This window comes from Capricornis sumatraensis, chromosome 1 (assembly GCF_032405125.1).
Source record: "Capricornis sumatraensis isolate serow.1 chromosome 1, serow.2, whole genome shotgun sequence".
NCBI classification, from domain to species: Eukaryota; Metazoa; Chordata; class Mammalia; order Artiodactyla; family Bovidae; genus Capricornis; species Capricornis sumatraensis.
Genome location: NC_091069.1, coordinates 194438809 through 194510897, shown reverse-complemented (window position 1 = coordinate 194510897; position 72089 = coordinate 194438809). Strand labels below are relative to the sequence as shown.

General features: G+C 39.5%; 1 protein-coding gene across 1 annotated transcript; it reads left to right on the top strand.

The window, feature by feature from the left end:
- Positions 1-26264: 26264 nt before the first annotated feature.
- On the top strand, positions 26265-62768 carry KCNMB2 (potassium calcium-activated channel subfamily M regulatory beta subunit 2). Its single transcript, XM_068983681.1, has 4 exons — positions 26265-26320; positions 43362-43532; positions 46414-46609; positions 62484-62768. Exons 1-4 carry the CDS (start codon positions 26265-26267, stop codon positions 62766-62768), a joined length of 708 nt encoding a protein of 235 aa, XP_068839782.1.
- The last annotated feature ends 9321 nt before the right edge of the window (positions 62769-72089 follow it).

The window sequence follows — 72089 nt, the reverse complement described above, 5'->3', positions numbered from 1 at the left end:
ACTCCCTGCTTCAATCCTTGGCCTCTGCAGTCTGTTCTCAGCACATCAGGCAGAGTGACTCCAGCAACATCTACATGAACCATGTCTCTCTGACACTCAAAGTCCTGTAACGACTCCCCATTTCACTGAGAGTGAAAGTCAAGGCCTGACCACTGCCCACTAGCCCCACAGTGATCTGTTGCCTCTTAACTTTCTAACTCACCTCCAACCACATCCTCCAAACTCACTCTGCTGCCAAGCTGTTCCTCAAAAATAACAGTACACAATCATCTCGGCATGTTCACACTTGCCATTCTTCTGCCTTGAATGTGACATCTCTTTATTTTTTGCATGCTTGCATGCTAAGTCACTTCAGTCCTGTCTGACTCTGAAATCCTATGGACTGGAGCCAGCCAGACTCCTCTATCCATGGGATTCTCCAGGCAAGAATATTGGAGTGGGTTGCCATGCCCTCCTCCAGGGGATCTTCCTGACCCAGGGATCAAACCTGCATCTCTTATGTCTCCTGCATTGGAAGGAGGGTTCTTTACCACTGGTGTCACCTGGGAAGCCTCTCTTTATCTCTTAAACCGCAGGCTAAATCATTTATCACCTCAAGTCTGTACCAGCACACCAGCTTATCACTGAGGTTTCCCTAACTGCTGTAAATAAGTTATCAACCCCCTCCTCCCATAGCATCACCCACCTCACCCTGTGGAACATTCTCCTAGGTGCTTACCACCAACTGACATGATATATGTACAGTCTTCTTTATCTTACCTCTTTATCTGCACTTGAATGTGTTAGGTTGAGCCACATGAAATTACCATTTGCACAGGTCAAAAGTGACTATCTACAATTTCATTTGGTTTAATAATATCTTTGCATGTGTGCGTATGTGTGTGCGTGCACTCAGTCATATCCGACTCTTAGCAGCCCCATGGATGGTAGGCCACCAGGCTCCTCTGTCCATGGAATTTTCCAGGCAAAAATACTAGCGTGGGTTGCCATTCTCTCCTCTAGGGGATCTTCCCAACCCAGGGATAAAACCCATGTCTCTTGTATTGTCTTCATTGGCAGGTGGATTCTTTACTACTAGCTCCACCTGGGAAGCCGAGTCTGTTTTATTCTTTGCTAAATTCCCTTACAAAGATAACAATGCCTTACATACACATTACATTTGCTCAAAAAATACTTATCAAAAAAGTATGTGTTTGAGGCAAATCGTAAAGAACTATAGCATACAGGAGTAGTCAAGTATCTTATCTAACTGGTAGGAATCACTTTCCATCTTAGCTCAGTTCGGTCCTTGGTTACCATCTCATATGCCCACCCAAATCATGGTGCTGGTCTGTCCTGAACCTCCTTGTGGTTTCTTGGGAACTCAAAGCCAGAGGCAACCATACCATATGTCTCTGTCACTTTGAAGACCGAAAGCTCTGGGTCCTGTTGACATTTTCAGAAAAAGAAAATCTGTTACTTTTTGCTGCTGGTTCTTCTTGCATGTTACATATATGCAAAAGGGAAACCCAGCACAGGCAAGGACGTCTTCAGGCCCCGGGCAGGCTCCCAGCTCCACCAGTCATGCCTCGCTTCTGAGTGAAGCATAGGAGCAAGAGAAAAGGCCTAGGGTCTTCCCTTTCTGCTCCCTTCACTCAGGCTTAGAGAGTCCTGGTTTTCAGTCTTAATACTTATGAAACACATTTTATTTTCTTATTTTCTTTTATTTATTCTTAGCTATTTACTCCTCTCTTTGCTTTCTTATAATCAATATGACCTTTCCATATTTGCATGAGTGATCACATCTATATAGCAGTAAAAGTTCAATAATCTCAGGCCACTATTCCCCCCTTTTTGAATTTGAGTTCAGAATAAATAGGCTTCAGTCCTTTGTTCAGCCAAGTGTTGTTGTTGTTGTTGTTGTTGTTTATCAGAACAGAACACCCTTACATTCAGACAAGTGTACATGATTATCACTGGATGCAGGGAGGAGAATGTACATGTGGAAATGACTACAATGCGTGTTCACTGCCTCTTCCTCCTCAGTCTTCTCACTAATCCATTCTCCAGATCAATTTCCCCACTGGGGACTCTAGACATTCACTGGGCACATTCACCTGGAAGCTTATGATACCTCATTTTCCTTTACTGAAATAATTGCTGAGTTGCATGAGGTAAAGAGTTCCCCATTTGCCAGGTCTCACTTACAGAGAGAAAGTCATTAAGTCTTCATTTCCACTACAAAGCAAATGTTCAGGGTGCCTCTATTCAAAAATATTAACTCAACTTTTTTTTTAGGGCAGGATTTTCTGCTTCAGTTAGTCCAAGCCTTCACTACCACACCTTTCTTCACACTAAGACTTGGGAAGAGAGAAAGTAAAAGAAGTAAGGGTGAGCAGGATAGGAAACAGACCGAAACAGACCTCCAGAGCTCTTACTATGTCTGTCTTAGTCCATTCAGGCTGGTATAATTGAATACCACAGACTGGGTGGCTCACACATAAAGAACAGAAATGTATTTATCACAGTTCTAGAGCCTGGGAAGCCCAATATCAAGGTGCCAACAGACTGGGCGTCTTGTGAAGATCCACTTCCTGATTCGTGGATGGGCCATCTTCTCACTGTATCCCCCCATGGCAGAAGAGCTGAGGGAGTTCTCTAGGGTTTCTTTTGCAAGGGCACTAATCCCATTCCCGAGGTCCCCACCCTATGACCTAATTATCTCCCAAAGGTCCCATCTCCTAATATCATCACCTTTGGGGTTAGGATTTCAAGGTAAATTATAGGGGGACACAAACAGTCAATCCACAACAATGTCTTGGGTCTTTATCCTAGATCCCCTTGTTTCCATCTTGAGACATTGGTTAGATCTGGAGAGTCTGAGGAGGAAAAGACCAGAGGTTCAGGGAATAAGGTGATTCAAGATGGCAGCTCTGTGAGAAGTCACACAGAAAGGAGCTCTGATGCACTGCGGAGCTGTAAACCCTCTGCTCTCATTTGTAGTCCAGGAGAGGTGTAGGCGAGAACCGATTCCAGAAGAGCAGGGCCTTCCTTTTCTCCATTCAGACTTGGAGCAGCTTTACCATCCTTTTCTCCCTCATTGTCATTAGAGTGTCACTTATGCAGTCACGTCCCACTCTTTGCAACCTCATGGTCTGTCATGGAATTTTCCAGGCAAGAATACTGGAGTGGTTTGCCATTCCCTTCTCCAAGGGATCTTCCTGACCCAGGGATTGAACTCAGGTCTCCTGCATCACAGGCAGATTCTTTACCATCTGAGCCACCAGGGAAGCCCATTGTCTTTAAGGGTATATCCAAAATGAGCACAAAGTAGGGACAATAGCTCACAACTATACAAACATTTTATTGCCATTTTAAAACTTAGGACAATTTTAAAGGTCAAAAGTATATTCCTTCTGTCTGCCATCTCAGTATTTTCCTTGTCTCTTTGGCCTTAATTTTGTCTAGAAGCTCTTCTCTAAGATAGCAAGATTTCAACTTCCAAGAGCTAACAGGTATTCCAGAACCATCCTCAAACAAATGCAAGTAATAGAACTGCTTTCTGAACCAGGCTCACTTTCGTCTCTAACATATAATACTTGCAGCCTGATTCCAGAAATGCATCCAAAGTTCAGAGACATAGCATCTTTGACTTTTTGGAGCAAGAACTAATATGCAATTCACACAAGAACAAGCAGGTTATTAAAGATGGTCAGAAGTTCACCAATTACTATTTCTTGCCAATTCACCAAGTTCATTGTTATGCTTATGTTCCTGATACTGGCCAAAAACAGGAAATTAAGCCTTCACCTATAGTGTAATATCTGATACCTTGTACATTCTTAACAAATATTATATAAAGGAAGGGTTCAATAAAAGAAAAGGCTACAAAACCTATTTAAAAGATAAAGAGAATACATTTTTTAGAAAGGGTATTGAAGAGAAATGATCTAAGACTCACATACTAAATAAAATAGAATTTTAACCCCTACTTTACTGAGACCTAAATTTCCTGTATTTCATACCCAAAATATTGGATTCTTAAAACAGAGATTCTTTTTCTTGAGAGGTAATCACTTACCATCATCAGACATATCATTTATATCAAATGGTCACCCTGCTAGAGTATGTGGGGAACATTTTGAAACGATGAATAAGGCTCTTGTCAAACATGTTATTTCTTATGTAAATACAAATTCATTTACAACTGACAAGGCAATGAAGAAAATTAGAATCATTTTTCTTGAGTTTTGACACAAGCAGACATTAAGGGCAGCTCAGGGACTTATCCCCTTGTCTATACCTGCCCTTCCTCCTGAGTTTCTGCATACATCCAGCACCTGCTTCCCTTTCTCCTGGGTGTTGTGCTTGGAGTTTTCTTTACCATTCTCAGTCCTTCCTCACTTTCCCCCCAAATCCATTCACCCACCCCTGTCCCAGAATACCACTCCTTTCACTCTATTCCCCATTGCAGTTAACGATCCTACCATCCATACACTCCCCAGGGAGAAACCTCGACGTGGTTTTTAAACCCTCTTACCATCACTTTGTCTCCATTTCATCCAACCAGCCACCAAATCCTGACCTTACACCTTCCAAACACTGCCTGGATTTCCTAATTCTCTGTTGTCCCTAATTCCTTCAGCTCTGGCTTGGGTGATTGCCATCACCATTTAATGTCACACTTATTATTTCATTCTGCTTCATTTAACCTCAACACTACCTTCAGAATGATGCTTCCTAATGCCCACTTGACTTCATATTCCATGATGTCTGGCTCTAGGTGAGTGATCACACCATCATGATTATCTGGGTCATGTACAAAGCTAGTGGAGTTCATGGAATTCCAGTTGAGCTATTTCAAATACTGAAAGATGATGCTGTGAAAGTGCTGCATTCAATATGCCAGCAAATTTGGAAAACTCAGCAATGGCCACTGGACTGGAAAAGGTCAGTTACATTCCAGTCTCAAAGAAAGGCAATGCCAAAGAATGCTCAATATACCACACAATTGCACTTATCTCATACGCTAGTAAAGTAATGCTTAAAATTCTCCAAGCCAGGTTTCAGCAATATGTGAACTGTGAACTTCCAGATGTTCAAGCTGGATTTAGAAAAGGCAGAGGAACCAGAGATCAAGTTCCCAACATCTGCTGGATCATCGAAAAAGCAAGAGAGTTCCAGAAAAACATATATTTCTGCTTTATTGACTATGCCAAAGCCTTTGACTGTGTGGATCACAATAAACTGTGGAAAAGTCTTCAAGAGATGGGAATACCAGACCACCTGACCTGCCTCTTGAGAAACCTATATGCAGGTCAGGAAGCAACAGTTAGAACTGGACATGGAACAACAGACTGGTTCCAAATTGGGAAAAGGTGTACATCAAGGCTGTATATTGTCACCCTGCTTATTAAACGTATATGCTGAATACATCATAAGAAACGCTGGGTTGGATGAAGCACAAGCTGAAATCAAGATTGCTGGGAGAAATATCAATAATCTCAGATATGCAGATGACATCACCCTTATGGCAGAAAGTGAAGAGGAACTAAAGAGCCTCTTGATGAAAGTGAAAGAGGAGAGTGAAAAAGTTAGCTTAAAACTCAACATTCAGAAAACTAAGATTATGGCATCTGGTCCCATCACTTCATTGCAAATAGCTAGGGAAACAGTGGGAATAGTGGCTGACTTTATTTTGGGGGGGCTCCAAAATCACTGCAGATGGTGATTGCAGCCATGAAATTAAAAGATGCTTACTCCTTGGAAGAAAAGTTATGACCAGCCTAGATAGCATATTCAAAAGCAGAGACATGACTTTGCCAACAAAGGTCCGTCTAGTCAAGGCTATGGTTTTTCCAGTGGTCATGTATGGATGTGAGAGTTGGACTGTAAAGAAAGCTGAGCGCTGAAGAATTGATGCTTTTGAATTGTGGTGTTGGAGAAGACTCTTGAGAGTGCCTTGGAATGCAAGGAGATCCAACCAGTTCATCCTAAAGGAGATCAGTCCTGGTTGTTCATTGGAAGGACTGATGTTGAAGCTGAAACTCCAATACTTTGCCTACCTGATGCAAAGAGCTGACTCATTTGAAAAGACCGTAATGCTGGGAAAGATTGAGGGCAGGAGACAAGGGGATGACAGAGGATGAGATGGTTGGATGGCATCATTGACTCGATGGACATGGGTTTGGATAGACTCCAGGAGTTGGTGATGGACATGGAGACCTGGTGTGCTGTGGTTCATGGGGTCGCAAAAAGTCAGACACGACTGAGCAACTGAAATGAACTGAAGATCTTTTTTGTACAGTTCTTCCATGTATTCTTGCCACCTCTTCTTAATATCTTCTGCCTCTGTTAGGTCCAGACCATTTCTGTCCTTTATTGAGCCCATCTTTGCATGAAATGTTCCCTTGGTATCTCTGCTTTTCTTGAAGAGATCTCTAGTCTTTCCCATTTTGTTGTTTTCCTCTATTTCTTTGCACTGATCACTGAGGAAGCCTTTCTCATCTCTCCTTACTATTCTTTGGAACTTTGCATTCAAATGGGTATATCTTTCCTTTTCTCCTTTGCCTTCAGCTTCTCTTCTTTTCTCAGCTATTTGTAAGGCCTCTGCAGACAGCCATTTTGCCTTCTTACATTTTTTTTCTGGGGATGGTCTTGATCACTGCCTCCTGTATAGTGGCACAAACCTCCATCCATAGTTCTTCAGGCACTCTGTCTATAAGATCTAATCCCTTGAATCTATTTGTCACTTCCACTGTATAATTGTAAGGGATTTGATTTAGGTCATACCTGAATGGTCTAATGGTTTTCCCCACTTTCTTCAATTTAAGTCTGAATTTGGCAAAAAGGAGTTAATGATCTGTTAGCTCCCAGTTAGCTCCCAGTCTTGTTTTTGCTGACTGTATAGAGCTTCTCCATCTTTGGCTGCAAAGAATATAATCAATCTGATTTTGGTGTTGGCCATCCATATGTAGGGTCCTCTTTTGTGTTATTGGAAGAGGGTGTTTGCTAGACATCCTAGAATATGAAGTCAAGTGGGCCTTAGGAAGCCACCTACGAACAAAGCAGTGGAGGTGATGGAATTCCAGTTGAGTTACTTAAAATCCTAAAAGATGATGCTGTGAAAGTGCTGCTCTCAATATGCCAGCAAATTTAGAAAACTCAGCAGTGGCCACAGGACTGGAAAAGGTCAGTTTTCATTCCAATCTCAAAGAAAGGCAATGCCAAACAATGTTCAAACTACCACACAATTGCACTCATCTCACACACTAGGAAACTAATGCTCAAAATTCTCCAAGCCAGGCTTAAGCAATACGTGAACCATGAACTTCCAGATGTTCAAGCTGGTTTCAGAAAAGCCAGAAGAACCAGAGATCAAATTGCCTACATCTGCTGGATCACCAAAAAAGCTAGAGAGTTCCAGACAAACATCTACTTCTGCTTTATTGACTATGCCAAAGCCTTTGATTGTGTGGATAACAATAAACTGTGGAAAATTCTGAAAGAGATGGGAATACCAGACCACCTGACCTGCCTCTTGAGAAATCTGTGTGCAAGTCAAGAAGCAACAGTTAGAACTGGACTTGGAACAATAGACTGCTTCTAAATTGGGAAAAGGTGTACATCAAGGCTATATATTGTCACCCTGCTTATTAAACGTATATGCTGAATACATCATAAGAAACGCTGGGTTGGATGAAGCACAAGCTGAAATCAAGATTGCTGGGAGAAATATCAATAATCTCAGATATGCAGATGACACCACCCTTATGGCAGAAAGTGAAGAAGAACTAAAGAGCCTCTTGATGAAAGTGAAAGAGAAGAGTGAAACGTTGGCTTAAAGTTCAACATTCAGAAAACTAAGATCATGGCATCTGGTCCCGTCACTTCATTGCAAATAGCTAGGGAAACAGTGGAAATAGTGGCTGAATTTATTTTGGAGGGGCTCCAAAATCACTGCAGATGGCGACTGCAGCCATGAAATTAAAAGATGCTTACTCCTTGGAAGGAAAGTTATGACCAGCCTAGATAGCATATTAAAAAGCAGAAACATGACTTTGCCAACAACAGTCCATCTAGTCAAGGCTCTGGTTTTTCCAGTAGTCATGTATGGATGTGAGAATTGGACTATAAAGAAAGCTGAGTGCTGAAGAACTGATGTTTTTGAACTTTGGTGTTGGAGAAGACTCTTGAGAGTCTCTTGGACTGCAAGGAGATCCAACCAGTCCATCCTAAAGGAGATCAGTCCTGGTTGTTCACTGGAAGGACTGATGTTGAAGCTGAAACTCCAATGCTTTGGCCACCTGATGTGAAGAGCTGATTCATTTGAAAAGACTGTGATGCTGGCAAAGATTGATGGCAGGAGGAGAAGCAGATGACAGAGAATGAGATGGTGGAGGCATCACCAACTCAACGGACATGAGTTTTGGTAAACTCTGGGAGTTGGTGATGGACAGGGAGCCTGACATGCTGTGGTCCATGGGGTCACAAAGAGTTGGACATGACTGAGTGACTGAACTGAACTGAACTGTACCTTCAGAGTGATATTTCAAGTATATAAATATGATCATGTTGCTTGTTCTCATTTTTAAAATGTGTCATGAATTTCAAAATAGAAAGTTTTTTGAAATGCGTAGTAGGACTCCATCATCTTCAAGATGAAGCCCAGGACCTCTTCATGGCCTTTGCAAAGCAGGATCTGACTCTTGACATTCAGTTTCCTATATGTACCAACAAACAACCATCCCAGCCAAAAATTTAATGTGATCTCAGGATATAAATAGAAGGAGGTAATAGGTTTGCCATCCTCAACACTAACCAAATGACACTGTATCAGAAAAACAGAATTTTACATTGTTTAAGAGGGAAGCCTCTGAATGTAGCCTGCTGGAATTCATATCCTGTCTCCTCTACTTTCCAGCTCTGTGACTTTGAGCAAGTTATTTCATGTCCTTATGTTTTAGTTTCCTCATCAATAGATAGGAATAAGATTATCTGTCTTATAGAGATTTTATAGCAACTAAATTATGTATAGTGCTATTAAATAATAAATTTTAGTATTCTGATGTATGTGATACTTTAGGAGAAACATTAACTAATGGAGCATAGCCTGGGATGGTGACTAAAATAAAAAAGACATTGAGTCATGTCATGTGAAGAACAGTTAAATAAAAGGCAGTACATATTGAAGAAGTATTGGCAGGATAATACAGCTGTACTAAAACATCTGGAAAACAATCCAGAGTGTACACTCAGGAACAATAGTGGAACTCTATGAAAACAGACTCCATTTCAAATTCTGGAAACACTTTCCATTCGATACAAATGTCCACCGATGGGAGGGTTTTTCTCCAGAGAAAATGGGTTTCCCACCAATAGAATTGTTTTGTTTAATCAATAATTAGATAACTCCTTGTTTAGAATTTCATAATGGGATTGAAGCACTAGATAGAAGGGAGAATAATAATTTCTAAAGGTCTTATGAGTCTCAGATCACAAGAGCTTAACCTATCAGTTGATAGTAAGTAGGAGTTTCTAGAAATTGATTCTTTTTGGTAAATTGTATAAAGCATAAATATCACTAACATCAGCTTAAACATTGCTCTTTGGGGTTGAAAAGAGTCAGACACAACTGAGCAACTGAACTGACCGTCAGCTTAGGTTGATTTATCATCCAGCTTCCCTTAATAAGGGCTTCCCAGGGGGCTCAGTGGTAAAGAATCTGCCTGCTAATGCAGGAGGTGTGGGTTCCATCCCTGGGTCAGGAAGATCCCCTGGAGGAGGAAATAACCCACTCCAGTATTCTTTCTGGGAAAACCCCTTAACAAAGGAGTCTGGAGGGCCAGTCCATAATGTCATAAAGAGTTGGATGCAACTGAGTGATTGAGCATGTTAGCATGTTACCTCAATAAACAGTGCTGTGTAAACTCAAGGTCTAGCATATTCCCCAGTATCTGAGACAACCTCCCTGGCCCAAGATTCATAACGGGCAGTTCTAGCCAGATGTCCTCAAGTGGCAGCTATCTCTAGCTATTGCAGCTGCATTTTCCTTTATCTCTTACAAAGTTCCTTAAAAGAAACAATGACAATTTTCCTTTGCTACTACTGGCTTGCCATGCTTATTTTCATTCATTGACATGTTCTGAAAGCAATATGGCAAAAGCAAGTTTGAGAAGAGCTTTACTTTGACATTACATATCAGTTTAAATAGAATGAGAAACTTCAGAAGCAAAGAAGTGAGTCTTCTCTTGACTCTGACACAACTTGGAGCTTTGAGATAAGTCCATTAAGAAGAGCTACTCGAGTTCCTTCTGTGTGCTCAGTCACTCCAGTCATGTCTGACTCTTTGCGACCCCATGGACTAGCCCAGGCTCCTCTGTCCATGGGATTTCCCAGGCAAGCATACTGGACTGGGTTGCCATTTCCCTTCTCCAGGGGATCTTTCTGACCCAGAAATCAAACCCAGGTCTTCTGCATTGCAGGCAGACTCTTTACCATCTGAGCCACCAAGGAAGCCCAATAATTTTATTTTAAAAATAAAGAAACAGGCTAAGTTATGCTTAATTGCCAACTCAGAGCCACATAGTCAATAAGGAAGAAGGCAGAGAGTCACACAGTGACCAATAAAAATGGAATGCGCTTGCCTCCTGGTCTATCTTAGTTGTGCCATAAACGTCTCCCTACTTGTTCCATGCTCTCTCTCTCTGTATCATCAAGCCAAACAAGCCTCAAATCATCTCAAATTTTTAGAGTAGGGGAGGTCTGCTTGTTGTTCTCCATGGTCCCAATCTCAGAAACACCAAAGCCAGTCCTTAAATCGGAGTATAGACCTAAATGTTAGAGTTTGTACTTGTGCTTCATTCTTTGACCTGGATTTGTCTGGACTAGCAAGTTAGGATGTCTCCCCCATGTAGCTAGCACTCAAACTCAAACTCCTGGTCCCTGACACTGGACTCTTCCTTACCAATGCCAGCATAAGAGAGACGTTATAATTTAATCCCTAGTTTTCAGCTGGCATGTCAATGAATGGCACAGCATCAAAGTTAGTACATAACTGAGAGTCTATGCTGCAACTTGACCTTCAGAACTTGGTACTGCCCATGCAGCGGAGTCCAAGAAAGTTAATGTCATGGAGGGAGTAGGACCAAGAATCACTACTTTAAAAGAAAGGCTCATCTTATATTGATACTTAAGCAAAAGGCAAAGGCAATGATGAACCCCAGTGCACCAATTATCAACTCCTCCCAGACTTAATTTTCACAGCTCTTCACACTACAGTTATAGAGCATGGACTCTCCACTTCGAGAACTTCTGACCTCTCACCCAGCCACCATACACTATCCCCACATCAATGGGCCTATTCAATCGCCCTTTTCAGAAAGTCTTCCTCTTCTTTGGCTCTCAACTCGCCCTGCCTCCAGTTGTTGGAGGTAGGTATTAACAACCTTCATGTTTACAGATAGGGAAGTTGAGGTTCAGAGATGTTGATTAACTCATTCCATGTCACAGAGCAAGGAAGGACAGAATGAAAGTGAGACGTAAAAACAATTCCATCTGCCTCTCTGTTCCTTGCTGCCTCTTTCCAATCTAGGGATAGGCAGGTGGGTTGAAGAAAAAATAGGATTCCAAATTCTGTCCGTCACTCATTTTCTTAGGTGGTTTATCTTAGTCCCATAGGTTCTTAGCGTATAATGTAGAACCCAAGATCTTATATGCTACAAAACATAGGCAATGGGAGGCTTTAATCAAACTTCTTCAAGGTATTTATATTACTTATGGGGCTTTCTGGGTAACTAAATTATTATGACATTAGGCATTTTCCAGACAATGGTGAAAACTTAGGTTTAAAAGAGGACTAAATATTTAGTTTAATATTTGTAAGAGTCTTTCACCACAGAATCCAAGCAGTAAGAATAGGCTTTCCTTCAATCTGTATCCATCAAAAAAGAGTCACTATTCCTATTACTGAAAGTTTTTTTTTTCCTTTTATCTTTAAATACAGGCTTTTCCACTAGGTCAAAGCAGGATTTAGAATTTAAAATATATTTTCCTTTGCCTGCTTAGTGCATTTTGAATTGTAAAACTTTCTCTTACAATTAGATCCATTTGCCTTTTACCTGCAGCTTAAAAAACTATCCAAGTCTCAATATCGACATGTGCCCTAAAATATTTCTGACAGCTCTTTCAACTTAAAAAGGCCAATACTCAATGACTTCTCTGAATTTGGTCTCAGATCCCTTCAGTGAAAATAATGGTCTTAATTTGGCATATTATATATATTAGAATATTTAATAAACATTTATATACATATAAATAAATGGCTGCCAATAGTCCCAGATTACTTATTTTAATTAATCCTCACACAACATATTTTGAAGGTTGCATTAGTATTCCCACTTTATAGATAAGGAGATTGAGACTCAAAGAAGGTAATTAGCTTGTATCCTTTAATATTAATAGGATAAGAGCAGAAATGGAGTTTGAACTCAGTTTCTTCTGCTTCCAGAGTTAATGATTTCTTTTTTTAAGTTTGCTTTACATTCTTTTGTTTTTTTTTAATTTTTATTGGATTTCAGTTGATTTATAATCTTGTGTTGCTTTCAATAGTGTACAGCAAAGTGAATCAGTTACACATATACATATATCCACCCCTCTTTTCTTCTGAATTTTTAATTATTTTTAATGGATAAAACACTTATTACCTAAAATTTTGAAAAGTATCAGTACAGAGCAGTACACAATGAAAAGTACCCCCAGCCCACAATTCTCATCTGAGACACTCAATTCTCCTCAGAATCAGTGATCAACTTCCAGTATATTCTTCCACACATATTTCTATACAAATGTAAGCAAATGTTTTATATTTTCCTTCTTTTAATTCAAATTAAAATTAGTATTATAGTACTAGAATTATATTAATCTAGTATTCAAATTATTAATATTAAGCACATAAAATAAAGCTTGGAAGCAAATCTTAAACACATATTTTTTAAAAAGCAATGAATACTCTATCTCAGATTGCTATCATATCAGTGCAGAGAAAGAAGAAAGAATATCACTAACTTATGAACCCAGTGTATTCTGACCCTATACCCTTAAGGGAGAAACGTTTTAAGGAGAAAAAGAACTGTAAAGAAATCTGAATTTTACTTATTTGTTTCTTGTTGGTAGTGGAGCAGGGTAGTTATCCTAAAACTATTTTGAGTATATTGTAGAATAGAGAAAAATAAACAAACTAATGTAATTGGAAATCATAGGTTATCATGTGAGAGAAGGAGACATAGATATAAGAAAAGTGGGAAAGAAAAGCCTGTGCTGCTAGATTAGAATATTATGGACTGAACATTTGTGTCCCCCCGTTTATATGTTAAAGCCCTAACATTCAAAGTGATGGTATTCAGAAGACTTCCCTGGTGGCTCACACAGTAAAGAGTCTGCCTACAATGTGGGACACCCAGGTTCAATGCCTGGGTGGGAAGATCTGGAGAAGAAAATGGCAACCCACTCCAGTACTCTTGCCTGGAAAATCCCGTGGACAGAGAAGCCTGGTCAGCTACAGTCCATGGGGTCTCAAAGAGTCAGACACAACTGAGTGGCTTCACTTTCACTCTTTTTTAAGATTCCTTTCTCACATAGGTCATTACAGAGTACTGAGTTCCTTGTGCTATACAGTGGGTTCTTATTAGTTATCTATTTTATATGTAGTAGTGGAGAAAGCAATGGCACCCCACTCCAGTACTCTTGCATGGAAAATCCCATGAATGGAGGAGCCTGGTAGGCTGCAGTCCATGGGGTTGCTAAGAGTCGGATACGACTGAGGGACTTCACTTTCACTTTTCACTTTCCTGCATTGGAGAAGGAAAAGGCAACCCACTCCAGTGTTCTTGCCTGGAGAATCCCAGGGATGGGGGAGCCTGGCGGGCTGCCGTCCATGGGGTCGCACAGAGTCGGACACGACTGAAGCGACTTAGCAGCAGCAGCAGCGTGTATATGCCAATCTCAGTCTCCCAATTTGTCCCTCCCCTCACTTACACCCTGGTAACCATAGTTTGTCTTCTACATCTGTGACTCTATTTCTAGTTTGTAAATAGGTTCATTTGTACCGTGTTTTCAGATGAGAGCATGAGTTTTGGAGCTGGACAGGCTTGGGTTGAAATTCTGACTCCACCACTTAATAGCTATGTGACCTCAGAAATTTACTTCCTTTTCCGAATATCAACTTCCTCTCCTGGTAAATAGAAAGAGCTCTCATAAGGGTTACTGTCAGAATTAAATAAAGCAATGCATTTAAATGCATTATTTTTATGGATCTAAGGAAATATTTCATACCTTTATGTTTATTATTATCATTTCTAGTTTTTCTCTATTAAAAGCTCCTATTGTAGTTTATCCTCCTTGATTTTTGCCTGAAATAGAGCAAGAATTGAACCACATTCACCAAGACGAGATGAACGGTTTCAGCATAAATCTGTCATTTGTACCAATCTAGCAGACACATGTGAGTTATGAGCAGGTTTTCTCGCCCCAACTGTGTATGTGTGATGCCCGATAGAGACAATGTTTAACAATTCAAACTGGTTTTAAATATGTAGCATGAAGAGAATCAAACTGAACATCAGATGTTGTTATCCACTTGAAAATTTCATTAAGAAATGAATTATTGTGTAGTGGAATAATTAAGACCACAGAGAAGTGTATTTTCCATTTCTGCATAGAACTTTTCAAAAAATGAATTAAATGGAAGAGCCATTGATTAGTATGGCCAATTTGGAAAAAAAAAAAAATTTTTTTTTTCTCCAATTTCCTCCAAATGGAAAACACTGACTATTTGCTGAGTGCCTACTCAATGCCATTCCGCATTTTAAGTCAGCTGTATGGCAATTCTTTATGATATTCATTCAGTTCAGTTCAGTTCAGTCGCTCAGTCGTGTCCAACTCTTTGCAACCCCATGAATCACAGCACGCCAGGCCTCGCTGTCCATCACCAACTCCTGGAGTTCACTCAGACTCGCGTCCATTGAGTCAGTGATGCCATACAGCCATCTCATCCTCTTTCGTCCCCTTCTCCTCCTGCCCCCAATCCCTCCCAGCATCAGAGTCTTTTCCAATGAGTCAACTCTTCGCATGAGGTGGCCAGAGTACTGGAGTTTCAGCTTTAGCATCATTCCTTCCAAAGAAATCCCAGGGCTGATCTCCTTCAGAATGGACTGGTTGGATCTCTTTGCAGTCCAACGGACTCTCAAGACTGTTCTCCAATATCGCAGTTCAAAAGCATCAATTCTTCAGCGCTCAGCTTTCTTCACAGTCTAACTCTTGCATCCGTACATGACTACTGAAAAAACCATAGCCTTGACTAAACGGACCTTAGTCGGCAAAGTAATGTCTCTGCTTTTGAATATGCTATCTAGGTTGGTCATAACTTTCTTCCAAGGAGTAAGCATCTTTTAATTTCATGGCTGCAATCACCAAAAAAATAAAGTCTGACACTGTTTCCACTGTTTCCCCATCTATTTCTCATGAAGTGATGGGACCAGATGCCATGATCTTCGTTTTCTGAATGTTGAGCTTTAAGCCAGCTTTTTCACTCTTCTCTTTCACTTTCATCAAGAGGCTTTTTAGTTCCTCTTCACGTTCTGCCATAGGGTGGTGTCATCTGCATATCTGAGGTTATTGATATTTCTCCCGGCAATCTTGATTCCAGCTTGTGCTTCCTCCAGCCCAGCATTTCTCATGATGTACTCTGCATATAACTTAAATAAGCAGGGTGACAATATACAGCCTTGACACACTCCTTTTCCTATTTGGAACCAGTCTGTTGTTCCATGTCCAGTTCTAACTGTTGCTTCCTGACCTGCATACAGGTTTCTCAAAAGGCAGGTCAGGCAGTTTGGTATTCTCATCTCTTTCAGAATTTTCCACAGTTTATTGTGATCCACACAGTCAAAGGCTTTGGCATAGTCAAGAAAGCAGAAATAGATGTTTTTCTGGAAATCTTTTGCTTTTTCGATGATCCAGCAGATGTTGACAATTTGATCTCTGGTTCCTCTGCCTTTTCTAAAACCAGCCTGAACATTTGGAAGTTCACAGTTCACATATTGCTGAAGCCTGGCTTGGAGAATTTTGAGCATTACTTTACTAGCGTGTGAGATGAGTACAATTGTGCAGTAGATTGAGCATTCCTTGACATTGCCTTTCTTTGGGACAGAATGTGGTCCACTGGAGAAGGGAATGGCAAACCACTTCAGTATTCTAGCCTTGAGAACCCCATGAACAGTATGATATTCGTTACTACTTCGATTTCCATGATGAGAAAAAATGAGCCTCAGGGAAGTTTAACAATGTATTTACATTATATAATTAGTACATTGTGGAGCTGTAGTAATTATGGAAGGATTTCAACCTGAAACTAATTTCAAATTTCTTTCAATTAAGCCTTGAGATCATCATTTCTGATAGCTGTTATGACTGTAAATGTGATGCAAAACTTATTTCATCACATGACATGCATAACAATCTTATACTAAACCCCATACCCACACTTGTCTGACTTGTCTGTCTCCTCATCTAGATACACCATAAGCGCCATAGATCAGGGCCATGCAGTTGTGCTCATCACTATACCTCCAACACCCAGGCTCAGTGCCTGCCACACGGTTACATCTTCAATAAATATGGTGGCACCCTAAAGGTTGGAGAGTGCAAGGACAGAGTGTTTTGTCTGCACTTAAACAATTAGTGATAGAATGGAATGTTAGAAGCCCAGAGCCTCCAGATGGCTGAGCTCAATGAGCCAAGTTACTAGCAGGTTAAAGAACAGGTACGTTATTTAACTTGAGCTGTGTCCTCCTGAAACAGAAATCAAGCACAGCTCAATTATATGAACAAAAGTTGGTCCACGTGTGTGACAAAAGTCACAAGTGACTCCCACACCCATCTCCAGGCAGAGGAGTCCATACATGGTCAACCCAGCTATTAAGAAGCAGCCTGCACTAACAGTTCAGAGAATCATTCCTATCTGATCCTTTTCAAAGAGGCTACAATGTTCAGTGATAAACTTCTTTACCTCTACAGATGAAGAGCAAGTGGAACTATTCACTCAGTCTTCCAGGCATCAGATGGGGGAGAAAGGTCTTTACGTTCCTGTTGTGAGGCATTGTCAAGAGGCTATTCAGTAGCACTTGCTAGTCCTTCAGATGGTAACATTTAAGGTGTGAACAGAGAAATAGGAACCCAACAAAGAAACGGAATAAGCAACTCGGGAGTAAGAAAGAGAACCAAGAGAGCTTTGCTCTCTAAGTCAAGGTGGTAACACATTTTTAGAAGGAATCAAATTCAGCAAACGGAAAGAAATAACAAATTCAGCAACCTTATTTAAGGTGTGGAAAGACAAGAAGCTATTGGACATACCCACTGGGAAGTTGTAGCACCCTTAGGAAGAGCAGCTCGGGTATAGAGCAAATGTCGATGTATTAGTCTGACTCCTCCATGAACTATCCTTAGAAGCAGAAATGGGTGGCTTAGTGCCTGCACATGGAACACACTTACAAATGCTATCTAACAGATACTCAAATGACTTAATTAAAACAAGGTATAGTAGTTCACTTCGGAAGAAAACATTCCAAAGATGTTTAAAACTGCTCTTAATAAGAAATACCAGTGTTTTCTAAATTAAATCACTAGGTCTAAAATTATCACCCTACATTTGGCTTCTCCCTCCAAAGGCCCTGGAGCCAAAACAACTCAGTTCCTGGGGAGAACATATAATTTGCCGTCTGCAAGAGATACAGTCCCATGTTAGAAGCATTCCTAAATTTCTGTGCTTCAAGTGACCTTTTAAGTTGCTGCTGTGATGTCATTAGTGTTACAATTTTACACAAGATTAGACATGTAATTAGGTGTTAAATAGTTCTGCTGGCTCCTGCTTGCTATTTAATAAAGCAGAATGCATTAAGAGCACCCCATATGCATAGCTCAAGGCCACGGACACTAAAAAACTGCATCCACTTTGCTCTTTCCCTGCCTTGCATGCCACTTGTCCTTGCAGCTGTCACCTTGAGGCTTCGGTGCTGACAGGAAATGAAAAGCCACAGCGCAGTATCCCTCATAGAACTGTTACTCTCCAGCTGAAGCTTCTAGAGGCAAGGGGAGTTTCCATAAAGAACTCAGGTGAAACCAGAACCTGAGAATTTTTAGCAGTTTCCCACCTTGGCTGCACCTCAGAGTCACCCAGAAAGCTTTTTAAAAAATTCTGACACCAGGGACCCACCCCTAGAGATTCTCACTGGTCTGGTTTGAGATCTAGGCACCAAGATTTTTTTTTTTAATTCCTCCCAATGATTATATTTTTCAGCCAGTGTTCAGAGTCGCTGCATTTATGCTCCTCTGGCTTGAGATGGGTATCAAGGTGAATGAGGAAGTATAATACTTCAGATTTCATTATCTCAATACCTCAGAAAACTGTTTTCTCTCTACTTCTGACCAGTAAGAAAAAGAAAATCAATAGTCTCAATGTACAAGTACAAGTCTCCTTAATTAGATTTTTTACAAAAAAGATAAATCTAATTCACTACTCTTAAAATTATGAACAAGGGGGAAAAGAAGTAAACTAATGTTTAGCATGTGCCTTGATTTACTCAAGGTACTTTTGCATCTGTTAAGTTACTAATCTTCCAAGCAACCCAGAAAGATAAGTATTATCATTCCCATTTTTACAACTGGGGAAACTAAGACACAGAAATGTTAAACTGACTTGTTTAAAGTCACACAGTCGATAGGTGGTGATGCCAAGAGGCAAACAAACATCTGACTCTCCTGCTCACATTCTCATTAGAATATGCTGCCATTTGTAAAGAAACCCTTACTGAGTGATAGTTCAGCAAGTAATAGAAACTTTCTGTCCAAGTCAACAAAAGGGACAGAGGGAGGGGCTTCCCTGGTGGCTCATGGTAAAGAATCCACCTGCCAATGCGGAAAACATGGGTTCCATCCCTGGGCCAGGAAGATTCCGCGTGCCTCAGAGGAACTAAACCCATGTGCCACAAATCTAAGCCTGAGCTCTAGAGCCCAGGAGCTGCAACTACTAACTCCTGAGCACTCAGAGTCCGTGCTTTGTAACAAAACAAGCCACCACTATGAGAAACCCACGCGCTGCAACTAGTGCAGCCCCTGCTCACTGCCACCAGAGAAGGCCCACGCACAGCAACGGAGACCTAGCCAAACCAAAAATAGATGTATTTTTTTAAAATAAGAGGAGAGAGAGAGAGGCAGAAGGAGTGGTACAATCAGGAGAAGGAAAGCGAGGAGGTAGAGAATGGGAAAAAGAACCGCATCCTGAGCTCAGGAAATGACCTGGAGTGAGACAACAGCGCATCCAACAGTAGGGAGCCGCAACACAGGAGGCCAAGGTCGGAACCTATGGTCCTGTTACCAAGCAGGGGCCCATACAGTGGCACTAGCTTTGGAGAAAAGAAAGCGCTTTGTTGTGAGGTTGACCAGCAAGAAAACAGGAGGCAAGCCTCTCAAATCTGTCTCCGAGATCCAGGGATCAAGGTGGGTTTTAAAGGGTTAGGAGAATTGCAAACTTGGAAGCTGATTGGCTATTCTCCTATCAGCCTGTATAAACTACTGGTACTGCTGGAAGCCAAGTTTTCCTTACTGAAGGATTTCTTGCTTCATAAAGGGCTCTGGTGACAACATTTTTATTCTTTGAGTTCCAGAGACTGAAGATTCTTGGCCAGGGTGATCTTGAAGACCAAAGTTTCCATCCTACAGACGCACAGTGCTGTCTCTATAAAATAACTGCAGGTTTGATGAATCAACAACCTGCTTTAAGGAAGCAAAACCAGTTTAAGCTGGTCAGTATTTCACGTGCTGTTTAGGTCATACTTTCCAAAAACAGATACTTAGATGGTCAAGGCAGGCAGTGAACATGACCAGGGCATCACTGTGGGTCCTGCATTGTGCCAAAAGAGGGCATAAGACGCAGCCCTGCCCTGGAGGCCCACGGCATTGCTCTACCAGAGGCGGGTACCAAGAGCTGGGAGCCAGGCTGAGGAAGCTGTTTGTGGGGGTGAGAAAAAGCTTCACAGAAGAGATGACACCTGAGATGGCCTTGGAAACAGAAGAACTCATTCACCCAGCAGCAAAGGGAGGCAGAGAGGAAATGTGAGCTGAGTCAGAGAGGTAGAAACCCACCGAGGTGTATGCCTGAGAAATGGAAAGAGGCCCTCTATAAATTCCTGAAGCAAAGAAATTCTTACATGCTCCCTGATTGCTGCTTTCATTCAAAGCTGAGATTATGTCTTTTAGGGCATCTGGTTTCCAGACCATATTCATTACCTGCAATCATATTGTCGAGGCTCAGCCAGGTTCACCCCAGTTCCTGGTCTTTGGATGACAGAATTCATTCCAAGTTTCCTCCCTCTGCCCTCAGCCCCAAGCATCCACCATTACAGGTCTCTTTTCCATACTAGGATTCCAAATTACAAAATTTTATAAAGTGGTTTCTTTGTCTCCATATCAATTTTCTAATCATAATTCAAATGAGGTGTTCCTTGTCTTATAAAGTGAACAGAGTTAATTACTTGAGATGTTCAGGAGAGATGCATTTGAGCTGAGGGACCCACCAAACCAACTCCTGTTAACATATTCTGGGTGTCTCTTTGAAGCCTGGAACTTTTTTCAACCTCCACAGAACCTTTATACTGTTGTCCTTAAAGCTACTCATTTAATTTTAATTAACAACAAACTCAGCTGGTTTTAAATAATAGTTTGTAAAAGAAAACTGGGGTGGAGAAACTCCAAATCCACTTCTTAGGATAAGCTGAGGAGTCATTAAGTCCTTTCCAACAATCGTTAGACAGTTCATTAGAATAAGTATAACTTTCATCTCTTCCCTTCTGTATCATCTTCAAACAGCAGCGCAAGGGTGCAATGCTGAAATGACACACAGTCTGAAAGCATTGTTAAGTATGTTAAAATCACCACAGCCCCGTTCACTTGGAATAATTTCAAATCATTTATAATATGGATGGTGTGTCTATTAAAGCCTGGCTTATATCTAGTAACAGGATGGTGAGAGCTCAGCAATTTATTGCTTTACCTGAATTCAAAGTGTGCCCCTTTTTTTGTCTGCTCCAACCCAACCCTTTAGTCACCTTGAGGAGTGACTAAAAAGGTAAGAAGATTCCACCAGAGTCAGTGTTGAAATACCTTCCTGAAGGTTTAAGCCAATCTTCATTCTTATAAAGTAGGTCATTTAGCTTACACGGTGGCTCAGGTGATAAAGAATCTGCCTGCAATGCAAGTAGACCTGGGTTCAATCCCTGGGTCAGAAGTATCCCCTAGAGAAGGGAATAGCAACTCATTGCACTATTCTTGCCTGGAGAACTCTATGGACAGAGGAACCTGGTAGGCTATAGCCCATGAGGTCGCAAAGAGTCATACGTGACTGAGCGACTAACACACACACACACACACACACACACACACACAAATCATTCTTATTTCCTAAAGACTGTCTGGGCTTTACTAATGGCTCAAAGGTTAAAGAATCTGCCTGCAATGCGGGAGACCCAGGTTCAATCCCTGGGTTGGGAAGATCTCGTGGAGAAGGAAATGGCAACCCACTCCAGTACTCTCGCTTGGAAAATGCCATGGACAGAGGAGCCTGATGGGCTACAGTCCATGGGGTTGCAGAGTCAGACACGACAGAGCAACTAACACTTTCACTTTCACTTGCAAAGACTGTCTAGTTCTAACAACAAATTTAATTTCTATTCTATCTTATGTGTTGTTTTAAAGATGTTCAAAAGGAAACTTAAATAACTTTAAATGTCCCAGATCCCAGAGCTAAGCAGATTCAACTTCTAAATCTTTTTGAAACAGTGCAGGGCATCCATTCAGGTGTATCTTTTCATTCCTGTCATTCATCCTGAGAGACCAAGGGTAGAAGTATTATATCTTGCATTTATATTGGTTGTCAAACCCCAAGCACTTTCCATGGCCTCTGTTCCATCTCTGATGCTGACCCAAGGGTTACAGAAGGAAATCTATTCCCAGACCTATTTCCAGGAAATCAGTACACGATTTAAATACACCTTAATTCATCCTTCAATGTACTGAGTCACAAAATTTTGGAGCTGAGAAGGATCCCAAAGGTTATCAATTCCAAATTTTCCATGTTACAGATTAAAAACAACTAAGCCAGAGGGGCGAAAAGCAAAGGAGAAAAGGAAAGATATAAGCATCTGAATGCAGAGTTCCAAAGAATAGCAAGAAGAGACAAGAAAGCCTTCAGCGATCAATGCAAAGTAATAGAGGAAAACAACAGAATGGGAAAGACTAGAGATCTCTTCAAGAAAATTAGAGATACAAAGGGAACATTTCATGCAAAGATGGGCTCCATAAAGGAGAGAAATGGTATGGACCTAACAGAAGCAGAAGATATTAACAAGAGGTGGCAAGAATACACGGAAGAACTGTACAAAAAAGATCTTCACGACCCAGATAATCATGATGATGTGATCACTAATCTAGAGCCAGACATCTTGGAATGTGAAGTCAAGTGGGCCTTAGAAAGCATCACTATGAACAAAGCTAGTGGAGGTGATGGAATTCCAGTTGAGCTGTTTCAAATCCGGAAAGATGATGCTGTGAAAGTGCTGCACTCAATATGCCAGCAAGTTTGGAAAACTCAGCAGTGGCCACAGGACTGGAAAAGGTCAGTTTTAATTCCAGTCCCAAAGAAAGGCAATGCCCAAGAATGCTCAAACTACCGCACAATTGTACTCATCTCACATGCTAGTAAAGTAATGCTCAAAATTCTCCAAGCCAGCCTTCAGCAATACATGAACCGTGAACTCCCTTATGTTCAAGCTGGTTTTAGAAAAGGCAGAGGAACCAGAGATCAAATTGCCAACATCCGCTGGATCGTGGAAAAAGTAAGAGAGTTCCAGAAAAGCATCTATTTCTGCTTTATTGACTATGCCAAAGCCTTTGACTGTGTGGATCACAAGAAACTGTGGAAAATTCTGAAAGAGATGGGAATACCAGACCACCTGACCTGCCTCTTGAGAAATCTGTATGCAGGTCAGGAAGCAACAGTTAGAACTGGACATGGAACAAAAGACTGGTTCCAAATAGGAAAAGGAGTATGTCAAGGCTGTATATTGTCACCCTGCTATTTAACTTATATGCAGAGTACATCATGAGAAATGCTGGACTGGAAGAAACACAAGCTGGAATCAAGACTGCTGGGAGAAATATCAATAACCTCAGATATGCAGATGACACCACCCTTATGGCAGAAAGTGAAGAGGAACTAAAAAGCCTCTAGATGAAAGTGAAAGAGGAGAGTGAAAAAGTTGGCTTAAAGCTCAACATTCAGAAAACGAAGATCATGGCATCTGGTCCCATCACTTCATGGGAAATAGATGGGGAAACAGTAGAAACAGTGTCAGACTTTATTTTTGGGGGCTCCAAAATCACTGCAGATGGTGACTGCAGCCATGAAATTAAAAGACGCTTACTCGTTGGAAGAAAAGTTATGACCAACCTAGATAGCATATTCAAAAGCAGAGACATTACTTTGCCTACTAAGGTCCATCTAGTCAAGGCTATGGTTTTTCCAGTAGTCATGTATGGATGTGAGAGTTGGACTGTGAAGAAGGCTGAGCACTGAAGAATTGATGCTTTTGAACTGTGGTGTTGGAGAAGACTCTTGAGGGTCCCTTGGACTGCAAGGAGGTCCAACCAGTCCATTCTGAAGGAGATCAACCCTGGGATTTCTTTGGAGGAAATGAGGCTAAAGCTGAAGCTCCAGTACTTTGGACACCTCATGCGAAGAGTTGACTCAATGGAAAAGACTCTGATGCTGGAGAGATTGGGGGCAGGAGGAGAAGGGGACGACCCATGATGAGATGGCTAGGTGGCATCACTGACTCAATGGACATGAGTCTGAGTGAACTCCGGGAGATGGTGATGGACAGGGAAGCCTGGCGTGCTGAGATTCATGGGGTCGCAAAGAGTCGGACATGACTGAGCGACTGAACTGAACTGAACTGAAGCCCCTGCAAAGATAAGTGCCTTTCTCAAGGCCACACAGCTAACTAGTTAAAAAAAAAAGAAAACAAAACAACTAGGCTCATAACAACCACTCATTCTGAGTACATGCTCTGAGTCTTAGGTGCTTCGTGTTTCCTCCATCATCAAGAGCCTGCTAGAAATGCAAAATCTTGGGCTCCCTCCCTAGACTCACTGAATCAGAATCTGCATGGTCACAAGATCTCCAGGTAAATCCTATGTACATTGAGACTCTCTGGGCTAGACTATTACGTATCTTTCTCCAGAAGGCACAAGGATTGGAGACAAGCAGACACGACTCCACCTTTTCTAAATGTGAGCAAATAGCTTAGTCTCCTAAAAGCATCGTTTGTCGCCTGGGAATAATAGCATTATCTACCTTGAATGGTTTTCATAATATAAGCATCACATAGATATTTGCATACACATTTCTTTTTTTTTCATCTTGTACTATTTTATTTAATCTTTATTTATTTATTTACGGTTTTGGTCACACCCGAGCAGCATGTGGGATCTTGCTCCCTGACCAGGAATCAAACCTGCACCTCCTGCATTGGAAGCACAGGGTCTTAACCACTAGACCACCAGGGAAGTTCGCTGGCACACACATTTCATGACACATACATAGATAATATATGCAAATTGCCTGGCATGTAGTAGTTAATATAGTGTGTGCATGCTCAGTCACTTCAGTTATGTCTGACTCTTTGCAACCCTATGAACTGTAGACTGCCAGGCTCCTCTATCCATAAGATTCCTCCAGGCAAGAGTATTGGATGGGTTGCCATGCCCTCCTCCAAGGGATCTTCCCAACCCAGGGGTGGAACCCAAGCCTCCTGTGTCTCCTGCATTGTAGATGGGTTCTTTACCTGCTGAGCCACTGAGGAAGCCCAGATTTAGTATATAGTACTTAATATCATTTCCAGTCTCATGCTTACCAATAATATGATGCTCAACCTAAAGGAAATCCATGGGTGACCACACATCCATGAAGGAATCACCTTTCTTCCTTTTCTCTATTTATTAAATATCATTTTAACTTTTATATATGTGACTAAGAATGTTATGATATTTCATATTTCTAACTTCAAGATGAAAGAACTAATCCCCAAACCATGTCATAACCAAAAGAACACAACAGTCTTCAAACATCTTGACTCCAGATCCTATAAACCTGGCCCTTAGGAGCAGTGAATATCTGCTGCCACTGATGCCATAATTTTCTCAGAGGCTCAGCTGCAAGGGATGAACCTTCAGCTTTGGCTGAACACAGCTGAACACATTTAAATGATCTGTTGTCACTAACATGTCACATCTATCAGCATCAAGGAAAACAGCTTGAAGAGGAACAGAGGAATAGAACCAACCCTGAACCAGAACTTTGGAAAAATATAGAATGCTAAACTGGACCAAATATAGAGAGTTCCCTGGTGGTCCAGTGGTTAGGACTTGGCACTTCCACTGCAGAGGACACAGGTTCAATCCCAGGTTGGGGAACTAAGATCCCACATGCTGCACAGAGTGGCTAATAAATGAGTAAAACTCGACCAAATTATATTTTTGGAGGAGATATCTTGGAGGGAATATGATAATAACATCAATTAGAAAACATGTTTCCCTAAAGCAGTGCCTCTTCATCCTAGCAATACATTAAAAACACCTAGGAAGTTTAAAAAAAAAAAAAAACTGGTGCACATTTTTGAGGGAGAGATCCAGGCTTCAATATTTTTTAAGATTCCCATTTGACTTAAATGTGCAGCCAGAATTGAGTACTGCTGCCTTACAGCAAGAGAAACCTGGTCTTATTTAAGATGGTCAATCCACCGAGATTTATTGGTGCTTTTGATACAGAGCGGTTACCTAGGTGACATTAGTGGTTAAAGAATCTGCCTGTCAATGCAGAAGACACAAGAGACATGGGTTCAACCCCTGAGTTGGGAAGATCCCTTGGAGGAAGGCACGGCAACCCACTCCAGTATTCTTGCCTGGAGAATGCCATGGACAGAGCAAGCTGGTAGGCTACAGTCCAGGGTGTTGCAAAAAGTCAGACACACTGAAACGACTGAGCAGGCATTGATACAAAGTTCCCCAAACTTTAAGTAATGGCTTTAACTTCAGTGTGTATCTCTTCTAGGTCTTTTCGCCACTCCTCCAGGACTTCCACCCTAAGGAAAGAAGCCCCTGGACCAACATCCTCTAAGATGTTTATATGGACCAGTGGCCGGACTTCTTCATCTTACAGACATGATGAGAAAAGGTAAATAACTGGGACTCAGGGGGCTTTTTGGAATCATTTAACCAGAATACACAGAAAGCCCACCAAGGAGAAAGCATTAGGCAACTGAGCTTTCTATTTTCAAGTGTTAAGGTAGAATGGGCTCTGGGTTGAAGGAACAGGGTTTCAGGCACTTTGGCCTTCTCCTCCTTGTACTTTCCATGCTCACTCCTACTACATAGCTTTGCAAAACTGTTGCCTATCAGAAATGCCCTTTGGTGGTGGTGGTTTGTGGTGTTTAGTCGCTAAGTCATGTCTGACTCTTGCAACCCCATGGGCTGTAGACCCTCAAGCTCCTACATCCATGGGATTTTCCAGGCAAGAATACTGGAGTGGGTTATCATTTCCTTCTCCAAGGGATCTTCCTGACCCAGGAATTGAACCTGGATTTCCTACAATGCAGGCAGAATCTTTACCAACTGAGCTATGAGGGAAGCCCAAAATGCTCTTTACCCCTGTACTTGTACACACACTGGTCTCTTGGATACTTCTGTCTTTGTCTTCAGATACCCATTCAATCAAACCTCCCAATATCCTCCTGACCAGCACAGAATTTGTGTTTTAGTCTTCCTTGAATTTTCACTTCCTACTGCCATACCTGGCACATAGTAGATGCTCAATAAATACTGAGCTGATATGATAAAAATTCTTCAAGGCACTGGACATATGGCAGGGAAGGAAAGCAAAAACTAAGATAGAATGAAAAAAGGATGGACAAGTCCAGGGATCCTTCAAACTCCTTGGAAAAGTAGCCTGGCATTGGGGAGTAATGGGGAGGGGGTAAGCAAAAAAGATTAAAGGGCAAAGGCAGTTTTAATGAAAGACAAAATGATAATTATTCAGTCCAATCCAGTCTTCCACCTTGGAAATAAATGCATTCACAAATTTCACTGGCCATTTTGAATATTTGATTTCTCTTTTTTCTTCTGTGTCTTTTTCTTATTGACCTGGTGCTGTTTCTTGGGTTTAGTGAAGCTAAATTTTAAACACAACTGCCTATATGAATATTGCAACTTAAGCAAGACTCATTTGCCTGCAGAATCTGATAAAAATTGATAAATGGCATTGGGCACAAGAAGAAGGACCTGCAGGAGGTTTACTTGAGTATAAATTCTAATAACTGGTACTTCTATTTTTCCTTTTAAAAATATATATTTCCCTACAGATAAAATCCTTTTAAAATTCTAAAAGCAAAATTGCTCCTCACAATAATTTTGTATTATAGCAAAAATTTGGAAGTAACTTTAATATTCACAATAGAAAATCTGTTAAATAAATCATAGAATGTAATATGTCACTTAGCAGCTCAAATTGTCTGAGCATAATATTAGCTGACAATTTAAGTTGAAAAATTGCATACAAACTATAATTGCAGCCACAAAAAAATATATGTGGGAAAAAGCCTGGAAGTAAAAGTATGTTTTCTACTCCTCCATTTTTCAAATGCTTTTTAATGTTATATTATCTTAATTATGGAAAAAAATAATGACATGATATTTAAGTAAAATTATAGCTCAGAAGGCAACTAGTGTTTGATCAAAGTCTTGGTACTCATCATGAGAGAAGCAGATCAACTGAAAATTTACTGTCTTTGTTCATCACTAGGTTTTCACACGCTTTTTCTCAATGCTTAATCAAGTTATTTTTCATTTGCTTTCAGGTAGCTTAGCTGAATCATCTTTCAGCAAGACCTTTACAATAAGACTGAAATTTTATGTATTATTTTTAAATTCCATATTTAGTATAAAATTTCCTCATGTCTTAAAAAAAAAAGTCACTACCAGTGATGGTGTGGAAGGCAGAGTTTTCGGTGCCCTATAGGAATGCTGTGACTGTCACAGCCAGTCCGCAGATTTTGAAGGTTATATCAGAGCAGGTGGAAGCATGATGCATTTGTTTCACCTTTCATTTATTCTCATTGAGTAACTTAATTAAATATATTTTGCTGTCTATATAAATTTTACAAGCAAAAGGATTAATATTTAAGAAGCAATTACTCTGTACTACATGTTTTCATAAACTGTCTCTTCTAATTTATAAGATAAGGATTATTATGCCCATTTTACAATTGAGGAAGCTGAAGAAAAGAGAGTTTAAGTAAACTTCCAAGAGTCCAACAACTAGCCAGTGACTGAATCAAGATTTAAACCCAAGGTCACACTCTGTCCCCTTCACCCTATGGCTTAGCTAGGCCCTTATCAAACATGACTCAGAGCAGCAGTGAACAGCCAAGCCCATAGGGGAAAACGGTGTCAGAATAGAGTTGAAAATTGTGAATCAAAAGAGATAATAAATATGCTAACATGATATATTGGCTATATTTGTGGAATTAAAATGAGCGAATAATTAGCTTCATATTCTGCACAAATAAGATTCTATAAAATTCTTAAATCACTACTTTCATGGTTTTATTTCCAGAGCATGATTTCAATAATGGGATTTAAAATAATTAAAATATCGACTATAAGTAAATCATTTTCAGCAAGCTTTATTTATGGGACGAGGATGTCAAGTTTTCTGAAATCAATCTGAATGACTTTGGCCTACAAAGTCAAAGACAAATGGAACAACAGCCAAAGAATACAGCAATAGAATCTGGTACTATGCCAGTATCCTTATTTTGATGTTGGTTCATTTGTCTGTACCTCTTTCTTGACCACATCTCCATCTTCACTGCCTAATTCACAGACTCTTGTAGGACAAGACTCAAGCAGCATGACGTTAAACGGCAGCTATGGCTCTGCCTAATTCTCTTGGTGGCAGTAGTCATGGTGATAAGGAAGGCAATGATGGCTGATCATAAATCTAGATAATCAAGGTCCTCAAGTTAATTATTTGGAAATTAATTAACTAGGTTATCTGGAACTACTGCCCATAATTGCTTGTAATAATTCCACCCTCAGTTTCTTATCCTGCAAACCTGGCCTCTATACATCCAGCTTCTCCAGCTGTGTTTCCCCCAACAATCCAAGGGGCCAGGCACACCACACTGCCTGTTCTGAGACCAGAGCCAAACCTGTTAGGATATCGGCTTCCCTAGGATTCCTCAAGAGATAGAACATCAGGAAACAGGCTTATAGGCAGGCAGAGCAACCAAGTAGAAGGAAAAGTCCACTGAAAATTTTGAAGCCTAATTTTTATGGTTCAGAGGAATCTGAAGTCAACTTTACATGTTTTTCAAAAATGTAAATTTTTTGAATTATTTTAATTCAAACCCAGTCCTGTTTTTGTGATCATCTGCTATATGCAAAATACTGGTTTCTATCTTTGTGCTCCATTGTGAAGGAATGCCCAGCGATGTGAATACTTTTCCTTCTTTGATTAAATTTCTTTGTTAGGTGACCCAATGTTATTCTCTAAATTGCAGGAAGCAAAATAAAGTTTTGCTTTAAATAAATAGAGCTACAGCAAAATAAAGTTATAGCAGTAATAACTATTAGAGAGAGGTTATTGACTAAGGATATTACCACTGAGTTCATAAAATATTCTTTGGATTGCTTCTATTAAATGTTGAATTAATGTAAAGTAACATTTATCACATGTTAACATACAGAGAGGGCTTTCCAGTTATCACTAGTGGTAAAGAACCTGTTGGCTAATGCAGGAGACATAAGAAACACGGGTTCAATCCCTAAAGATGCCCTGGAGGAGGGTATGGCAATCCACTCCAGTATTCTTTCCTGGAGAATCCCATGAACAGAGGAGCCTGGCCGGCTACAGAGTTGCAAAGAGTCAGACACAATTAAAGCAACTTAGCACACACGCAAAACATACAGAGAATGATGACAAAATAAACATCTGAGTACCCTTCACTAAGATTAAAAAATAAAACTGGAATTTTTGAAGCCCCTGAGGATGCTTCCTAAATTGTGTCCCCTCCCTGCTCCAACCCCCAGCCAGATATAACCACCCTCCTGTTTATTATTCCCTTGCTCTTCCTCATGAGTTAATCATATCTGAATGCTGAAACAATACATTGTTTACTTCTGAATGTCTGAAGACTTTATACAAATGGAAACATACCATATGAATTGTTCTGCAGCAGGCTTTTTTCACCAAACATGATCCCATGATTTTTCAAGTTGTCAGTGCTCATGTGAGTAGCTGTAGCTCATTTTGTCTGCTTTGTAGTATGCCATTATATGAAGATCCCACCATTTATGCATCCAGTCTACTGCCCATAGATATTAGTGTTATTTCCAGTTTTGTGCTGACAGTGCTGCTGTAATACTTCTTGTGCATCTGCCTCTGTACATATATACAAGTATTTCTTAGGCTGTACACCTAAGAGAAATAGTTGGTTCAAAGTATGCACAGCTTCTACTTCACCACGCAATGCCATCATTTTCCAAAGCAGTTGTAGATGTGATTCTGTTGCTCTAGAATTTGGGGGTTTTCAGTTCAGTTCACTCGCTAAGTCATGTCCAACTCTTTGCAACCCCATGGACAGCAGCACGCCAGGCTTCCCTGTCCATCACTAACTCCTGGAGTTTACTCAAACTCATGTCCATGGAATCAGTGATGCCATCCAACCATATCATCTTCTGTTGTCCCCTTCTCCTCCCGCCTTCAATCTTTCCCAGCATCAGGGTCTTTTCAAATGAGTCAGTTCTTCACATCAGGTAGCCAAAATATTGGAGTTTCAGCTTCAGCATCAGTTCTTCCAATGAATATTCAGGACTGATTTCCTTTAGGATGGACTGGTTGGATCTCCTTGCAATCCAAGGGACTCTCAGGAGTCTTCTCCACCACCACAGTTCAAAAGCATCAATTCTTCAGCGCTCAGCTTTCTTTATAGTCCAACTCTCACATCCATACGTGACCACAGGAAAAACCATAGCCTTGACTAGATGGACCTTAGTCGGCAAAGCAATGTCTCTGCTTTTGAATATGCTATCTAGGTTGGTCATAACTTTTCTTCCAGGGAGCAAGCACCTTTTAATTTCATGGCTGCAGTCATTCATATATCTGCAGTGATTTTGGAGCACCGCCCCCCCACGAAAAATAAAGTCTGACACTGTTTCCATTGTTTCCCCATCTATTTGTGATGAAGTGATTGAACCAGATGCCATGATCTGTTTTCTGAATGCTGAGCTTTAAGCCAATTTTTTCACTCTCCTCTTTCACTTTCATTAAGAGGCCCTTTAGTTCTTCTTTACTTTCTGCCATAAGCGAGGTGTCATCTGCATATTTGAGGTTATTGATATTTCTCCTGGAAATCTTGATTCCAGCTTGTGTTTCTTCCAGTCCAGCATTTCTCATGATGTACTCTGCATATAAGTTAAATAAGCAGGGTGACAATATACAGCATTGACATACTCCTTTTCCTATTTGGAACCAGTCCGTTGTTCCTCGTCACCAGTTCTAACTGTTGTTTCCTGACCTGCATACAAATTTCTCAGGAGGCAGGTCAGGTGGTCTGGTATTCCCATCTCTTTAAGAATTTTCCACAGTTTGTTGGGAGTTTTAATTTTTATTTATCCAGAGGATATTGTGCTTTCAATTCCCATTTTTCAGATTAATAAGATCATGTGTACTTGCCTAGTTCTTTTCTGTGAAATGCCTGTTCAATAATGTGGTCCATTTTTCTACTGAATTTTTGTCTTTTTCTTATTTATGTAGGAATTCTTTATAAAACCCTCTATTTTCTTTAATTTAAAAACTTAATAGAATGATAACCATAGAGAATGGCTGAAAACAAAATGAGAGAACTGTAAGATGAAGTGAAAGAAATATCTCAAAATCCAGAGAGAAAGTATAAAGAGATGGAAATCATAAGAAAAAGGATAAGAGTTACATGTGAATAATAAGAGTTCCAGGAGAAGCAAAAGAGATGGAGGAGAGAAACAGCAATAAGACTTCCTTTCCTGACAGTATAGTAGACCAAATACTGAGACCAATGCTCCTGCAGCAATAATTTAAAATGCTCATAAATTATAAAAAGAGGCTTCCTTGGCTCAGTGGTAAAAGAGTCTGCCTGCAATGCAGGAGCCACAGGAAATGTGGGTTCGATCCCTGGGTCAGGAGGATCCCCTGGAGGAGGGCCTGGCAACCCACTCCAGTGTTCTTGCCTAGAAAATCCCATGGACAGAGGAGCCTGGTGGGCTACAGTCCACAGGTTCACAAACAGTTGGACACAACTGAAGTGACTGAGCATGCATGTACATACATAAACTACTAAAAACTTTTGTTAAGCCTCTATTAACATTTTGTCTGTTTATTGTGTACAAATACAGTTACTTGTATCTTCCAGTTTACTTGTATTTTTACTTTATGATATCTTTTCATAGACAAAAGTTCTTAATTTTAGTATGATCTCAGTTAGCAATTTTCTGAACATTCTGAAATCCCTTCCTATCCTAAGTTCAAAAGGGTAAGCTCCGGTACAGATAATTTATGTACAGCCATAGGTTTGCCTTTCACAACTAAAATCTTTAATCACCTGAAGCTGATTTTTGTTTGTGGTGTGAACTAGGCACCTCTTTTTTTCTGTATGGAAAACCAATTGCTCAGCACCTTTTGTTGAATAGTTATTCCTTTCCACAATGATCTAAAAGTACACATATAAAAAGAAAAAAGTACACATATATCATGTATTAGGTTTCCACACATGCATGGATATGTTTCTGAATCTCTATTCTGTGCCACCAGTCATTCTGTCTACCTCAGCAAACCCCACACCTGAGCTTACCAATTTTAGCATTATAATGCATCTTGATTTCTGGACCAAAAGTCACCCAATTTGTTCTTTTGTAATCAGGATTGTATTTGCTATCCTTAGTTGTTTGTACTCCCATATAAATTTTTAGAATTAACTTGTCCAATCATTCCTACCCTACTTCCCCAAAAAAACTCACGATTTTTTATTGAAACTTTATGAAAGCTATTAATTAATTTGTGGTAAATTTCTGTCTTTATGTCATCAAGTCTTTCTCTGAATATGATTCTCCAAATGATTCCCTGGTGGCTCAGATGGTAAAGAGTCTGCCTGCAATGCGGGAGACCCGGGTTCGATCCCTGGGTTGGGAAGATCTGGAGAAGGTAATGGCAACCCACTCCAGTATTCTTGCCTGGAGAATCCCACGGATGGAGAAGCATGGTAGGCTACAGTCAATGGGGTTGCAAAGAGTCAGACATGACTGAGCAACTTCAATATAGGTAGAACTTACCTATAAATCATTAGAGCCTCGTATTTCCATTTTGAGGATATTTTTTATTGATTCAATTTTTTAATGATTTAGAACTATCTAGATTTTCTAGTTATTTCAAAGCAGTGTCAATAAGCCATAAGTTTATAAGAATTTCTTTATATATTTGAGTAAAAATTTCCTATATATTTGAGTAAATTATATATCAAAGTTTTAAAATATCCTATAATAAAGTTGTTTTTAATATCCTCTATCATCTTTCTAATTCCTTCTGTACCTGTATTTTTGGTTTTTAAATGCCTGATATTTGAGTCTTTTCTAGTTTTGTATTCTCATCAGAGGTGTGTCCATTTCATTAGTCTTTTCAAAAATTAACCTTTGATTTCATTGATTCTTTAATATAATGCATCTTTTATTCCATTTATTTTTACTCATGTTTATTGTCTTCCTTAAACTTTCTTTTCATATATTCTATTAATCTTTTAATAAATCCTTAAGTTGGATGCCTAGCACATTAATTTGCAAGCTCTCTTCTTATCTAATATAAACATCTAAGATTATGTAGTTCTGTTTCGCTTTAGCTTTAGCCCACTAGTTGCTCTATATAGATTTTCTTCTCATTCAATTCTAAATGAATCCTAATTTCTATCATGTTTTCATTCTATGACCCATAAGTTCTTTGGAACTATATTTTTATAATATTTTTAATTTTAATTTTTAAAATTTAATATTTACTATTTTTATTTCCATACATAGAGTCATTCTAGCTATTTTTAAAATCATTTCTGTTGCACTAGAGCCAAATACTGTGGCCCACACAGAGTTTCTTCTCGAAGGCTCTTTACATTACAAGGGTACCCTCTCCTATCTGAATGAGTCACATCATTTTCTATTCCTTCTATATTTTTCACTAAAGAATTTTATCAAATGTAATATGTCAATGGATCAGGTAAAAAGAAATGAGGATTAGATATTAGAGTATCATTGGGAAATTGATCTGGTAATTTAAAGGCAGGAGTAAAAGCAAAGAACTTCTACTTTTGTTTCCATAATTTTACTCTCATCATTATTCTGTCATCCATAAAGTAATAAGACTTCCTGTGAATTAATAAGCTGACAATAATAACATTAGGTTCATAGATAAAACCCCATATGTTAATTTTTATGACTCTATTAAGCATGACTGTCATTTGTTCCCATGAGCACATTTCTCCCAAAGGAACATATACTTTAAAAGAATGAAAACAGAATAATAATTAATCAAATTGGACCATATAAATATATACCTACTAGTTCAAAGGAAAAAAAAAAAAAAAAACCATGAGATCTGGAACTAGTAGAAGGTGAGGTTATACATACATCTCAAAAACACAGCGGAACAACAGCTGTTTTAACCCATGCCACTCCCAGCTCAACCATATGAGATGACAGACTGAGCGCCCCTGGGGCAGAGGTACATAGCAACTCTGCCTCTTCAGCTCAGCTGGCATTCAGCAATCCATTTCCCCGCAGATTCACTTCATAGTACCTAACAGAAGGCTCTTTTCCTTGAAGTCTGGAAACTAAAGCTCTCAGTGCCATTGAAGCTTGACATTTTTCTAGAAGGAATACTAAATACATTAGCAGTAAAATGCAGTGGGCGCTGATAGGAAGAGAAAAGCCAGGAGTCTCTTCTAGCCATGGTCCTCTGATTTATTTGGTTTCACTTGGCCATGGAGCCTCCCTGTGCTGGCTGCTGCACAACCTAAGCATATTGAAGCCATTTCTAGCCCACATAAAAGGAAAATACTTTGTGAGTATAATAAATGCGAGAGACTGAGCTTACAAAGGTGAATGCATTCTGGCTCTCACTCTTGAGCAGCTCGATATTCACTGGGCCAGAGAGGCATAAATATAAATAGTGTGATAAGTATTGTGGTTATTATGGTTATGTTTCTGAAGGGCCTCCCTCAAATACACATAATTCTTTATTCATACCTTCCTTCCTTCTCTTTCCTACACCTTCCAGTGCCTCTCACCTCTCTGACTGCTTTGTGACCTTTGGCAGACCTGTCTTCTTGCCGTTTCCTAGCTAGGTTTTGTTTCTCTGACAACCTAAAGAGTCTCATTAAAATCCACAGTTCATGGTTATATAAATGATGTCTGGATCTAAACTTTCATCTCCTCTGCCACCTCTTTTTTTTTCAACTCCTCTTTATCTAACATCAGAAATGCTGGGAGAGTTTCGGAACCAGTCTCTTAGCCTCCAGGTATAAACCATCCCAAACGGTCAACCGCACCACTAATATGAGGCATCTTTCCAAAGAAGCAGATCCCAACCTCTCTGGCACCAGGGACTGGTTTCTTGGAAGACAATTTCTCCAAGGACTGGGGAGGTGGGGATGGTTTGGGGATGATTCAAGTGCGTTACATTTACTGTACACTTTATTTCTAATCTAATGTCACTGCTGATCAGACAGGAGTTCAGGTCTGCAGCCTAGAGGTTAGGGACCCTTGTTCTAAAGTGCAACCTAATTACATCACTCTCTTGCTTAAATTCTTCTAGTGACTCCTCTAACTTCAGAAGACATATAAGACCCTTTATCTCTGAACCCTGCTTATCTAATGAGTTCACTACCTGTCATCCTCCACCCACTGGATGCTGGAATCCAACCACATTCAGCTACCCTATTCTCTCACATTCTGTCTGGATACTATTCACCTTATCAATTGTTTGCTCATTGGAGACTTAATCCAGTCTCTTATTGGACCCTTTAACCATCACCACTTAAACTAAGTCATGGCCACATTGGTTTTATTAAACATAAATTAAAACCATTTATGCTGATAAATCACAGTCCTGAGTCAATAAATCCATCACCAATCCACCAGCTGCCCAGTTCAAGGAATACCCAATACAGTGATAGCCATTTTGCCAAATATTAATCCATTTGCCAACTGATCTTTTTGGTGAATTTATCAAATTTAGGTATGCACTAAAAACACAGTTCTATGGATTAGCAGGGACCAAAAAGGCTTCAAGGAACCCAGATTTGGGGCCTTCAGACCCTCTGTCTCTCAATCTCTGCAATCATTGTCCCTCGGTCTCTCTGCCTCTCTGCCCTTCCATCTGTGTTCCAGACACCCTCTGTCTCCAGGCTCCCTGTTCTCTGGCCTTCCTCCCCTTCCCCCACCCCAGCCATGCCCTACTGCTCTCTGCCTTCTTTGTTTCCTTTCCTCTCTGCCCTTGGGTTTCCCTCTCTCTAGGATCAACAAGTTCGACTGCGTTATGCTGATTCTGCTCTTCATTTTACCCCCAGCAGAGGGTCCCACCTGTTTTATCCAGATCCCTCCTGTTTCAATAACAGGATAAGAGCAGAGACAAATAAACATTTTGCTATAAGGACAAAACTGTTGTTGTTCAGTTGCTACGTCGTGTCCAACCCTTTGCAACCCCATGAACTGCAGCACACCAGGCTTCCCAGTCCTTCACTGTCTCCTAGAGTTTGCTCAAACTTATGTCCATTGAGTCAGTGATACCATCCAATCATCTCATCCTCTGTCTCCCCCTTCTCCTCTTGCCCTCAATCTTTCCCAGCATCAGGGTCTTTTCCAAAGGACAAAATAAAACTACAAATAAAACAACAGAAACTTCAAAAAGATATTAAAAATTCCCATCAAAATCAATGACTGTATTCTTATGAATAGTTGAAAGAAACAAATTTTTGTTAATTGATAAAGTTGCCAAATCTGTCAAAATAGTCAATGTGAAACTTGCCACAAGAATTTCAGTGATGCTAAAATGTTAGCAAAACAGCAAATGACTCTAAAAAGGACTTGAAAAAAAAAATCATAAAAAAATTATAAATGGAAAGGTTCCAAGTGAAATGCTAGATTTTTGCTATATCTATTAGAAGAATCTATTCATATACAGATTCAAAAAGATACATCTATGAATATATTCATAAGAATATGTTTATAAAGAGACTAAACCTCCCTAGGAAACTTACTTAGCTTTAAAAAAAATCAAACAGATCTTAAAATACTGTTGAAAAGAACATATTCATAAGAAGAATATAATTGAATGTACTTTAAAAATATCATTTAAAATATTCATAAGAAAATATATTCATATTAACTTACTATACTTAAAACAATGCTCGTTAAAATAAGTCTTTTTCAAATCTGTGATTAAGTGGGCAAATTATTCATTTAGCAAAGTAATCCTTCAATGAACTGGCAAATGGGCTAATCTTGTATATCAGCCATTCAGTAAGCGAAACTTTATCAAACTGGCCCCTAGCATATTGACTTGCTTCCTTTCTGTACTCATTATAATAAGTCTCCTTATGATGCATTGTAATGATTGTGTCTCACCCAACTCCCTCAGAACATCTTATTCACTTTGTATTCCCAGAACTTGGCAGAGTATGTTTCATCTTATGAAGACTAAAATGTTGACAAATGAGTAAACAAATGAATTAATAAATGACATTTACCCTGCCTTAACCTGAAGTTTTCTTCCAGCAGGCTAAATACCAAGGTAATCTGAATTTAAATGGGTAAGCCCAATGAGAAAAAAAATTTTTGCACATTTCACATTTTATGTCCATGTTTGTAGATGCACAACCTCATAAATAATTTGCTTATGAATCATAGGAATAATATCAAACTTTAAGCGTCTAGTCAAATATGGAACTTGAAATAAAACCGTATTGTGTTGACTATTGCTTGGGGTAAAAATAGTAGCTTTATTGAACAATCAAAATTTGTATGTAAAATATTTTGTTATAGTTGAATTTGCCTTGTAGTTTTATGAATAACTCACATTCTCCAAAAGGATTTGGGCAGGATGCTCCATATAGACGTAGAAAAGACTGCACATACGTGCCATTCATTGTTGCAAACATGCTTAAGTGTTGCTTCGTATCCACCATATTGATTCATGGTTCCGGAGAACCATGAAGCCACAACTGCTCCAATAGTGCTTAAATATACTGCCTTTCCAGGACATACCAAGGCTAGGTTTCCTTCAGACCAACAAATTCAAATTCCTGCTCTGTACCTACTGCTGCATATCCCTCATGTTTGAAACTGGTTTTGTAGTTGTGCCCCATACGCATCATTCCTCCTTACAGGTCTACTTCAGTGGACTATACTAACCTTCCCTTATTTCTGCCCCCACCCTCTTGTAAGTAGATTCACAGAGAATAGACACAAAGGGTCAAAGAGAGATGAACTATCCACTCTGTTAGTAGTGGCAGTGTGTGCATGTATGCCAAGTCACTCCTGCTGCTGCTGCTGCTAAGTCGCTTCAGTCGTGTCCGACTCTGTGCGGCCCCATAGACGGCAGCCCACCAGGCTCCACCGTCCCTGGGATTCTCCAGGCAAGAACACTGGACTGGGTTGCCATTTCCTTCTCCAACGCATGAAAGTGAAAAGTGAAAGGGAAGTCACTGAGTCGTGTCCAACTCTCAGCGACCCCATGGACTGCAGCCTACCAGGCTCCTCCGTCCATGGGAGTTTCCAGGCAAGAGTACTGGAGTGGGGTGCCATTGCCTTCTCCGGCTAAGTCACTTCAGTCGTGTCCAACTCTGTGCAACCCTGTGGACTGTAGCCCACCAGGCTCCTCTGTCCATGGAATTCTCCAGGCAAGAGTAGTGGAGCAGGTTGCCATTCCCTTCTCCAGGGGATCTTCCCGACCCAGGGATCAAACCCATGTCTCCTGCAGCTCCTGCATTGCAGGCGGATTCTTTACTGCTGAGCCTCCTGGGATGCCCCCATAGTGGCAGAATAACACCCAATGTACAAGACTTCCTTGTATGAAGCATGATGTTTAGGCCTGATACCCAAAATATAACATCATGTTCCTTCCCCCAGCTTTGAAGACAACTTGGCATGGGACTGGCATCTCACTAACCCACTTAGTCTGACAGTGGACACTCCCTCCCCAACCTGGGGCTTATAGAAGGCCGCTTATACCAGGCCTGAACAAAGGCAAGTGCAGAAGGATAGGGAAAAGATTGTGCCACACATAAACAGTGATCTTCAAACCAACAAAGGGTAGACAGGGCCTCTGACAGTGAGGGTCTCATCTATCTCGTCAATCAGATCAGTCACTCCTTACCTGAACTCAGGACACTATGTCTGTCAGGGAGAAAATCTATAAATGAACAAGCAGCCCCTCCCTTCTTAGCCAAGGCAACGAAAGTCCCCTCTTTGGAAACCTGAAGTATAGGGAAATAAGGACCCCTGCTGTAACACCCTCTACCATTTCCCCAGTCATTCAAGCTAAGTTCTTGAGCATAAATCTAAACTATACCCTTTTTTCACTTCCTCACCATCCCCTATATTTTATCAGTCACCAACTCCTAAAGTTTTATCTCCTAGATATTTCTCCATACATCCTTTTCTCTCCATCTCTCCCACCTGATTCCTACATCGTGCCCTCATCATCCTTTGCCAGCACTGCAGTAACAATGCCCTAATTCTTCTTTCTGATTTAAGTCTGGTTCTGTCTTTAATCTAATCTCCACTCTTCAGCCAGAGGGATCATTCGGAAACTCAGCTCTGTCATGTCACCCTCTACCAGCTCCCCATTAACTAAAGGGCAAAAGCCAAGCTCTTTAAATGGGCTACAAAAGCTCTTCATAACCTACTACCTTTCCAAAATTACTTGCCCCATCTTCGCTGTCCCGCACTCATCCTACTAATAGTAAAACTGGTATGGTTTCTGGCAGTCAGCATGTAACTTTAAATCTCCATCCTTTGTTCGTGTGACTTCTTCTGTCTGAAATGCCCTTGACTTCATGTCTCATTGGGTTAACTCTGATTCAGTCTTGAGTATTCTGTTTAATGCATTTCTCCTCCAGCAAGGCTTCCCTGACCTCAATCCTTGCTCCCTGTCCTCATCCCTCAGGCTGGGAAAAATTATTCCTCTTCTACACTCACTCTGTGAATGGCTCTGGCACTGAGTTTACTACCCTGTGTTGATTTTTTTTTTTCATGTCGGTCTAGGAAGACCAACAGGAATTGAGTAGGGGCCACATGCCCAGTAACTAGAGATTACTAGCACTCAAAATAAGTTTGTTGACTATGTATTTTCTATTCCTTCAAATCATTCATTCATCCTTTAACTTATTCATTAATTCAATTATCACTTACTGATGAATTTCATGAGTATGTCCCATCTCACTCACCCACTTTCATTTTGCTGAGTAATATCCTGATTTCCCAGATGTGTTTAGCCTGCGTGGAAACCAATCATTTTCCCTCTTCTCTACACATTCCAAAGCATGTGAAGAACATTTGTTAACTATTTCCAAATTGTCATTTGTTTTTAAATTACCCATTTGAATCATTTTTATATGCTTCTTGTTCTAGTGACAGAACTGACTGATTACTCTGCGTCTTTTAATGGGTATAGACTGCCATAAGTGAGGCAGTATAACAGCCTACTATTCTGTATCTGAGACTGTGCTCCCTCCTTTCTGCCTTCCACCTGCAGGAAATTCAAATCTCAGTATAGTCATTAGAATTAAATACATGTTGATAAATAACAACAGGGAAGTAACATCAGTTTATTACAGTAGGTCTTTGAAGCCACTCAGACTGCCTTTTCTTGTTTCGAAGTCTGGCTTTAGATGAATGGGCACTGATTTTTTTTTTTTTTAATTCAGGTTCATAGAGAATAAAGTCTAAGAGCTTTCATATAAATCTTATATTTTCCAAATAAAATCTCAGAAAAGAACGGGGAAACTTAGGGAATGGGTGGTGGCCAGTCTGTGGAAGCCAAAGGCAGGGCAAACCAGCTTGTCCAGAAGCACTGGGCTTGGGAGCTGGAGAGTTAATGAAAATGTCAGGCTCTCAGAGCTTCTTCCTCATCCTCTCAATGAAGAGAAAGAATGGCCAAGAGTGACTGAGAGTAGGGAGGAGCCAGGAAGGCATGGCCATGAAAAGATGAGGAACAAAGGCCTCTATTCAGCTATGATCCTCCTACTACAAAGGACCCACTCCTCGAGGAAAAAATTTGTATAAACTATATCATGAAGAAAACTTTTAAATAATAATGACAATAAGCTAATTGGCTAATTTTTTACTCCAGTAACCAGATTAATGTGTGTGTGTGTTAGTCACTCAATCATATCTGACTCTTTGCCACCTCATGCACTGTAGCAAACCAGGCTCCTCTGGCCACAGAATTCTCCAGGAAAGAATACTTGGGTGGGTTGCCATTTCCTTCTCCAGGGGATCTTTCTGACCCAGGGATCAAACCCAAGTCTCCTGCATTGCAGGCAGATTGTTTACTATCTGAGCCACCAAAGAAGATTAATATATACTCTTCCTTAAAAACTTTTGGAAATATGCTATGTGTGTGCTCTCACCCTTCTGTAGGGAATCCAAATATCTTCACAACCAGCCCAGAATGAACACGCTACTAGAATGTATGCCTGCTGTTAACACCAGTAAGGCCATCCATCCTGGAGCATGAAGCCGAATAGAAGCCCCAACTATAGATACAATTATACAAATAACAGATATCTCTTTCCTCCTCTGCAAAGTTCCACATTGGATTCTAGTTCTTTTTCAAGCAAGGAGAGTGACTTGTCATGAAAATTTGAAAGGAAGATCTGAAGCCTATCTCTCTGTTCCCGGGTCCTGAAAACCGGCCACTCCCCCCACCAAACTCAGTCCAGCACCCTAAAATCCAAAGATCCCTTCTCAACACAGAAACTGGAGAAGATCCCCATGGCTCCTTGGTCTCCTGCCTTCCCAGAATCCCTGCCTTCCTGCCTATACTTTTCACGTCTCTCTTCCACCAGCCAGCACCTCCAGCAATTTTTCACCTCTTTTCTGCCTTCTCCTTCAGACCTAGTTTCAAATGCAACCCTCCACTAAGAAGCTTTTTACTTTATTCACTCCTTTGCCATTCTGTCTTTTAGGAAGTCTTTGGAGAAGAACAGCAATTTGGGATGCTCTGATGCCCATGTCATAAAGCTGTAGCTCCCCACACCACTTTTAAATGGGAACATTTGTTAAATACTTCACGTCAGTCATTCTCCACCTACTTATGTCATCTCACTTAACCACAACAGTGTAGTTACACATTATATCCACTTTTTAAGGAACTAGGAATCAGAATAAGGAAGTTGTAGAGCGCACACAGCTAGTAAGCCACAAAATCAGGTTTTGAACTAGGAGACAGTGACTCCAATCTGTTTTGTTTTGTTTTTTTAATGATTGAAAATTTTTACAAATAGTAATAAAACTATCCAAACTTTTGGAGTCTGGCCTTGATCTGACTGACATTTTTGTAAACTTGCTTAAATGTTTACCATACAAGAAAAGAAGGCTGGGTCACTACCGGACGTCTCCACATTTCTAACAAATCTCAAGTCAACAGAGCTCTAAGCAACCCTACGCTTAAGAATGTTAACCAGAATAAATTCTGTCTATTACTACTGAGGGAAAGTAAAACATTAAGTTGATAGTTTCCTGATACATGTTGCCATTTCTTTGAAGTAATGTTCCATTAGGTATTAGGGGCTATAGAAAGATCAGTGATGATTAGCTGCGGGTTGGCAAAGGAAACAAACCCAAAGCATTATCTAAATAACTGAGGGCATTGCTTTCTTTCTTCAGACTTAGAAAAAAAGAAAAAGTATTGACAGCTAGGCATACACCTCAAGTAAATATGGGAGACTTGTTTCTGCTCAGGGCCGGGTGTGTGTATGTGTTGGGATGCAGTGGTCACGTGCTGAGGTCCAACTGCACTCAGGCAGGTTTGGCAGGCCCCTCTCGATCTCTCTGCCTGGGGAAGGTCTGTGCAGAGACTTATTCTTTAGGTCTGTACTAACTGTGAACTTCATGTAAAACTGTATTATTTTCAACCTCAGAAATATTTACCAAAAAATCAGGGACCATGACCTCCTGGACAAAAGGAAAACTGTCACAGCACTGAAAGCAGGAGAGGACCGGGCCATTCTCCTGGGACTGGCCATGATGGTGTGCTCCATCATGATGTACTTTCTGCTGGGAATCACACTCCTGCGCTCATACATGCAGAGGTAACACCCCTGGGGGCTTGGGATGCTGTCTTTTGTCTTCCTTCTCCATCCTCCCACACAGCTTAGCAATTCCGAGGTCCTCTTTCTTACCTTCTTTGCTTTGAAGCACTTAGAGTAGTGCCTGGCACTTACTACTGTCAATGATGTTATCCAATAATAACGATAAAAATAGTTCTATGTGTAAACCACCTACTATGTGCCAGGGACTTGCCATACATTACTTTTTAAATTTTCACAACTGTTCTATAAGGTAAGTATATATATACTCATAAAATTAGCAAAATTGAGGTTCAAGAAAGATCTAATATGCTGTGTCATTATCGTTGTTCAGTCACTAAGTCATGTCCAGTTCTTGCAACCCCATGGACTGGAGCCCGCCCGGTTCCTCTGTCCATGGGCTTTCTCAGGCTAGAATAGTGAAATGGATGGTTATTTCCTTCTCCAGAGGATATTCCTCACCCAGGGATCAAACCTGTGTCTCTAGCATTAGCAGGCAGATTCTTTCCTAGGGAGCCAGCTTTAGTATTTGGCAGGAAGAGCCAAGGTTCAAACCTATATCCTGTTAATTTCAGAATCCCTGGTTTTGGCTCTTAACACCTCTGTCCATTCTCCACTCCTGTTCCTTTTCCTCCACAGCCCTCTCTTCCGTCACCCCACACACTAGCACATTTCAACTTCCCGAGAATCTTTAAAAATATTGACACCCAGGCCCCAAGCACCATCATTCCATAATGTCAGATTTAATTGGTCTGGAGTGGGACCCAGTCACTAGTAACTTTTAAAGTTCCCCAGGTGATTCTAACAGGCTGAAAAACACTGCTATGCACTTTATAAAAATGAATTATCTAGTTTTAATTGGGGGATAATTGCTTTACAATATTGTGTTGCTTTCTGCCATATATCAACATGAATCAGCCACAGGTATATGTATGCCCCCTCCCTCTAAAATCTCCCTCCCACCTCCTACCTCATCCCACTCCTCTACATTATCGCAAGGAGCTCAAATCTGGTGTTCTTTGCACTTTCTAAAATAACAGATTTTGAACTTTTCTTATTTAAGTGTTTGCCCTGGGTTTACCAAATAGATACAAACGCTGAGTTGGCAAGTGTGTTCCCCCTTAGTAACCCACGAAACTCCCCAGTGTTTCTAGCTGTTGTCCATATTGACACTCTGAGCATGGGAAAGCCCAGCATTGCTCTAACTAATCAAGAAAGTCTCATGATGCTTCAGTTTAAAGAAATGAGGCCCTTTCAAATGAAAAACTGAGGTTTCAATCCAAGAGAATCAAACCATTTTGTGGCATTCATTTCCCCACTTAAATTAATACTTTCATTTTAGAAGCAAAATCTAGTTGAAACACAGTAATTTGCTAAAATTAAGGCATCATCTTTCCCATTTATGGCTGCTCTACTCTGTTTCTCTGATGCTTTCAGCTCTACTCCTTCTCAGTGAAAGCATGGATGCCTCAGGCCGCAGAGCTCACTGATTCCAAAACCATTTTCCAATACTCACAAATGCTTAGCACCATCTAAGACTTTTTTTTTCTTCCTTGTATAAGCAAAATCTGACCACTCAAGTCCCCAGAAATTTACCACACCGGAGGGAGTCAGGGCTTGAATCCTGGCTCTGTACAAAATTGGACATGAAAAGAGGAGCCCTATTAACACACGTCCAGCAAAAATAAGAGCTACTAATCTGCAAAGAAACGTGCTATTTTCTAATCACTCTGGTAATCAGTTTATATCCAGAAGTGAAACATCAATTCTGGGTACATTACTTCCTAATCACAAATATTACTCTTGATCATAAAATTATAGATAGTTTGGAATGAAAAGCTGACCAATGGGCAGCTCAAGGGGTTTTTTGTTTAATCTTTCTAACTGAGAGGTCTCAGGACACGGACAGGAATCCATTAATCTCGTATAATAGCCTCTTTTCCACTGTGGGGAAGCAGTGCAGTACCGCACAATGAGCCTGGGCTTTAGAGAAATACAGGACTGGGTGGAGTCACAATTTCCACCACCTACTAGCTATGTGTCTTTGCATGCATTTGACTTCTCTGACCATCAATTCACTCACCTTTAAAAGAATTTCGTATCCAACATATAAGACAAAAAAGACAATGTATGTAAAGCATCAGTTAGGATGAAAGGGGTACAATAACTGATGGCTCTTGGTATAATCAAAAGATGAAGTTATCTTTTCTCCATTTTGAGGAAGGCCTTAAAGAAATGCATCATTGTCCTTTCACCTATCACGCCAGAACTTAAGCCCCTCCACTCTTTCATCGTCTCTCTTCCCCTTCTCCCTTACATCTTCTCTGCCTACAAAGCAGGCACACACTGTGAGGCGAGGACCAAGGCATGACAGGAAGCAGGTTACAACGTAGAAAGGCAGGGTGGGTACAGCCTCTGATGTAAAAAGATGCTGCCTTACCCTTACTGGCGAATTTTATAAGGAAAAAAAATCTAATTTAAATCAAGCATTGGGAAAGATGATACTATATTTGATAGAAATCATTGGAAAAGTTCTCAGATGCCAGGCAAAGTTTATCCATGTTTATATTGTAGTTAGCTTGTGGCTCAGCTGGTAAAGAATCTGCCTGCAATGTGGGAGACCTGGGTTCAGTCCCTGGGTTGGGAAGATCCTCTGGAGAAGGGAAAGGCTACCCACTCCAGATTCTGACCTGGACAATTCTATGGACTGTATAGTCCATCGGGTCGCAAAGAGTTGGACATGACCGAGCAACTTTCACTTTGACAAAGCTGCTCTGTGCAAAGGCATACACATTACAAGTAGATTTGGAAGATTCTTCAGGTCAAGGAATTGACAGTTTCTGCGCCCTTGGCATCTGCGCTTACTCTTCTCCTCTCTGTGTAGTGTATGGACCGAGGAGGCTCAGTGCACCTTGCTGAATGCGTCCATCACAGAAACATTTAACTGCTCCTTCAGTTGTGGTCCGGACTGCTGGAAACTCTCTCAGTATCCCTGCCTACAGGTGTATGTCAACCTGACTTCTTCCGGTGAAAAGCTCCTCCTCTACCACACAGAAGAGACAATAAAAATCAATCAGAAGGTAGGAGCTTGGCACACACTGCATCTCATTCGCCCTCATGTAGCTCCACACCAGTTCATCTCTCTCTGTCTGTAGTTCCTCTGTGCCAGCATTTCAAAGCAAACATGCCACCACACGGTAGACCCTGCCTCATCCAGTCACAGAGTTCATTGCACTATTGACTCTTCATTGAGAAACACTTATTTTCTGTGCAAGTCATGGTCAAACCAGTCCCCATTTTGTAGCAGTGAAGATTTAGCCTTTACTTCCATTTAGAAGGGTAAACATCAAATCCTTATTGATACACAAATAGATTAAATTTTTCAAAGCAAATGCGCAGCTTAATCAGAGTTATATAAGCCAAAAAAAAAACAAAAACCCTCAACAGGTATTTGTCATATACCTGGGAACCATGGGGTTAAACTGTATTTTGCTTTCCCAAGGTCATTGTCACTTAGTTCTATGGTCTTGGAGATGTAACTTAACCTCTCTGAGCCCCAGTATCTTCTTCTCTAAAAAGATAATAACAATGACCATCTTGCAAGGTCATTGTGAAAATGAGAACAGAGTACAGAGAGTGCCCAGCAAAGCCCAGGCAGGACCTTCAACCCATGGTCACAGTTTGTGTGCCTGTGCCTATTTCTTCATTTATGTTAGGTTTATCGAGGCTGAATTTTCCAGCACTAATATATTCAAGTGCACTTGTTAAATGTTTAGTATCTCTGTATTAAAGCTGCAAATAAAATTTGCATTTAAAAGGTCTGGGATAACCAGTAAAGTGTCAGCAGAATCAACCTGCCATTATCAATTTTAAGTTAAATACATTGTGTTTTTTATTTACGAAAACACAATTTAGATGGCCAGAGTACTTTCATATGCCAAGACAACCTGATGCCATTCTCTAATAGGACAATTGGGCCTCGTCACCAGGATACAACTCTCACAACTCTAATCTTTCTTGTAAAAACTCTACAATTATCAGCAGTTAAATGATACAGATTATATGTATTGAAAAAACTCAATAGCTGTGGAACATGATACTAGAACATAGGATTTGCTTTCTGATATATTAACACAAATAAGGAAACCCTTGCCTTTTGGTCACATTAACTTAAAAGAATTCTTGCAAATATCTCTGAAGACACAAGGTAGGCTCTGATTTCCTTTTATTTGTGGAAAAGAATACACACAATACCAGTCTTAATCCTATTCCACAAATATACATAGCTAGTTCTCCTGCAAAATGTGTGTTTTTCGAGATCCCTCAAATCAAGTTTTTAAATAAAAACTGTCCTGTAATTATGGATACTTATAAAACTCTCAAATCTCCAAGAAACTGAAAATTGGCCAAAACTGAATAGACATGAAAAACTGAGACATATTTCCATTTTCTTGTCCTGATGTTTTATTAGTACAGCCCTGTGAATGAAATATGTCAGCTATAAACTGGGAGTGAAACTACCATAGAAAGTCTCTGCTAAAATTTTAGAACCAGTATTTTGTCTGCTGTCAGCATGATACTAGGTCACTGTTTAGTTTATTTACCTTGTTTTTAACTGTGAGACATGCAAGAAATGAAAAAGTGCAGCTTAAGCACCCATAGAGATCCTCTATGTAATTACTATGAAAGCAAAGAAATAAAACATGTCCTGCACTGTAGGAAATCAGAACCTTACAGTTCTGATGACTAACGCCATCAAGTACCTTTTCATTCATTTATTGGCATTTTGAATTTTTTTTTGTATAATATCTGTTTAAGCCCCTTGTTTTCTATTGAATTGATTCCACTGGATTGTTTCTTCTTAGTATTCAATATAGGAATTCTTTAAATCTAGATCCAAACCTTCCTTGATTGTTGTGTTGCAAATTATCTTCTGGATATGAAATGTCGTCTTTTCACTCTCTTAATGATGTATTTGAATGAAAGAAGCTTCTAATTTTAGTGCAACCAAATCTTGTCCTTGTCAATATTTATTTTTCTTTTCTTTTTTCCTTATCTTCCTCTTTCTTTCTTTCCTTTTCTTTCTTTTTTTCAATTGTGTGACTGTCCTGCTGTCTGTTTAAAAAGTCTTTACCTATCCAGAAGTCATGAAGCCATTCTCCCAAATTCTCTTCCAGAAATGTTATTTTTTTTCTTTCACATTTTGAGTACAATCTGCCTGGAATTGATTTTCATGCAAGAGTCAAGTTTCTAGATTTTCTTTTTATTCCTATGGACAATCATTTGCCCAAGTCCATTTATGAAAAGACCACCCTTTCCTCAGTGGATTATTTTTATGATTCCATTTTCCCCTCTATTTTCTTGGAAGTCATCTGTTCTGTTACTGTTGTTTTAGTGTTTAACTAGTCATTACAACTTGAAATCTTGACTAATCAAGGCTATTAAAACATTTACCTTCATTTATTCTCTTTTCAGGTTACATATTATCATTTTTATTCTATATGTACTTTAAGCCCATGTAGATATTATATTGCTTTTGAATATGCTGCTGCTGCTAAGTCGCTTCAGTTGTGTCTGACTCTGTGCGACCCCATAGATGGCAGACCACCAGGCTCCCCCGTCCCTGGGATTCTCCAGGCAAGAACACTGGACTGGGTTGCCATTTCCTTCTCCAATGCATGAAAGCGAAGTGAAAGTGAAGTTGCTCAGTCGTGTCCCATGTGACCCCATGGACTGCAGCCCACCAGGCTCCTCCGTCCATGGGATTCTCCAGCCAAGAGTACTGGAGTGGGGGGCCATTGCCTCTCCAGCTTTTGTATGTCGTAGTTATCTACTTAGATGCGTCCCCATCATTTTCCATTTCCTTATTCTTCATTCCTTCTTTTATCTTTGGTCTTGTATCTGGATTATTTTTTTCTACTTCCTGAAGAACATTCTTTAATATTTAGTACAATATCTTCTCTAAAGAAATCTCTGTGTCTCCTGCATTGTAGGTAGATTCTTTACCATCTAAGCTACCAGCAAAGCCCCTTACATAATTCTCATAACTCTCCTAAAATACTATGGCCTCCTTTATAAATGAGGCAGATGCCTGAAGAAATTCAGCAAGCTGTTGAAGCTCACCTAACTAGTGACAGCAAAGCCAGGCTTAAACCCAGGCCATTGGACTCCAGAGTCCCCTGTTATGTCCATCATTCCTGAACTTTACAGGACTAGTAAGTGGTGGGTTGTTGAGTTAGCTGAATGTAACCTTTAGAAAAACTGTGTAAATTGATTTTACAACAAATGGGGAACTTTAAAAGAAGGTAAATATATAGTTTTTTTTGACTGAAATAAAAGGCATTAGGGACTTTGCAGAAAAAAAGAAGAAATCTCTGATAGTATCCATTTGTCTGAATATATTTTCTTTTCATTCTCAAAGTATCTATTCATTGAGTATATAATTCTAAGTTGGCTTTTTTTTTGTTTCTGTACATTGAAAACATTCCTTTGTGTTCTGGTAAGAATTATAACTATTTGGAAATCAGCTCGCAGTCTAATTGCTACTTCTTTGAAGGTAATCTTGGTCTGCTTTAAAGATTATTTCTTTAATTCTTCACAGTTGAACTACTATTATGTGCCAAAGTGAACATTTATTTCTATCTTGCCTGCTTAGTGTTCCAAGGGCCTGCTGTTCCTGCTGTTCCTTGATGTTCTTTGACAATTTTAGGGGGTTTTCAGTCATTATCTCATCAATATTTCCTCTGCTCTCATTCTTTCCTGCTTGTCCTTTTAAGACTCCAATGGACCATGTTAGGCATTCTCAGTTCATCCCCTGTATAGCTCCCTGTCTCTTTAGTATTTTTCCCTCCTTTTGTCTCTCTGTGCTTCTTTCTAGATATTGACCTATCTTCTGATTTGCAATTCTTTCCTCAGCTCTGAAAAGTCTATCGTTAAACCCATAATCCATTGAGCTCTTAATTTCTCTTACCGTATTTTTCATTTCTAGAATACCCGTTTCAATCTTATTTTATACTTTCTAGTTTTCTGCAATATTCTAATTTTTGTCTTTTAAATTCTTCAACATAAAAAGTAAAATTGTAGTTATTTTAAAGCTTATTTTGATGACTTCAAGAAATCTGAAGACCCTATGGGCCTCTTCTATTTTTTGTTTCTTGATTGTTTTCATGCTATATTGTAATGTCTGGCTATTTTTTTATTAGATGTCAGACATCATATCTGAAAAATATTTATAAAAACAATTCTAAGCCTAGTTTGATGTCATGACATCATCTTTTCCAAAACTTATTTCCATTTGCTTTTGCAAGGCCCCTAGCTACAAATCATGATCACCTCATTCTGACTACATAAACCGAAATATTCAAGTTTGAGCTGAAGCCCCTGTGAGGACCTATCTTCTTCAGGTTGACCATCACTCCTAGGATGCAGCCTTGAACTGTCCCAACCCAAAGTGAATATGGGCCCACATTTGAGAGGCTGTAATGATCATTCCTACCCCTAGCTCTACAAGGCTATCAAAAATTCTATCCAGCCTTCTGGGATCTCAGCCCCTTTTAGAATCAACAGACACTCCAAGGGGAAAGGTAACACCAAACAGTAGGCTCACCTTCTTGGCCCAGTGATTCTTCACTCTCTGGTTAGCTGTCCTCTGCCTTTAATTAGAAGTATAATACATACATTGAAAATACAGTTATTACCATGTCAGAAGGTCACTAAACCATGATCTTAAGGTAGCAAGAGAAACATACAGAATATTCCTGAGGAGAAAATTAAAATATTCTCCATCTTCACCTCTCCTTCCTATTACTATTCCCCAAGCTCACCAAAAATAGTAACCTTTCCTATAGTTACCAAGGAATGGGCATGGTTTTGCTGATACATGAGGCACACTATTGAAAATGTTTGATTTGAGACAACAGGAGGCAAAGAGATATCAGTCAACCTTTCTGCTTCTTTATAGAATGAGATTCAAAAGGATTTTATTTTTAAATTTTTACACCCTCTCATATATTCTTTTTCTTTAGCTTTTAAACCCAGCGAACAACCTCTTGTCACTAATAAAACTGAAGCAGCTTAAGCTGATAAGCTGGCATGCTCTGGTGGAGCAACTGACTGACTAACAATCTCTAGGAGCTGCAAGTAGGTTTAAGGGCCGCTGCCTCTCCTGGCAACAAGGCTGTCACTGGGATCATAAACAGTGGCTGAGTATTGATTCACTGTGGTTGTTAAACTTCTCAATGCTGATCTCCTTTGAGAGGTTAAAACTTTACTTACCAGGGATCCCCCAAAGTGCCCATCTGGTTTAAGAGAATATTTCAAATGAATTTTTGTGCAAAACCAGAAAATATATCCATTTTTGATATGTAGTATAATTCTGTATGGTCTTCCGAGGTGGCACTAGTGGTAACGAATCCGCCTGCCAGTGCAGGAGACGTAAGAGATGGGGATTCTATCCTTGGGTTAGGAAGATCCCCTGGAGAAGGAAATGGCAACCCACTCCAGCATTCTTGCCTGGGAAATCCCATGGACAGAGGAGCCTGGAGGGCTACTTTAGGGTCCATAGGGTCGCAAAGAGTCAGACACGACTGAAGCAACTTAGCACACACACAAGCACAATACCATATTTTATGCATATACATATGTATGCATATAATATAATTATAATAAGGAAGACAGCTATTCTGAGTGGAGAATAACTTGTACGAATTAGCCAATTATTTAAAGCTCCAAACTCAACATCACCCCTCATTTTGTCACCCACTCTGAAGATTTCTGGTTTCCCCACATGCAGAGAGGATACATATTTGGACCAGAATTTCTCAGCCTCAGGACCACTAACATCTGGGGTGGAACATTACTTTGGTGTCTGTGAGAGAAGGGCGGAGACCTGTTTTGTAGGTTGTAGGATGTTCAGCAGCATTCCTGGCTTTTACCCGCTAGAAGACTAGTACCATCCTTCTCCATGTGTGACAACTAAAACTCTCCAAGCGCTGGCAGAACCACTGCTTTCAATTTCATTTAGCTTTTATCTTGAATGCTGAGAGATTCTAAAATTTTAATCAAAGCTTGTAAGCACTGAGTTCCTCTGCACAGCATTTAGTAGGATAAGGATAAAAGGGAAGAAAATAAAGTGAGGTTGAGAATCTAGAGAGAAAAAGAGGGACCCACATTTGTTAAGCGTCTATGTATACTATATGCCAGCACTATGCTAAAAACTTTACAAAAATCATCTCATTTAATCCTGACTAAAACTCTACTCCTAAAGTAACAATAGCCATATTTTATCAAGAGCTTACAATATGCCAGGCACTGTATAAGGCTAAATATTTTATATGAACTCACTGGTTAAATGCAGTAGCAATCCCACATATTAGGTACCACTACTATCACCACTTCACAAAATGAAGCTGAACTCAGAAAATGAAATAATTTTTGCAAAGTCAAACATTCACAACTTAGGTCTAAATTAAAACTAAATCTCTTTACCTCAACATGATATCTCTTAAAAAGCAAAACAGCACATTCTCTTGAGAGAGTAAGATAAAAGCTTTAAAAATTATAAATTCTATAGAATATTTACCCTTCTGATGATATATTTCAGTGAATAGATGAGAATCCACGCCATCCCATCATATGTCAAGAGGTGTTTAGGATCAAGTAAAAGGCCATGAGCAAGGGATAGAACTATCTGTGTTCCACAGGGACAAAATTGTATATTCAACACCAGTTTACACAGAATGGATATTAGACAGACGTGCACCCTGCAAAGAGAGGGGGGAAATGTGCCTGGAAATTTGACACACGACATCCCCATAATTAGGACCTTAAACTTAGGAATATTTATTGGATATTTGCTGAAACTGCCTGTGTACCATAGATTCAGAAATGATTCTGTGATTGACAAAGTTTAGTCACTACTCACCAAAAGTGAATTGTTGCACAGCTAAGAGCATCTTTATGCAGAAATGGAGGGAAGAATGTTCCCCCAAACAGCTTGCACTGAGCATCAAGAAGAAAAACCTGGAAAATGAACCTAATTCTTTCCATTGCTGAGAAAGAGGATCAGGGTGAAGGGCAAGGTCAGACTTGATAGCTGACTTTCTCAAGGCCTAATTGGACACATCATGGACCTGAGCGCTCCCCAGTTCAATCCACTGTGGTTACTGACTAATCCTGAGGCTCCACACAGCTCCTATTTCATTAGTGAATTTCCTGGGTCTTTTAAGCTTCCCCTCTACTCCATATCAAGCAGAAATGCCATAACAAATGTGAAAGCTCTGGGAAACACAGAAAAGGAAACCTCTCTTGAGGGACCTGTGTCTCAATACTGCAGGAAACCATATCACATAGCAGACTGTGAATACTGTTTTCCTCTCCTCTGTGAAACATTTCAAACAGTCCCACTTGCCAAAATCAAGCAGATACTACAAGTGCAAACTTAAACTCTACACTAGATTTTGTGAGATTTGCTTTTTTAAAAGTCTCAAATGGGAATGAAAATAACATCCCAGTTACTCCCTCATCTCCTCTGTCCATCACTAGGGTTCAAATAACTCAAAAGTTCAGAATATCCCTGTGGGCCAGAGTGTTCCAAGACAGACAGTTGGGCATCTCTACATCCTTTTACCATAGGGATTATGTCCCCTTCTCCAGCATAGAACACAAAGCCTGGCACACCATTTGTGCTTAATAAACATGTATACAGCACTGATTGTTTGAGGACACTGAAGAAGTCCTATCTGACTTCGGAACCAAGAATATTTATGTTTCACATGAGCAATGCTTTTGTTTATATCTCATAGGCATTGTGAACTAGCATGCCCTAGATACCACAGACTTCTGAGAGCAAATCTGTGGCCCACCTCGGTGAAGTGTAGTCTCCCTTAGTACTCAGAGGGTAAAGAATCTGCCTGCAATGCAGGAGACTCAGGTTCAATCCCTGGGTCGTGAAGATCCCTTGGAGAAGGGAATGTCTACCCACTCCAGTATTCTTGCCTGGAGAATTTGATGGACAGAGGAGCCTGGTGGGCTATAGTCCATGGGGTCAAAAAAGAGTCAGACATGACTGAATAACTTTCACTTTCACATCACTTTCTGCGAAGTGCAGAGTTTTTACTGAGCGCCTCTACAGCCTCATTGCTGTCCCATTTCATTCCTCCCGGCGTTGTCCTATTTCTCTCTAATGATCTGTTTCAAATTGTCTATGTTTTTCATGCCTATGCCCAGCACACAACCTGGTACTTTAGAGTTACTCAAAAAGTATTCATTAGATTTCATTAAAGTTAACTCCTCTCTGAAATAAGACACTGCCTTTTTAATAAAAGAACAAATGTAGAACAAACCCTTTCCCTTAGGTGATCTTGAGAATTGGCAGCTCCCTTCCTACTGTCATAAGGGAAAGGAGGCTGACCAGTGAGGTTATCCAGCCAAACATCCCCCTCTTACTGCCCACACTCATCCGCATGGCTTTTAGTTTTGGGTTGAAGGCCTGTCACTTTTTGCTTCACACTTGCCTAGTGAAGCATGTCTAAGCAAACACCCAACAGGTACTCTCTCAAAACTTCTGCCCATCATAAGAATAAAAATAATTCTATCCATGTGAAAGTTTCTGGAAGGGAGGCTAAGAAACAAAAATTTTCAGTTCTTTTGCAAAGAACTGGAGAGGAGATGCAGTTGCTGGATCTCTGTTTGTAGGGAAAGGACAGTCAGAAGAGGGTGACAGGACCCAGGTTTCCTCAGCTGGAAGATGAAAGGTCATGCTATGGGGCCATCCCTGTATTTTCAATACTAAAGGGAATTTAAGAGATTGGGGAAAGTACAAAAGTTTATTAACAGAATTCAGGATTGAGAAGAAAGATATGAGTCTAAATCTTCCCCTGAATGGCTGCCTCAGAGTTTTGCTAGGTTTCTATAGTCACAGTGTTAGTTGCTCAGTTGTCTCCAATTCTTTGCAATCCCATGGACTATAGCCCAACAGGCTCCTCTTTCCATCGAATTCTCTAGGCAAGAACACCAGAGTGGGTATCCGTTCCCTTCTCCAGGGGAACTTCTTGTCCCAGGGATCAAACCCAGGTCTCCTGGCATTGCTTGCAACTTCTTTACTATGTGAGCCACCAGGGAAGCCCCTCTGTAGTCATATGTCAGGCACAAAAGAAGGGCCTATAGCCATGTTAAAGAAAAAAGAAAAATAAAGAAAGAAATACATATATGTGTGTGTGTGTGTGTGTATATATATATATATATATAAACAAATTTTAAGTGGTATGCAAGTGTCTTCAGTACAGTTCAGTTGCTCAGTCGTGTCCAACTCTTTGCAACCCCATGGACTGCAGTATGCCAGGCCTCTCTGTAAATCACCAATTCCCAGAGTTTACTCAACTCATGCCCACTGAGTTGGTGATGCCATCCAAGCATCTCACCCTCTGTCGTCCCCTTCTCCTCCCACCTTCAATATTTCCTAGCATCAGGGTCTTTTCAAATGAGTCAGTTCTTTACATCAGGTGGCCAAAGTATTGGAGTTTCAGCTTCAACATCAGTCCTTCCAATGAATATTCAGGACTGAATTCCTTTAGGATGGACTGGTTGGACCTCCTTGCAGTTCAAAAGACTCTCAAGAGTCTTCTCCAACACCACAGTTCAAAAGCATCAATTCTTCAGTGCTCAGCTTTCTTTATAGTCCAATGCTCACATCCATACATGACTACTGGAAAAACCATAGCTTTGACTAGACAGACCTTTGTTGGAAAAGAAATGTCTCTGCTTTTTAATATGCTGTCTAGGTTGGTCATAACTTTTCTTCCAAGGAGCAAGCATCTTTTAATTTCATGGCTGCAGTCATTCATACATCTGCAGTGATTTTGGAGCCCAAAAAAATAGTCTGTCATTGTTTCCACGGTTTCCCCATCTATTTGTAATGAAGTGATGGGACCAGATGCCATGATCTTTGTTTTCTGAATGTTGAATTTTAAGGCACCATTTTCACTCTCCCTTTTCACTTTCATCAAGAGGCTCTTTCTTTAGTTCTTCTTCACTTTCTGCCATAAGGGTGGTGTCATCTACATATCTGCGGTAATTGATATTTCTCCTACAAACTTGATTCCAGCTTGTGCTTCACCCAGTTCAGCATTTCTCATGGTGTATTCTGCATATAAGATAAATAAGCAGGGTGACAATATACAGCCTTGACATACTCCTTTTCCTATTTGGAACCAGTCTGTTGCTCCATGTCCAGTTCTAACTGTTGCTTCCTGACCTGCATATAGGTTTCTCAAGAGGCAGGTAAGGTGGTCTGGTATTCCCATCTCTTGAAGACTTTTCCACAGTTTATTGTGATCCACACAGTCAAAGGCTTTGGCATAGTCAATAAAGCAGAAGTAGATATTTTTCTGGAACTCTCTTGCTTTTTCCATGATCCAGCAGATGCTGGCAATTTGATCTCTGGTTGTCTGCCTTTTCTAAAACCAGCCTGAACATCTGGAAGTTCATGGTTCACGTGTTGCTGAAGCCTGGCTTGGAGAATTTTGAGCATGATTTTACTAGCATGTGAGATGAGTGCAATTGTGCGGTAGTTTGAGCATTCTTTGGCATTGCCTTTCTTTGGGATTGGAAGGAAAACTGACCTTTTCCAGTTCGGTGGCCACTGCTGAGTTTTCCAGATTTGCTGGCCTATTGAATGCAGCTCTTTCACAGCATTGTCTTTCAGGATTTGAAACAGCTCAACTGGAATTCCATCACCTCCACTAGCTTTGTAATGATGCTTTCTAAGGCCCACTTGACTTCACATTCCAGGATGTCTGGCTCTAGGTGAGTGATCACATCATCATGATTATCTTGGTCATGAAGATCTTTTTTGTACAGTTCTTCTGTGTATTCTTGCCACTTCTTCTTAATATCTTCTGCTTCTGTTAGGTCCATACCATCTCTGGCCTTTATCGAGCCCATCTTTGCATGAAATGTTCCCTTGGTATCTCTAATTTTCTTGAAGATATCTCTAGTCTTTCCCATTCTGTTGTTTTCCTCTATTTCTTTGCACTGATCACTGAGGAAGGCTTTCTTATCTCTTCCTGCTATTCTTTGGAATTCTGCATTCAGATGGTTATATCTTTTGTGTTTTCCTTTGTGTTTCACTCTGTTCTTTTCACAGCTATTTGTAAGGCCTCCCCAGACAGCCATTTTGCTTTTTTGCATTTCTTTTCCATGGGGATGGTCTTGATCCCTTTCTCCTGTACAATGTCACGAACCTCCGTCCATAGTTCATCAGGCACTCTATCAGATCTAGTCCCTTAAATCTATTTCTCACTTCCACTATAAAATCATAAGGGATTTGATTTAGGTCATACCTGAATGGTCTAGTGGTTTTCCCCACTTTCTTCAATTTAAGTCTGAATTTGGCCATAAGGTGTTCATGCGGTAGTTTGAGCATTCTTTTGCATTGCTTTATTTTGGGATGGAATGAAAACTGATCTTTTCTAGTTCTGCGGCCACTCCTGAGTTTTCCAAATTTGCTAGCATATTGAGTGCAGCACTTTCACAGCATCATCTTTCATGGTTTGAAATAGCTCAACTGAGATTCCATCACTTCCAACTAGCTTTGTTCATAGTGATGCTTCCTAAGGCCCACTTGACTTCACATTCCAGGATGTCTGGCTCTAGGTGAGTGATCACACCATCATGAGGGTCATGAAGGTCTTTTTGTATAGTTCTTCTGTATATTCTGCAAGTGTCTTATATATAAAATTATTATTCCTATGTTCCTTTGTGTTATATATCATGGACTCTTAAATAAAGATTTTCCTAGACCACACTTTCCATCAAAAAAGAATGATTTAAGAACTCCAGGATTTTTATCTTTTCAATCTACATTACATTTTCCAAACTAAGCATAGATCACTTACTCAAATTTTCATTTGTTGAAATGCATTCTACATACTCTAAACTAATCACATAAATGATGAAATCATAAGATCACTAAATCCTTACCCCAAATTCATACCAGTCTTAGAAACAAACATATGGCTATACTTTGAAGCAGAAATCTAGAATCCTAATGTAGGGTTTAGCATAATGTCAGATCTCTTTGGACACAAAAACAAGGAACACGTGACAAGAGTTATCAAACAAGTCTGTTCCTGTGAAAACCATAGAACTAGTCATTTTACCATCCTTAAAGCTTTTGTACTTTAGTATGGGGCATGTAGTTGAAGACTTTATAGATCATACAGACAAATGGGACATTTCAATAAAAAATTTATAGTTAAAACTTATTGAGGCTTTATGCATATTCATAATTTAACCCTCACACACCCCTGCCAGGAAGACTCCTGGCATCAGTATATACAATAATTAATTATATATAACATTAATTAATTTTATATAACATGAATAGCTTAATATATATATTATATATATAATATAACCACACTGTATAAATAAAGAAGTTAATTCTGAAGAATCAACAAGCCAAGTAACTTGGTTATAGAAAAACAATAACACAGTAACCAGATCTCCTAATGATATATCAGGGGCTTGTTATACTACCTCGTATATTCACAAGCACAAAAGGTCTCACTAATAATAAAAGCAAATGAATTATTGACATATGGTAGAATTTCCAGGGATAATATTAGTCTGCTGCTGCTAAGTCACTTCAGTCGTGTCTGACTCTGTGCGACCCCATAGACAGCAGCCCACCAGGCTCCCCCATCCCTGGGATTCTCCAGGCAAGAACAGTGGAGTGGGTTGCCATTTCCTTCTCCAATGCGTGAAAGTGAAGTCGCTCAGTCGTGTCTGACTCTTAGCGACCCCATGGACTGCAGACTACCAGGCTCCTCAGCCCATGGGATTTTCCAGGCAAGAGTACTGGAGTGGGGTGCCTAATATTAGTCTAGTGGGAGGCAATTTATGTGTGTTGAAAGGTGGAGGGTGGCATGGTTAGAAAAAGCTAAAAGTACAAGAGCAAGGGAATCTTTTCCCCACTAGTAACGTGGAGCTGCATTTCTAAGTGCCACTGGCCATGAGGACCCACATCCAACTATATGGGACACGCCTCATCTGCTAGTCTAAACACGTGCATTTGAGACCTTGATGGCTTCAAACTTTAATAAAGCAACTTCTGTATTACAGCCTTGCTAAATGGTCTCAAAAGTAATTTATATCCCATTGTATCCGGAAGAATCTTATGTAGTGACAAAATTATTGTCATTGGCTGATAAACATTTATCCAAATAAATTTTAAAGTCAAATCAATTCACAAGAGCATAAGAAATGAAAAAACTCTATTTTTAATGGAATGCCATTTTTACTGAGATCATTTCAATAACTTAGCACTGCTGGCCACTAAAACTACTACTATAAATTCTCTTGGCACCAAAATATAAAGAAGCCTGATGCATTTATATTCTAAAATGGCTCATTTTTAACTCAACCACAAATGTCTTTAAATTTTTTTAATGCTTTCTGAATCAAAGCATTAAAAAAATTATAGACATGATCTGGGCAGCTCTGAAGAAGGAAAAATATAAAGGTATCCCCATATTATTTTAAACCCTTTTGATCCAGAAAGCATCCAACTGGTAGAAAATGTTTCACAGCAGTCATAGGCCAATTTTCATACTAAGTTATAACTCGCTGAGAAATTCTTCTTTCGTGGGCCACTTTCAGACCCTTAATGTTGTGCTAGCACCAGGTCTCTGCAGTACTCACATTTATGAGTGTACTCACATCTATTCTTAGCTGATTAAATCTGAAAGTATCAACCAGCCCTTGTATGAGAACATTAAGCCTTGTTTACAATGAATATCAGTATGTGCATCCTCCTTTCTTAACTAATTGCAGAATCTTCCTAATGTGTATAGAGAAATAATCCAATAATTATTGCACAGTAAAAAAAAAAAAACCTGAGGTGCCAGAATACTCAGTAAATCAGGGGAGTCATTCAAACATACTCCATTAGCAAAACTCATTCCATTTCTTTTATATTTCCTTTCCGTGAAATATACAAGTCTAAATTGGTGTCTGGAATTCCAGAATCCTGCCCCAAAACTCCCATCAGTGTCCCTTGTAGTTCACCAACAGCTCACCTCATCGGTGTCTCTTTATAAGTCCTATGAGTTGTGTACAGCGCTGTACAATCCTAGGAGTGCCAGTGACACTGTAAAAGTCATGGTTGTCAATATTTAAATCACGTCTTATAAACTGGCAATATCAGTAAGATATATGGGTTTTTTTCATGAAGTCAGTGTAGTATGACAATTTTTCAACAGAGAATAACAGTGTTTTAATGAGCATAGTTTTCTAATTCACAATAAAATACCAGTTTATCAGCAATCTTGTCACTAACCATCTTAATTCAGATAAATCAATTAAATTAACCTCTTGATAATGTGTATAACAAGGAATAGGAATATTTTTCCTTTTGGGAGGCAATAAAAACCCTTTTTTACTGTAAAGAGGGTAAAGACTTAACCAAGGCCCTTGTATCTCCCAGAGAAGTGACTTAAATCACTTTTTTCCTAACTTTTTAAAAAAAAATAGATTCATTGTTATATCAGTTTTTTCACTGCTCATTTACAGACCAAGGAAGAGGGTCACAGAGATTTCATCTCCTCAAAGACTGCTTTTTTTTTTAATTGGAGTATAGTTGATTTACACTGTTGTATTACTTTCTGTTGAATGGTAAAGTGAATGAGTTATACCTATATCTACTCTTTTTTAAGGTTCTTTTCCCATATAGATCCTTATAGAGTATTGAGTAGAGTTCCTTGCGCTATATAGTAGGTCCTTATAAGTTATCTGTTTTCTATATAGTAGTGTATATATTTCAGTCCCAATCTCCCAATTTATTTCCCCCCTTCTTCCTCCCTGGTAATTAAAGATTGTTTCCTACATCTGTAACTTTATTTCTGTTTTGTAAATCAGTTCATTTATACCATTTTTTATATTCCACATATAAGCAATATCATACAACATTTGTCCTTCTCTGTCTGACTTATTTCACTCAGTATGCTTTTTAATATAGGAAAATATAGGCAAAAACATATAAATAAGAAGAAGAAAAACTACAAAGTCCCTTAATTCCATCTGTACCCAGAGAAGAGGGAGAGAGAGGAGAAAGAGAAAGAACAGGAAGAGGGAAGAGTGGGAAAATATCATTGGGAGGAGACAAGGCAGAAAAGGAAAAGAGAGGTACAAAGAAAGAAATCAAAGGATATAAGTACATAGGGAAAAAAGAGAGGCATATAGAAGACAGACAGCAGGAATGATAATAGGTGAAAAGATCGAAGAAAAGATATTTTAAATTCTCAGATGAGTACTAGTTTAAGAGTAAATTGAATTAATTCTGCTTTATTTTTCCTTGCTTTATGGAAAAATTTACTTTGTCATTGCTAACTAGGCATGAACCATTTATCACAGCTCTTCAACTATTCAATATCCCTACACTTTACAAGATTCATTTTTAACAACTCATCAGGGGTATAGTTGTCTTCTTGGTCAAGGTGATTTGACTGCAAATAATCAAGCCAAGCCAAAAAAGACAAGAGAAAACTACTTTCCCTGAGAGAACTGGCAGCTTTTGATATTACATGGACAGTTGTGGACAGATATGATGAAAGGTTGACACTCTATTCTGTGGAAAAGTATATTCACCATGCTTAGCTGTGGCAAAATGAATCCACTTGAGTTATTTGATTTTAATCAATATTTAAACTATATGAATGAGCTATCAAAGTACATCTTGGTCAAATACCTAAAAGCAATGTTTTAATCAGTGTGTGAGTTCTTAGAGTTTCTGGAGGCACTAGGTTGAATATATATTCTTTAAAAATCACGCTTATTTCACAGATCATTAGGTTGGCCTCTACACTCCTCCTCGTACCAGATACACACACACACACACACACACACACACACACACACACAGTATTGTCTGGTGACAGTTTATCTCATTTTCCACAGTGCTCCTATATACCCAAGTGTGAAAAAAACTTTGAAGAATCCCTGTCCCTGGTGAATGTTGTCATGGAAAACTTCAGGAAGTACCAACACTTCTCCTGCTACTCTGACCCGGAAGGAAACCAGAAGAGTGTCATCCTAACCAAACTCTACAGTTCCAACGTGCTGTTCCATTCACTCTTTTGGCCAACCTGCATGATGGCTGGGGGCGTGGCAATTGTTGCCATGGTGAAACTCACACAGTATCTTTCCCTGCTCTGTGAAAGGATCCAGCGGATCAACAGATAAAATCAAAGTGGATGAGATCATTTTCTTTAAAGTTCAAATACTGTTTTCTTTCATTCTTCACCAAAGAACCTTAAGTTTGTAATGTGTAGTCTGTTATGAGTTCTTTAATATATTCGTATACATAGAGCAATAATGCAAAAGCTGTTCTATATGCAAACATGATGTCTTTATTATTCAGGAAAAGAAATAACTGTTTTTGTTGGTTGGGTTTTTTCTTAATCTTGGTTCAATGCTGGAACTAGTACTTCCTTCTCTCCTTCTGCCAAAATCGGGCTCAGTTATTTATTTGCCAAGCTTCATGGAGGAATATAGGCAATATCAATGTGACGATCTGTGCTCAGAGTTGTCAGATCTCTTGATATTTCTGCAATATTTTTTGTCATTCATTGTTTACTAAAGCTGCAGCCAAAAATATTTTTTCTTTCCTTACTCTAAACTGAGCCCTGTAGCAAGCGAAGGGACCAGATTTCCTAACTAAAGGATGTTGTGCGTTTTCCTTGTATTTCTACCATATCACTGTAAAGAAGAGGGGAATCCCAGCAGCTATTTTTTCCTTTTATTACTTTATACTCATAACTTTAGATTTTTTAAATGATTTCCAAAAAATAAGCTGTTTTCATTAACCAATTCTATAATCTCTTCCTGTGATTTAATAGAAAATGAACAGAGCCCTTTTCCATGTAAGACCCTGCTACTGTGTGAGAAGCTAACATTTACCAGGAGTTTCATTACCTGTGAACTGACAATGTTGCATACAATCCAGGAAAGACTATGTTACTAAGATATTTGTGTGAAAATCTACTCCATTTCAATGGAACTGTGAGAATTAAGATCTTACACGCTGGTCAAGACTGGTGGACTGGTTTCAATGGATAAATCTATCATGGCAAATTGACATGTTAGAATATTGCTTTTGAGAATTTGTGTTTAAATTAATGAGTATGTAGTCCCTCTTTCTGACAAGTATACCCCACTGGGATTTTAAAATTATAGCAGAGAACATTTGTCTCATCTAGATGCTTTACTTTTCCATTTATGATTCTCTTGTTTTGCTGTTAAGTTTTATACACAATCTTTTCCCTAACACACACTTGGACTGAATAACAGATTTAAGGGAAGCTTTTGTTCACACTGCATTCACACTGTGTTTGGAGTGGGGAGGGGGAAGGAAAATGAGGAACTGGTTTTCGACAAAAACATTCCATCTTTTATTTAACATCAATATCAGAAGAAGAACAAACATCTATCTTTCTCATCTATATTTAAGTACCTTTTTATATATAAGTACCTTTTATAATCAAGGTTTTCTAGATATCGCAGAATTTTACAAATCATATGTGTGGAATGAATAGTGAAACAAACCTGATGAAATAGAAAGGATTCTGTGATACTGTAATTCTTAGTTTGATTTTCAAAAACAAATCCATAGGGTATAATCAGGACTTCAAATGTGTAACTAAAACTTTAAAAAAAAAATCCATTACATTGGAAAGATTTCACTACCTCTTGCATTCTATGTTGATAAGCCCAAGGTAGTCCAAAAACCTATGATTCACTATTTTTAAAGTTATTTTGGCTTCCCGGATGACTCAGCAGTAAATAATCTACTTGCAATGCAGAAGACCTGGGTTCAAACCCTGGGTTCAGAAGATCCCCTGGAGAAAGAATGGCAACCCACTCCAGTATTCTTGCCTGGGAAATCCCATGGTCAGAGAAGCCTGGTGGGCTACATGTGATCCATGGGATCACAAAGAGTCAGACACGACTGAGTGATTGAGCAAAGAGATTATAAAGAACTTTCCCTTTTTAACTCTCAAACACATACACATGATATTATAAATACTTGGAAATTTGATGGAAAACTCAATTCTGAGTTCATCTTAAAAACTTAATTCTGAAGATAATAGAGAAATCTTTGTGACTACAGGGCTAAAATTTTGTAACCTTTAATGTACCTTGGGCTCCCTTCAAGTGATCCAAGAGTGAAACACATGGAAGTAAAATTATTGGGTGAGTTAATTTTTCTTTCCCTCTGGGTTTTTTATTTAAAATTCCCAACTGATGTATCAGATAAGACTGTAGAAATCTCAAAATAATGACACCCAGAAGAAGTTAACTAGTGCCTTCTTGAATTCCAATAAAGAAACAACCTCTTGGAGTAACTTAAATATATACAAAACTAAATACTCATTATTAAATGAGAAAGAACTGAGGCTAATAATATTTTAAATGCTTTGCATGTGTTAAATAACTTAATCTTTATAACAATCCAATTAAGGGAGCACTATTATTATCCCATCCTACAGATGAGAATGTTGAAGCACAGAGATGTTTTAAGTAACTTCCCCAACAGATACTAGGATGAGAAGTGAGAAAATACCAAGCTTGTGGCTTCTGCATTGTGGCAATCATTCCCGTGGCTTTGGGAACACTCACAAGGTTTAGAAGGGAAGCAGGACTGAGCAGACAATTTTTAAGCTGAACCTGTTCTATCCTTTCACATTTGCAGCAACTATAAGGAATACTACAAAGTAACCATTGACTTCTCTCTTAAGAATTAATTTATAATCTACTGGAAGAGTCAAGATAATAGATACAAAAAAAAACACAAACAAACAAACCAGAAAACAGTTCTTTAATCCGCATCAGTGTGGATTATATTAATATCTACAGAGGGTTGGTATGAAGCTTAACCAAGGAAGATATAAATTAAATGCTTACCACTGTATATAATATATAATAGATGCCTACCAAATGGCCATTATTACTATTAATAGTAAAATGAAGAAGTGATTTAACAATATAACCTTTAGTAGTATATGGTCTCTTGAAGTTGTTGTTGTTGTTCAGTCGCTAAGTTGTATCCAACTCTTTGCAACCCCATGAACTGCAGCCCACCAGGCTTCCCTGTCCTTCACTATCTCCCTGAGTTTGCTCAAACTCATGTCCATTGAGTCAGTGATACGATTCAACCATCTCACCCTCTATCGTCCCCTTCTCCTCTTGCCCTCAGTCTTTCCCAGCAGCAGAGTCTTTTCCAATGAGTCGGCTCTTCGCATCAGATGACCAAAGTATTGGAGCTTCAGCTTCAGCACCAGTCCTTCCAATGAATATTCAGGGTTGATTTCCTTTAGGATTGACTGGTGTTAGACTCGCTTAAAATGTCTTTATGCCCAAAACTCACAATAATGCATAATCCTTAGCAGGGATTCTAATTCTTAGCAGGGATCCTCTGGCAATAGGGACAGTTACTACTTGAATCCTATCAGAAATGAGATAGGTTACCAGATAATAAGACAATGCTAAATGTTCTTCTGATAACTTTTTGAAATCTGCCTCCCTGTATCTACTCACTAAATCCACCCGAAACCAGATCAACACTGCTATAACTAACTTATTCTACTAGCATTATTTTATTTAAAAATGGAGGGAGGGTAGAAAAGAGCAACTTCCATTTGCTTAGAATATAAGATCATGGAAAATAATTCAGCGAGAATTGTGACACAAATAAAAATTTATAAATGTAGCATAAATGACATCAATTTTAAAAGGTTAATAATATAATCATTAGAACCTAAGCAATCACAAATGACTTAACTTGATAAGCTAGTTAAACCCTTTAATGTCCATGTGAATATTATTCTTACAGTGCCTCTCAAGTATGATTAGGCCTTCTGAAAATTAGCACTATCTGAAATTTTACATTATGTCCTTATTCAACTGTGTGACAACCAAACTAAGTTATCTAAGTAACCAGATTACTTAGGAGAATAGATATTTTCCTAACAAAATATTGCTACAATTGCACCATGGGTTCATCTTGGCTAGGCTGTCATTCTCCAGTGCAATGCCAAGGAATTGAAAGGAAATGTCAATCTCTGCATTTTTGATAATGACTTTATGAGCAAGTGTTTCATTTAGGTAGGAAAAGAAGTTGTTCTCTCAAACAATACAATCATTTAATTAGGGCTTCCAGACCTATTCTTTAGCCAAGCTCTAAAACAAATTTAATCCCCAAACTCTTGCAAGTTGTAATATGACATGTTTCCAACATAGTATGAGATCAGACTGTAGAGGAAGTTTCAAGGTCCTTTGCACAATCCCACCAGCTATTAGCACAATTAGTAGTACCAGAAATTTTTGTAGGTAGAAGTTACAGTGTCTCTTCATAAAAATCCCTCCCTCACACTACCTCTGTCTCTCACTATTTGGCTCCCTCTCTTTCTCTCTGCCCACGTCCCCCATTCTCTTAGCCCTATTTCTTCTCTTGTTAAATCTCTGTACACAGCAAAGATGACCCCATGCAATTACATGTTCACAAAATCCCTTGTTATAATCAAAAAAGGAGAACCATGCTCAAATTTTACTTCACAAGTTTTCTTTTTTTTTTTTTCCCAGGTCTTTTTTTTTAATTTTTTTTTAAATTTTAAAATCTTTAATTCTTACATGTGTTCCCAAACATGAACCCCCCCTCCCACCTCCCTCCCCATAACATCTCAGTGGGTCATCCCCATGCACCAACCCCAAGCATGCTGTATCCTGCGTCAGACATGGACTGGCGATTCAATTCTTACATGATAGTATACATGATAGATCTTCCAGTTTTCTCATAAATTGTTTTTAATTCTAATTTTCACTCAATGAGAGATACGAGAATATTTTGGCTTCTGAGAGGTTCTCTTAGGGGCAACTGATATCATCCTAAGAGGAAAAAATTAACAGGAAAAAGAAACTAGTTTAAAAGAAAGGATATGGAGAAAGGATATTTGGAATTAGAAAATCTAATGTAAGCAACTATCACTATTCATCAGTTACTAAAGAATTTCTCTGTGTTTCTCTTAAGGGCCTTATGCTTCGGGGCTGATGAATACCCATTTAGACTAGCACAGATTCTGTTGCCCCATTTATCGCTTGTTTTGGAATAAATTCATTCAAGGAGCATATGAAGAGACACAGAGACAGGTTCTCCCTACCCCTTGGGTTTCTCACACATCATAACATTTAAGCAAACAGTTCCTTTTCAGACCATGCAGTGAGAGAGCTGGTCACAGAGACATCAACGGGAAGCTTCACTCACCATCTGCAATACTATGGTGAATTCAACATCTAGACATTCACCTAATACCCTCAGCTTAGGTCTGCCCCAATTCATCTACCTCCTCCATTAGAGTGTCATCAAAGCTCAGCTGTTTTATTTGCTGTGCTAAAAACCCAGCCATTTGTGAGGCAGCTGCAAGCCCTGACACTTAGCTCCTTCCCATGGTGAGCAAACAAACAGACTGTCCTGCTGCCATCCTTGCGCATGACAGAGGCATCATTACAAAGCAATTAACAGTGTCTGTCTCCAACCAAAAGCACTCAGCTGCTGTGGCCAACATCTAACAATGCTGAGAAGAAAGCCACGTTCAGATTAGGGGCTCAGACTTACATGTAAAATATACTCTTTCCTTTCCAACAGTTGTGACAGACACAGAATTTGGTGCAATTGCTACAGTTAGGTCCATTTCTAGAAAGTCATAATCAGCTGGGAAATTTCAACCTCCTAGAAAAAGAGAGCACCCTAAATACAGCTTGGGCAACTGTTGATGGAAATCTCAGGAGCCAGGTCCAGCTCAGCCAGTCAAGGCCGCTCAGAGCAAACCGGTTTTGTGTTGTGTGCATGTGCAGTCACTTCAGTCAGGTCCGACTCTTTGCAACCCGATGGACTGTAGCCCACCAGGCTCCTTTGTCCATGGGATTTCCCAGGTAGGAATACTGGAGTGTGTTGCCATGCCCTTCTCCAAGGAATCTTCCCAATCCAGGGGTTAAATCCACATCTCGCACATCTCTTGCCCTGGCAGGTGAGTTCTTTACCATTAGCACTACCTGGGAAGCCACCTGGGTTTTGGGTTAACACCAACAAAAAAAAAGCCTTCCAATTCTCAATTTCTTTGAAAATGTCATGATATGTGACTGAATAAATAACACTTTGAATACTAACAACCCTCAAGTTATCCTGGCAAACATCCAAAACTATTTAGAAGATTCTACGTGGTATTTGTGAGAAGTCCCATGTCCAAATCATCCAACAGTGGAAATCAGCAACTCTCTCCGCTTTTAAAAATGAAGTATTTTAATAGTTGAGTAGCCTCAGAAACTGCCAGCATTTACCACCAAACTCAATTAAAAAAAAAAAAAACCATGGAGATTGGAACAAAGGGGACCTTTGAAAGATCAGGCAGAGCCGGCAATTTACTTTACCTCTGATATCAGTGTAGTTTGTGATCCCTGAAGAGCAGCCACCAGGCAAACTACAACCTACCTTCACATGAGCATTCCTTCCATTTCCACTTCCATTTTGTGGAAAGTAAGAAATTAAACCCAGACCAGCCCTGACACTAACATGCATCAAGGCCTGCTAAAAGGAAGGGGTTTTCATTCAACAATAGCATATAGACCAGCGTGATGTTCTGCCTTTACTTAGGAAAATTTACATCCCAAGACATAGGGATGTTACAGACAGCTTGCTGTTGTAAATGACTGGGATCATGGAGTGAAATGACCTTTTAAGCCTGTTTCCCACTGTCATCCCCATACCTCTTATGCTTCAGCCATCTAATCAGTGTTCATCCCTAAGTTTCCAAATTCTTTCACACCTCTGGGCTTTTGCATTCACTGTCTCCTCTGTCTGAGACTCCCCTCTCTGATCTCTCTTCTTTCTATCCATCTGGCTAACTAATAATCACTCTTCAAGATTTATCTCAAACTTCGTCTGTACCAGGTGATTCAAGCCCAGGGTAGGTGCTTATCTTCAATGCTTCAATAACATCCCACTGCACCCCTCTATAAAAGCAATTATCATACCACATGATAGTCGTAGTTTATTTTTCTATTACCCCTAAAAGATTCTTGAAGACATGGATTTATTTTACTCTTCTTCATTTTATTTTGAGTTTATATTCTCAGCCTCTAGTCTAATATAATTCCTGGCATATAGGAGGGCACAATAAATGTCACTTAAATGAATAAACAATTAATTGAATTATTATTGAATAATAAAAAGTAGGCAAATTAAGCAAATTTCTCTGTATTGTGACCTGAAAATCTTCCCATCAAAAAAAAAAAAAAACCCTGAAGAGCCACTACTAGAAATCAGTATGTTTAACTGCAGATTCTTGTGACCTGGCAATAAAATTGCAGATGGCCCTGAACAATGCTGTCTTTCTCAAAAATTCCTCATCACACCAAAGTACCCTAGAATCATCCATCACCCCAGAAACCTAAGAGCAGGGCTATGGAAGAACATAAAAGGTAAGTTCTGATAAGAGATAATTAGTTTTAAATTTACAGAATGGAATAATACCCAAGAGGGAGAGGGTCTAAATAAATGATTAGCACTCAGGCTTTGAGAACATTCAGACCTGAGTCTGATTCCTGGTTCTATGAGATTTGGGGAAATGTACTTATCTTACTCGTGCATCAGTTTCTTCATCTGGAAAATAGCAATAGTAACATAAGATAGTAGCGTAATCAAATCATAAGATTAAATGAGATATATATAAAATGCTTATCAAAATGTCTAGCACATAATAAACATTCATAAAATGACAGCAATTGTTTTATGATGATTACTAATAAAAGATACAGACTATTATCATTTTTATGACCGGGCACTGGAAATTTTGAGACAAAGGATCAAAATATGGATGCAAGTTAAGTAATGAAGATTAAGACAAGCTTCATCTCTCTTACAATTCTCCCAGGACTACAATTTTTCCTCACCACTCCCAAGTGAAACCTCATAACTAAGGTCAGTTCCTGGGAGATTGAAAGCTTTCCTGTCAACAGAGGAATGTGGATGGGGAGTCAGAGATTGATTTGAGATGTTATATCACATGCTCCTCATCTTCTTTGGAGGATAAATCTCCGTCGAAGATTCCTGTTCACTCTCCCTAAGTGGTAAGAAAAGGAATTCAGTCCTCATAGTGAACCTCATCTAGGTAGTGTGTGAAATTCCGGAAAATGTCATTGAAATACGGGCATAAGTGGCTGAGCAAACAAGCATGAGTTTAAGGGCTCCAGAGAACAACCCATAAAGAAAACGAGGGGTTCAGGGAAAGATACAGAGGAGGAGGTGACTTTGAATGTATACACTTAAACTAGAGGCACTAGTAACGAGACCATATTCAAGGAGCTGAATCCCAGTTCCTGTCTCTTCCTAGAAAAGAATGGAGAACTTGGCTCTAATTAACCACACACTTATCCAAGTATATTGATATTTTTGCACAAAAGATTACCAGGCACTTACTTTAACTTTAGTCTAAAGACAAAAACATGAAACATCAACTCAGAACATGAAAATATTGTTTATTCCTTACTTTCTGTCTCCAATTTCCAGCAAACTGGAAAGAATGAGAAGAAAATGACATAATATGTGGCTAATAGCATCACACTGGAAACATTTTTATCCCTCCCCCCAACTCCACAAAAAAAGAAAACGATGTTTATAAGTAGAATACTTTCTGCCCTCATAAGAAATAATTTATGGATATCCCTGATGATCCAGCAATTGAAACTCCATGTTTCCACTGCAGGGGGTATAGGTTTGATCCCTGGTCCAGGAACTAAGATTCCTTATGCATCAGGGCCAAAAAGTAAATAAATCAATTAAATTATTTTCAGATTGTATATTCAGGAGGTCTGGTGTGTCAGGCAAGAACCGTAGTGCTTAAGATGTCTATATACAGATACACATTTCACCCTTCTGAAAGAAATAGCTTATTCACGTATTACCAGTTAGGGCTCATCTGCTTCCTAATAAGTCATTATCATGTAGTAACTCTAATCTAGACTATTTATTTATTGGTCACTGGGCATGTGGGATCTTAGTTCCTGCCCAGGGATCAAACCCATGCCCCCTGCAGTAGAAGCGTAGAGTCTTAACCACTGAACCACCAGAGAAGTCACCTGTTTTAGGCATTTTAAAGGGAGAAAATCAAGAAGGTAGAGGACAGAAGTTCCAGAAACTGTTTCTTTTTACAAATAAGTCATCAACTGATTCTATCACAATTAAACCAGAATAGCAAACTCTGATATTCAAAGAAAAGGTGATGGTTTCTCTGCCTAAAATAAAACCACTAATATACTCAGACATCAGCAAAACTGACCGAAAATTAGTTAAAATAGCAAAAAACTGAAAAGAAAAACACAACACAGGGTGTCCTGCTATTGTCTGGAATCATTCTTCCCCCATCCCTTATCATATGTTTTAAAAGCTGGGAAAGCAAATTGCCAACCACAGCAGACCATGACAAGCCCCCTTATGCTCTCTCTCCATGAGCT

What these genes read in the sequence shown, in the direction of transcription:
- KCNMB2 (XM_068983681.1), top strand. Translation starts at nt 26,265, where the DNA reads ATGTTTATATGGACCAGTGGCCGGACTTCTTCATCTTACAGACATGAT. An exon ending in TACAGACATGATGAGAAAAG is followed by an intron (nt 26,321 to 43,361) that starts GTAAATAACTGG and finishes TTTCAACCTCAG; the next exon opens with AAATATTTACCAAAAAATCA. An exon ending in CAATAAAAATCAATCAGAAG is followed by an intron (nt 46,610 to 62,483) that starts GTAGGAGCTTGG and finishes CATTTTCCACAG; the next exon opens with TGCTCCTATATACCCAAGTG.